The sequence below is a fragment of the Manis javanica genome, chromosome 13 (assembly GCF_040802235.1).
Source record: "Manis javanica isolate MJ-LG chromosome 13, MJ_LKY, whole genome shotgun sequence".
Lineage (NCBI taxonomy): Eukaryota > Metazoa > Chordata > Mammalia > Pholidota > Manidae > Manis > Manis javanica.
In genome coordinates this window covers 79,948,645-80,019,344 of record NC_133168.1, presented here as the reverse complement: position 1 = coordinate 80,019,344, position 70,700 = coordinate 79,948,645, and the positions used below count along the sequence as shown (strand labels likewise).

The window sequence follows — 70,700 nt, the reverse complement described above, 5'->3', positions numbered from 1 at the left end:
TTTTACTATATTACTATATGTGAATTATATCTAAAAAAAATCCTACAGATTTTCTTTCAAATCAACTGGAATTCTAGCTAGTGCAATAAAACAAGGAAAAGAAATACAAGGCATAGAATGGAAAGGAGGAATAAAATTGTCACTCTTTGAATATGGCATAATTACTTGTGCAGAGAAAACAAAATCTATGACCTATAATCATACTCCTCCTAATCAGTAGAAGAGCTTATTAAAACATTGGATATAAACTTAATTTTTCAAAAATAAATTGTATTTCTATATGTAAATAAGTAGAAAATAGGGATTTTAAGTAAATGAGAGAAAAGAGACAACTCTTTTTTAGAAGAATTTCAAATATTACATGTAGATACCTAATGGCAAACTTCTGTTTAGTTAGACCGATTGCTTCAGTGAATAGAATGTGTCTGTATGAAGTATACTTATAAATGTTCTACTCTTTGCTCTAAAAGGAGAATTGATTTGCTCTAAAAGGAGCAAAGAGTAGAACATTTATATTACTCATGCATTTCTAAGATGGCTAGTTGGCATTTTTATTTTTTGATGTATCAGTACATTTCTGGTTGTAAAGGTGTTTTGATTACTGGGCGTTTAGATGTTATGGCAGAAATAAATGAAATAAACCAATCACATCTTATTTCACATGATTTAATATAATATGAAATTTACTTATTTAGTCTATTAATTGTTAATTGTTGGTATATAGGAAAGCAATTGGTTTTTGTATAGTAGCCTTGTATCCTGTAATATTGCTATACTCACTACTTCCAGGAATTTTTTGTTTCATCTTTGTGATTTCCTTCAAAGGCAATCATGACATTTGCAAAGTTTATTTCCTCTTTCCTAGTCTGTGTACCCTTGATTCCTTTCCTTGTCTTATTGCACTGGCTAGGACTTCCTGTACAATGTTGAACAGACATTGGAGATAAGACATTCTTGCATTGCCTCAATCCTTGGGGAAATCACATGGTTTCTAATCAGAAAGTCTGACATAAGCTGTAGTTTTTTGCTGATTTTTCTTTATCAAGTTGAGGAAGTGCCTCTATTCCTAGTTTTTGGTGAGTTTTCTTTATTTAAATCATGAGTGGGTGTTGGATTTTTGTCAAAAGTTTTTCCTGAAAGAAATACTGTGATCCTTTATCTTTTCTTCTCTAATTAGTTGGTATGATGGACTACACTGATTTTTGAATCCTCAACCAGCCTTGCATAATTGCAATAAATCTCACTTGGTCTTGTTCTGTCTTTTTTTCATTCAGTGTTGGATGTGATTAGTTAATACTTTGTTTAAGATATTTGCATTTATATTTAGGAGATGTATTGGCCTGTAGTGTTTATTTATTGCAATGTCTTTATCTGGTTTTGGTATTAGAAAAATGATGTCTATATAGAATGAGTTAGGAGGCATTTTCTCTGTTGCTCTTTTCTGAAAGAGATTGTGGATAATTGGTATAATTTCTTCCTTAAGTGCTGAGTAGAATATACCATTGAAACCCTCTAGACCTGTTTGTATGTTTTTGAAAGGTTATTAATCATTGATTCAATTTCTTTAATATATATAGGACTATTTAGACTATCTATTTCTCCTTGTCTGAGTTTTAGTAGTTTGTATCTTTCAAGGAATTGTTCTATTTCATCTGTTACCAAATTTGTGGACATAGAGTTGTTCATAGGGATTCCTTAATTATACTCTTACTATTCATGAGATCAGTTGGTGATGATCCCATTCTCAAATATGATTTTCATCACTTGTGTTTTCTCTATCTCTTTTTTTTTGGTTAAAGATTTACCATTAAAAATATTTTTTAAAATTAGCTTCAGATTTGGTCACTTTATTGTTTTCCTGTTCTCAATTTCATCTCTCACTTTTAATATTTATTTTCTTCTGCTTGCTTTAAACTTAATTCACTCTTCCTCTAGTTTTCTAATGTGGAAATTTAGATGATTGATTTTAGATCTTTATTATTTTCCAATATATGTGTTAAATGCAATACATTTCCAACTGCTGCTTTTGATGCATCACTCTAAATTTGACAAATTACATTTTATTTTTAATTTAGTTCAAGATGTTTCTTAATTTCCACTGAGATTTCTTCTCTGACTCATTTGTTATTGAGAAGCACATCCATCTCCATTAGTAGTTTCCAAGGGTAGCTGAAACAAGTACCTCACATTGGGTAGCTTGAAATAACAGAAATTTATATTCTCATAGTACCAGAGGCTGAAAGTCCTAAGTCGTGGTGCCGGCCAGGCTGTGCTCTTCCAAGGACTCTAGATAAGAAGGCGTTGACTCCTCTAGCTGCTGGTGGTTGCTGGCAGTCTTCACTGTTCTCTGGTCTGTGGCAGCATAATTTCCATTTCTGCCTCCATCTTCGCATGGCTGACTTCCCTCTGTGTATCTGTGTCCAAATTTCTCTCTTATATGGATATCAATAATTGGATCAGGGCCCACTATGACCTCAGCTTGACTTAATTACATCTGCAGGACTGTATTTCCAAAAAAGAGTTGCTTAGAAAGGTTCCAGGCAGACATGAATTTGAGGAACACCGTTCAACCCAGTACAATCTCCAAATATTTGAGGATTTTCCAGCTAGGTTTGTTATTGATTTGTAGTTTAATTCCACTCTGGTATGACAGCATACTTTGTGTGATTTCTGTTACTTGAAAATTGTTCCTGTGTGGAGTGGGGTGTGGTGGTTCCTGGAATGTATGGCCACACTTGCTCCACTGTCCTTAATCCCCACCACTTAGGAGGTTACAGCCTCATCGGAGGGAGGCCTTGGAGCATGACAAGAAGGAGGCTGGCATGGCCTATTCTGCCATTTATGTTCATTGCAAAATGGAATGAAAGCCAAACATTGTAAATATTTATCAGAACTGAGCATCAGTTAGAAGCTCTTAAGAAATAGTTGGGTAATGATGAAATTATCACTTAATAAAATTTGGCTCTGCCCATTTGGAGAATTGTGCTTTGAGATATTTTCCTTTACAGACAATGAAGATGGTGCTGGTTGTGTACATAAAAAGCAATCAACTTCTTCAGTTCTGCAAGTATTTAATAGATATCCTCATGCTCTTTGGAGAACTCACTGGTGGAAATGTGAAACACAGAAAATATATAAGGTAGGGGTGACTTATATCAATGATTATTTAAGAGTGGGGAGGCTCCTCAGCAGACCTGTTGGAATTCAAGAATACAATCACTGTAAGGAAAACAAAAGTGCTGGAGCAACTCCTCTGCCCACATGGCTCCCAGCTTACCCTCAGCCTGTGCCCTGAGCAGTGTGCCATGGATGCAGTTCCTGCCTGAGCACGTGGCCCAGCTAACATGCCTGCAGCACAGGTACACCCCATCATGCTGTTCATCCTATGTTACCAAATTTCTACTTATAGATCCATACTTCTCAGCAGTTTCCCAGGGGCCATCTGTCTAATGCCAGAGGACTTAGCTAGAGCTCAGAAGCACTGATATGCTGCAGTGGGTAGCAATGTGGAAATGTAAGCACTGCTGTGCAGAATCTGCCTGAGGTCCCCAAGGTACCAGCCAAAGACAGAGAATGAAGCCTTTGTACAATACACCTATACAATTTTGGGCTAACAAACTAATGACCCATTACTCTGTTTATGAAAGTTTTTATTTTTAAAGTGGGTTTCTTGGAGATAACATGTAGTTAGGTGTTTTTATCATCTACCCTTAAAATCTCTGCCTTTTAACTGGGGTATTTAGACCATTTACATATAAGGTAATGACTGATACATTTGGATTGACATCTGCTATGTTTGTAACTGTTTACTCTTCATTGTACTTGTTTCTTGTTTATATTTTTTATTTAACCTTTCTTTGCCTTCTCTGGTTTTAATTGAGCATGTTGTGATTTCACTTTATCTCCTCTCTTAGTATATTATTTATACTTCTTTAATAAAAAATTTAGTTGTTGTCTTAGAGTTTTCAATAGGAATTTTCAGTGAATAAACCCACGTACAAATACCACTTTATCACTTCATGAATAGTGAAGGTACCTTATAACAAAGTATTACCAGTATCTCCTTCCTATCCTTTGTGACATTTATATTATTATTTCATTTATCCATATGCTATTGATACTAATACATTGTTGGTACAGATTTTGCAATTTAAACATATTACCTTTCAGGTCAATTAAAAATAAGAAATGTAAGCAACTTTTTGGTTTTTCATTTATTCCTCCTCCTACAGTTTCTTTAATAGGTAGACCTGAGTCTCTGACCTGTATCAGTTCCCTCCTCCCTTAGGAACTTCTTTTCACATTTCTTGCAAAGGTCTTCTGATGATGAATCCCTTCAGTTTTTGTTTCTTTAATATTTTTTTTTATTTACCCTCTACTCTTGAAGGATAATTTCACTGGATACAGAATTCTAATTTGCTGGGTTTTTATTTCCACACTTTAAGTCTTTCATCCCACTTTCTTCTTGCTGCATAGTTTGAAGAAAATTTGGTTATAATTTATACTCTTGTTCCCATATAAGTAAGTTGTTTTATTTCCCCCTCTGATTTAGTTCAAAATTTTCTCTTTGTCTTGATTTTCTGTAGCTTGAACATGATATGCCTTATGCAGGTGTGATTATTTGTATACATATGTTGTATGTAGGCGTGTATGTAAGCATATATGTAGGCATGTATGCAAGCACATCTTCAATATTCAGTATTTCTCCTGCTTGGTATTCACTGAGTTTCCTGGATCTGTGGTTATTAAATTTGGAAAATTCCTGGCCATTTTTACTTCACATATTTCTTGAGTTTCTTTATTCCATCTCCTTCTGGTATTATAACTATGTGTATGTTAAATATTTTAAAGTACAAAAATTCTTTTGTATTCTGTTCCATTTTTATTATTTTAACTGTTTTTCCTATTTTCATTTTAGCTGGCAAATTTCTTTTGACATATCTCCAAATGACTGATTCTTTCCTCAGCTATGCTCAGCCCACTGATGAACCCATCAAAGAATCTTTATTTCTGTAATACATTTTTTATTTATGGCATTACCTTTTGGTATGGTCTCTCAGCTTACATCACCCACGTTTTTCTTGCATTTTGTACAGTTTTTCTATTAGAGCCCTTAATGTATTAATCATGGTCATTTTAAAGTCCTGATCTGATAATTTCAGAAGCCATGGTGTATCTGAATCTGGTGTGTGGGCTTGCTCTCTTCATATGATGCTATTGCTTGCCTGTTAGCATACCTTGTGGTGCTGCTGCTTGTTTGAAGCTAGACACTGGGTAGTAAGAAGTGTGGCAATGGGATTTGTAGTGTGAGCCTGGTGTGGAGGTGAGCTGTGGCTGCAGGTCCAGAGGTCTCCCACTGCTGAGGAGGCCTCGGCATCCTCGTTTCCATCTCCCCTGTTCTCTGTGCTTCCTTAAGAGCTTCTCCAGAGGTGGTCTGTGTCTTCCAGTCCTTTAGGCTGTAATCTACTGTTTTATGTGGAAGTCCTGTCCTGCCACAGTGAGGGAGGGAAGGGAGGCATTTTATGTGTTTGTTTTTGCATTAAATCTCGTGGGCTTGTGTACTTAGGCTCTTACTGTCATGGGTGTTTCTTTAAGTCTTTCATTCCACTTTCTTTCCCCCATTAACTGAGCTGGGGGGGCAGGCGAGGGCTGAGGTCGGGCATGTGCCTTCCTCAGGCAGAACAAGGTTCCAGTAGGTCCGTTACATCTTTGTCATGGATCCTGTTCCAGGATAATTACTTTCTTCTCCCTCTGCCAGAAACAGGAAGGCTCTTTCATGGCTCTTCACTGTGAGAAACGGGGCAATTCTTAGAGGTAAGACCCAAGAATGTGTGACGTCCTCCCAAAGGTTGGCCAGGGGCTGCTTGCTCTCAGCCTCCTGCAGTTGGTCAAAATTTCTGCATACGGGTCCCCACCTGAGCATGGCTGGCCTCTCTGACCGTGGGTGTGGCTGGATTTCAGGGTGGAGGTTTTCCCTGTGGCCTCAGGTCTCTGATGGATCTGAGAAAGGTTGCCAAGCTCTTTATGTGCAAGTCTGAGAGTGGAATTCTTGTTATATTTCATTTTGAGAGTTCTTTGTAGTTCTCTGATTTTTCATTTTTCACTGAGGCTTACTCTTGTTTCATGGTTGCAGTACCTTTCTTAAAAATTAATTATAGTTTCTAATTAATCATCTGCTTTTCAAGGACACTGTGGAGAATGGGAAGATGCCACACAATGGGAGAACCTATTTGCAAAATACGTATCTGATCCAGGATTTGTATCCACATATGCAAAGTACCACTGAACTCAAGTAAGAAAACAAATAGCCTATTTAAAAATAGGAAAAATATTTAACTGACACTTCAGCAAATAAATAAGTCCATGAAAAAGTGCCCCACACATTAAACATTAGGGAGATGCAAATTAGAACCACATACCTATTAGCATGTTTATAGTTTACAAGGCTGACATAGCAAGTGTTGGCAAGATGTGGGGAAGCTAGGACTCATACACGCTGCTCTTGGAGATGTCAAGGGCTACCACCAATTTGCAAAACAGATTGGCAGTTTCTTAAAAAGTTATACACACACTCACCATGTGATCTAGCCTTCCCACTGCTAAGGGAAGTGCGATCATAGGCCTTTTTAGCAAAAGTTTGTACATGGGTGTTCACAGCAGCTTTATTTCTAAGAGTCAAAAACTGGAAACAGCGCACAAACCATTACAGTGAATAGTTTTTACTGGAAGGGTGAACCAGTTGTGCAACACCTATGCAGTGGGCTAAGCAACAAAGCTGTGTGTTGGTGCGCCAGCTGCATGCAGGCCTCAGCCTAACGTTCTGAGCAGGAGGAGCCAGTCGCAGATGGTGTCGCTGTGCAGTTCCGTGTATGTAAAAGTGTAGAAAATGCAAGCCTGCCTACGGAGATAGGGAGTAGATCAGCGACTGCCTGAGGGCATCTGGGGAGCAGAGCGCCCCAGAGAGAAGGATGCAAAGGCAGGAGGACTTCTGGGAGGATGCGTTGGCTCATCATCTTGACCGCATGATGGCTTCATAGGTGACGTGTCAAAACTTACCAAATTGAACATGTTACACAGGCAAAGTTTACTTCAATCATTCATCGATAAAGGTTTTAAAGGTAAAAACAACAAGTAATACATTGTGCAATTCAACTTAAGGAAATTCGAGAGAAGGGAAAACTAATCTATGGTGGCAAAGAGAAAATCAGCATTTGCCTGGAGGCTGTGGGGAAGTCTGGCTGTAATGGGGCATGTGGGAATCTTGGGTCATGGAAATGTCCTGGGTTGTAGGGGTCATGATCTTGAGACACTCGCTTGTCAGAATGCCAGGCTGTTTATGTGGAGTGCATGCATTGGCCAAGGATATAGATTCCACCTCAGTATTTTATTTCGTTAAAATTTATCAAGACTGTTTTATTAAAAGACCAAGTCCAGTGCCTGTGTATGCTTTTTCTGGTGTCACGTTTAGGAGTGGTAAGGACTTTGAAAGCCACCATGGAGCATAGCATTGAGGGTTTACAAGAAGTGAGTAGACAATTGTGTCTATTTCCTCAGCTAAGGGATGCCTCATACTTTGGGGTATTTCTGGGTAACTGTGAAATATATTTGCATCAGACAAATATTTGTAAGATGTTTGAAATTGTGGAACTCTTTTTTTTTGTTTTCATATAAGGAAACTCCACCTTAGAAATAGTGTTGACATGAGCACAGAAACTATTTAAACTGTAAGAAATTCATGGGAGCAAAGAATACACTTTGTTCTGAGATTCTGATTCAATCCATCTAATTCTAATTATTATCCTGCAATGAATGAATTAAAACCATCTGATTTAGTCATGTTTGTAAAATGCTCCTATTAGTAACTACTTTGAATGTTTTAATTGTCCTTTTTAGAATCATCTGGTAATGACCCCCCCCTTTCAAGTTTAAATGTCAAACCAGATGTCTGATGAGTCACGTGAAAGACGGGAGCATATACAACAGCCGTGTGTCACGTCATATCCAGAGACACTTCATGGGACTCTCCTCCATGGCTCCTGCCCTGAAAGGCTGCAGATGGCTTTGATTATCTGTTGCAGATCACAAGTCCCTAAAATATTAAGCTATGATGAAATGGAAAGAATATTTTGAGGCTGCTACAGACAAAACCCTGCCTGTCAAGATGAAAGGCTGAGGATGACTCATGTCGTGGAGGGAGATCTGTCCACATGCCCTCAGCACAGAGATGTTACTGCAGGGAGGGTGGCACAGCTGGGATGCCTGCTCACCACAGGTCCCGCGAAGGCCTGGGCTGCATGGCGCTGCCTCACGGTGCCACATGTGCTTGGTGAGAAGTCACTGGCGGGGCTGTTCTGCTTCCAGGGAGGAAGTGTAAGCCTCACACTGTGCACACATGCGTGAGCACCCGGGGAGCAGCACCTGGTCTGGACAACAAGGCCGTCATAGCACCAGGTGGGTGTGGGAGGCCAGGGGCGCGAGGGATGGGGCTACCTCTGCACCGGCTTTTGGAGGCAAACAGTTAACTGAGGAGTGAAAAGCGAGGAAAAAATTGAGGGTTTCTGATTAAGCTGGTGGCACGGACTCCTATCTTAAGCTCCTCGCCCCCAAACACAGGGCACAGACGCCACCATTGATGAAATGAAATGCGGTGCTGCAGAGTAAGGGCCACAGAGGAAGCCAAGCTCAGCCGGAGCTTTTGGGATGAAATCTAAACGTGGGGAGGGTGCTGGAGGCTTCAGGAACCTGGGAGCTCTGCTCCCAAATGCCTGGCCAGTGCAGGTCAGCCCCTAAGCCGTGGGCAGGAAACTTGAGCTTGGGGCAGAGGAGATGCAGAATCTTGGCTCTTTCGTCCTCCTTCACTGTGCACCTGAGCGTCTGCCTCCATGTATGGATCAACTCCTCGCCTCCTCCTGGATGTGCTCGAACTCAGGTGCTCCAGCACGTGAAGGGCTAAGCATCCCTGGGCACCGTTCCTTAGGGCTGGAGGTAGCCCACCATGACCTGACAGTGACCTTGGCATGAGGTCCTGAGCGCCCTGAGGGCTGGTGAGTGAAGGCACACAGGCCACCTGCAGAGCTGGTGCACTCTTGACTCGGGCTGGGGGGGCAGGGCACGTGGGGATGTCAGGGGCTATGCCGGGGAAGCAGACTGGCGGGAGGTCAGTCTAGGGCCTGAGAGGGACCAGGACACGAAGCATAGGACAGTCAGTGGGTGACTCGGGAGTTCACAGACTGACCCCTGGGGCCTGAGCCAGGCGGGAGCAGGCTGTCGGCTGCCACAGGAGCTCAGAGAAGGGGCATCGCCCGAGCCTTTAGGAGCAGGGAGCAGGTTACCAGGGGACTGAGCTTTGGGCTGAGTCTTGAAGGATGAGAAAATGGTGCAGGTGACAGCACGGGGACCAGGAGAGTTCGGGGGAAGAGGCAGCACACGCCGGGCACAGAGAAGGGCCAGCAGCTCTGCAGTGCTGTTGTGGACACTGTGGCTGGTCGCGGGTGGCAAAGATCTTCAGGGTTCCCGAAGAAACCCATGATGCCCCCACAAACCGGGCAACAGCCCCTCGGGGTGCAGAGGAGGGCATGGGCCAGACCCAGCCAGAAAGCGCTCTGCTTTGAGGTGATCAGTGAGTTCTGGGGTAGCGCGGATGGACAGACAGCTGCCCGAGGCTGCGCGGGGTGAGGACTACACCCCGATTGGCTCTGCCCCCTGGTCCCCCCCACAGCATCTGCTCACCACGGTCACCTCACAGCCAGGAGTCTTCAGGAGGCGCTGTCCTCGAAGCTCTTAGCTCTTGGGGGACACGCTCGCACACGGGGCCGTGAGCCTTCGGTTCCAGGATCTGGGCTTGTCTGGGGCCAGACGCACATCCCCACAGGTCTTATGCTTTATTAGCTGCGTGGCTCAGTTGCTCAGGTTGATGTCTTGGGGCTTCAGGTTTCTTAACCATGAAACTTGAATAACGACACTCAGCTCTTGAGATTTTTTGTGAGGGTTAAATGTGCAAAATGTGGAACATCAAAGAGAGGCACTCGTTCACGGTGCCACCTGCCCCAGGAGATGCAAGGGAGGGTTTGGGAGAAGGTAACACATGTTCTTTGTCGAGGGTGCACCCAAGGGACCAGGAAACGTCTGGCAAAGAACACGCAGTCCACGTGGGAAAACAGAGAATCGGAGGCGAGCTGGGCCTGGAAGTGTCTAAGTGGCAGCTGAGGTCAGGGGATGGGTGGGTCATGGAGGCACAGCTGGGAGCGGGCGGAGGACCGACCAGGGGACCGGGGGGCCTGGAGGAGCTGTGGCCAGGTGAGGCCCTGGGCATGGCCCTCTGCCTCCAGGCCAGTGTGTGCCAGGGGCTGGGGGGCTGACTTCCTGGGGCTGTGTTGGGATTCACGGCGGCTCTTAGAGCACCTGTCACAGCCATGCTGACTGGCCCGGGACAGGTTGTGCTCGCGCTTCCTGCTCCAGGGGTCTGAGGAGACGGGGAGCGCACGTGTCCAGGCTGACAGACGGCAGCACGGCTACTCGGCTGCATGCTGAGGGAGTGTATTTTACACTTATTTGCTCTTTTTCTTTTTCTGCCTAGCAGGGTAACTTGAGCCATGTGGCAGGAATCTGAGGGAGGGTGTTGTCTGAGGGCAATGCCCAGGGTCTGAAAACTAAGAATCATAGCTTCTGGAAAGGGTGAGGGGCACGCACATCTGGGCAGTCAGGTGAGGGGCCCACAAGTTGTGGCGGCTCGGCAGAAACGGAGGTCTGTTGTTCCTGATCCGACACACAGTGCTTTCGAGAGGAAATCTTCTTCCCAAAGCCTGCGGGCTCATGCGGACTGCCTGCACTGGGGTGGTGGGGTGGTCCTTCCAAGCTAGTATATGGCTTGTGGTGGGGGTGGTGGCACCTGCCGTTTGAACATCTGTCACCAGGTCTGCTTAGCAAACAGAAATGACAGAAATTTGGTGTTTGTTTCTGATCACAGATCACACATAGTGTAATGACATGTGCAGACACATGCACACACATGCACACATGTACACACATACACATGCATGTGCACATATACACATGTGCACACACATGTCCCATGCTAATGCACTAACCTTTGGGGTAACAAGCTTGTTCTAAAATGGTGGCCTTACTAAAGAACAATCAGTTGATCTTTTTGCTTCCCATTCTAAATTTTAAAATAATGTTAAAACAGTGTTTAAAGTTATTTCTAGTTCCACCTGGAAATGACAGATAGCTGGCATCTCCCATCCTGTCTCCCACCTGGGGATCTCGCTGGCAGGCCTCTGAACACACCTGGCACCACAGGGTCAGTTTATTGGAAGCCACTGAAGGGGGTGCTGCCTTGACCCAGTGCATGGCTGGACTCGTTTCCCTGAAAACCAGCCCCCTCTTCCCATGGACCAGAACCCATTGCTTCCTCCATGGCTGGCCCCTGTCAGCTCCCTAGAGCCACACCCACGTGACTTTCCTGGGTCATTTGTTTCATCCAAATGCAGGAACAGCTACTAGGACTGAAGCGCGGGCACCGCATTGCCTTGGAGAGCCCTTGGGCCAGGAGTCTCCAGACGGGCATGGCGCTCAGGGACTGCTCACTCTGGAGAGAGCTGGGCCATGACACGTGAGCGCAGGAGACACATTTGAAGTCGAGCACCATGTTCAAGTCTTAACTATACAGAAGTGAGTAATATTAAACTTAAGTGAGCCACTGGTAGGTACACACAGAAGTGAAGGCGTGAACTCTGGATGACCCTACATGTTCACACTTTCTTCTATTTGTGATTGGTAAGGGTTCCTATGTGCCCACCCTGGCCTGTTGCTAGGGACGGTAAGTGTCACAAGCTGTACCCTGAAGGAAATGGGAATAGCAACTTTTCAGTTCTCCACATAACTGTAAAAAAACACGTACAGCACGAGCCAGTGTTCAGACTGCAGAGCCTCCGGGAGGGGTGGGAAGCCCAGCCCCATGTCTGCCCCCCAGGGCCCACTGCAGTGGGGTCCCTCTGCCCTGGCAGCCTAGGCCCTCCGCCCCCCCCCCGGGAGAGCTCAGGTCCTGTGGCCTGTGATGGGTGTGAGTGCCCAGAGCCCCCTGCATGGCCCCAGGCTGTGAGCAGGTGCTCCCAGCCTTACAGAGCAGGGGGTTGTCTCCAGTTCCAGTGCCCTGAGCAGCTGGGGTGGCACACTGACTATGAAGTCTTTGAACAGCAACCACCACAGAGGAAATAATGAACATCAGGAGTGATTTTTTCCAGTTCAGAAGGAGGCTCCTGGGCCATATAGTCTGACCTTGGGAGAAGGAATGGAGCAGCTCCATGCGGCTCCAGTGGACACTGATCTGGGGGCTGTCACCCCAAGACAGGGCAGTCTGCAGGGCAGGGAGCAGCTGGTATGCTTGACTGCACATGGGACCCTGAAGAACGTGAGTTCTCTCTCATCCATGTACCTGATGTTCTCACACCAGAAAAGCAAAAAACTCCGAATCAGTATTTACCTCTTTTTGTTTTGAGTATGTCAGGCGCGCTTTACTGAGACCATGTACTCTCGCTCTCACGCTGGACCATATCCTCCGGTCAAAGGAGATGACAGAAACATGGGCTATATGAGGATTTACTGGGAGCAAAAGCCTTCGTTTGAAAGGCTTCTTGGCCTGCAGACAATTCTGGGAGTTGTTTTTCGGGTCATTTACCATCATTGTGATGTGTCGAGACCAGACAGCAGCGTGAGGTTGGTATTGCCTCCAAAGGCAGGCTCTCACTCGGTGCCGGCAGCCACGGAGGTGTTGTTCACCCGTGTGATCCTTTGTTGCCTGGCTGCCTTGGAGAACAGGCACAGGGCACATCCCTGGACAGAGGTGTGAGAAGGCTGGGGTGTGGGGTGTGGACAGGGAGGCTGACCAAGAGGCCACATGGTTGCCTGTCCAGCCATTGGGGAGTCCCCAGGAGATTCAACACCAGGTTACTTTTCTCTCCAAACTCCACTTCCTTGGGAGATAAACACATGGAAACTGTGTTACAGAGTCTCTGGGGCCAAGCGCACTGAGCAGCTCTGTCCAGTGGTCTGTCTGGGGTGTCAGGGCTGCAGGCACGTCAGCATGCCAGTGAGCCAGGTGTGATGAGCGTGCACTTCACAACTGGAGTCACGCCTCTTGGCATCTGCTGCGTCCTCCCACCAGCAAATCCCCCTCATGTAATTACTTGCTCTGGGTGTCAGCTCTGAGCAGCGTGAGCGTGTGGACCCCTGGTGGCTTAGCCCCGTCTGCCCTCAGGCCCTAGAAGCACGCAGAATGGAGGCACCCATGTCAGGAGCAAGCGAGTGCAGGCAAGTCCTGGATCTTGGGCCCATTACTGACACAGTGACTTCAGAGCTTGGGGCGTGGTGGTGATCAGCAGTGCAGACTCATGTCACAAAGCAGACCAGACCCACTCCCTCCCATGACACCACGTCATCACATCGCACACTTCAAATGTCTTACCATCTCATGTGTCCATTGCACCTCAGTAGAGCTGGGAAAACCATTCCTTGTGACAAAGCTTCCGCCCAACCTCCCTCATGAGACAGAAGTCCTGATGCCCAGCAGGTGCTCACGTATCTTTTCCTTGGAAAGCAAACCATGTGGAAGAGTGAGTGCACAGTCATGGTGTGTGTGTCTCCTTGGTATCTCTGGGCTCAGGCCCAGGAAGCCTGGCCGTCGGGGTCCCTGCTGGCACAGGGGACCTTGGCTTCATGGGGCTGAAAGCACAGCTGTCACCATAGACCTGCTCTAAATGAGCTCATGGAGCTCGGCAGGTGGTGTCAAGGCGCAGCGTGTCCACTGCACAGGACTGTATGGGGCGTCCCCTCTTGAAAGCAATCTGGCCACATGTCCCACTGGGCTTGGTTCTGGCGCTGGGATGAGTCCCCATCCCTCATGAGAAGGGGCGGCGTGCCACAGGGCCACTGGCTGCGGGGGCCTTGCTGGGTGTCACCCTCAATGTTCTGAGGGGGATGGACAACGACGGGAAAACAGGCTGCTGGGGGGTGGCAGCTCCTCGGCCTGGCCGCTGCTCTCAGGGCACCTGCCTGGGCACACGGGGGTGTTCCTGTGGGTTCTGGCTGCTCCAAAGGCTCCTGTGAAACCTCAGACTTCATCATTTGATGGTTTTGAAAAGATGTGGCAAGAGGGTGGGATGTGACCTTGCCGTCCAGGAAGTGCCGTGAATCAGTCAGGCTGGAGCACACGTTTGCCTCCCTTGTGCACCACCAGGGTCACCCACAGCCGCCCACTCAGGGTCTGTATGAAGGGGGCTCAGGCATCTCATTCGCAGCTCCTCTGTCCTCAGAAACCCCGGCCCTCTAGGGCATACTCTACTCTGTTCCGATGGAACACAGTCCCCAGATAAGCTTAGCAGGAGGGAGAGGCTAAATAACCCCAGAAGATGACCTTATGTGGCAAAAGGGACTTGGCCAGTGTGTTGGCATTAAGGGTCTTGAGATGACAGATTGTCCTGCACTGTCCAGTGGACCCCAAATGCCACCACAGTATCCTCATAGGAGGGAGGCAGAGGGACATTTGACAGAAGAGGAAGGGATGTGACCCCCGAAGCAAGACACCGCGGCTGGTTGTGGGGGCACAGAACGGCCACAAGCCAAGGAGCCTGAGACGGCGCGTTTCCCGCTGCCCCAGAGCAGGGCCCTGTGTTGGCTGGGGGATGGTCTAGATGGTAGGGGGCTGAATGTGGTCACCCCCCGGGCTGTGGGCTCTAGCTCTCGCTGCCGCAGGAAACAAGTGCCGTGGACAAGCATCTGTGAGGATAAGGATCACCTCTCGGCTTCCTTTTCAGCTATGTGGCCACAGCACAAGGCTCTTCCAGTGAGGTCCAGGTGAAAGTGTGGACCACCTCCTAGAAAGTGTTCACAAGGAAAGGGCTCTGTGCTCCCCTCTGTCCTCTTCCCGGCAGGGAACACCTGCCTGTGCTCTGGGGACTAGCAGCCTGGACCATGAGATGGCTCTGGAGATCTCGCCTACACAAGAGAGGGTGACCTTGGGGCGGTCTCGGAGTCCTGGGGCTGGCACATTCCTATGAACGCTTTCCCTCTTATGGTTTCTCCAGAGGCAGCACTGTTTGGAGTTGCAGGTGAAGAATCTCTTTCTTCTTTTGCATTATATGTTTGTTAATTGTTCTTTCATTTCAGGTTTGCTATTATTTTGCTTATTTCTAACTCATGGGAGATAGGAGTTTTCTATTTAAGTCTATGTCAGGGCACCCTAATGTCCCCAGCACAACATTTCATGTGAGCAAATGTTACTCGCTGACTGCGCTTCACTTGGGCACCTTAAAAATAAAGCAGTAGGAAGAATCAAGGTGTAAGCACCATCGAATGGTATTTTTCCTTCTGTTATGGAACAAGGCTTTCAACTGCTTTTTTTAAGTTAGTTTCCAAATACACTTTCTCTGGGAAGCCAATAGGGATGGAGTTGTAAGTGTTGGCATCTGGCTGGTGACCCAATGCATGTCCTCGCCTGGAACGAGAGGATTAAAGTTGGCCCTCGGATGCCGGAGCTACGGAAACTTTTTCAGAGATGCACTGACAATGAAAGCGGCATTTGATTGTTGCCGCTTATCATCCCAGGCTGGACAGAGCCTTGAGACTGTTGTGGAAACAGACCGTGGCCGGTTCTGTACCTTCCTGCCTTTAACAAGGCCAGGAAAAGACATGTCTTTTCCCCTTTTCTCAGCATCTTGGCAACGACAGCTCCAGTTGCAGCCAAAATCTCAAAGTGCAGGGAGAGGTGGTTGACAAGAGCTGTTAAAAAAAGGCCTGTGCATTTCATGCTGTGCAGGTGGGGCGGCTCGACCTTGAAATGAATATTCTACTGGAGTCTCTTTGTCAGAACAGATTCAGCAGTTTTATTGGCTGTCTTGTAGGAGGACGATGGACCTCGATGGCGTCAAAGTGTTGTGCGGCGCCCACTGGAGGATATTTCCAAGCTAATGGAACCATACAAGCCAACGGAATAGGACCTTTCCAGAAACACATTGAAGAGGGTCACTGTTTTCTATTCAAATTTGATATTTCTATTTTAATGCATTGAGATTACTTAGATTTTTTTAATGAACACTATTCCTGTGAGATTTTGCTTCTTTGAAAGGAATTCTAAATGCATCTTTAAATGCTGTGTGAGGTTCATCGTGGAACCATCCATGAACATGAGGGTGGGTCCACAGGCGCTTGGGAAGCTGGAGAGTTTAATAGGAGGACAGAGTTTCAAAAGTTCAGTGTTGAACAAAAGCTTCTCATTGTGAAAACCAAAAAGCTAAGAATATAGACTCTTTAAAACCTCATAACATCTGGCGCGTGTGGGGGTGAGCAACTGACGACACCTTTGGTGTCCAGATCTGCTGCTTTCTCCGCAGGCCCTGCAGTGCGAGGACGGAGAGCTGTGCCCGCGGGTCCCCGGCTGACCTGGCACCAGCCCTCCTTTCCTGGAGCGCGAGCTGCCAGCTGCCCCCTGGCTCCAGGTGATGCTCTGTCGGGTGGCCCATTTTGTGAGGCCACCCGGAAGTGTCTGGGTCAACGACAGAGCAGTCACTGCTGTCAGGCATTACAGGTAAGGGGGACAGTGTGCTCTTAGTGATATATTTAAAAATGTAAATCAAGAAATTCATATTCTTAATGTCTAACACAGCACATCATGCACATTGTGGGTGTTCATTAAACAGCAAGCAAATGAGTCCAGGTAGGTTTTCATCTTGAGGAAATAAACCTGAGATAGGGCACGCCTCACCTCTAGAACAGTATGTAGACATAGATGCTGTATTTCACGGGGTCCACAATAGGAAATTTTATTTATGCAGCATTTAGGGTACAGCACTAGCGTGTAGGATTCCTACCCGCCCATTTCCAGTGCGGGCAGGCTGCTCCAGGTGTCACAGACTAAGCTCTGAGCATTTCGTAACAGAGGCTGAAGATCTACGAACAGCACTGATGTACTTTAATTGTTCTGTGTATCGTGATTTAGCTATTGTATCTTCTTTTATAAAAATAACACACTTGCTCAGACTTGGCTAGGCCCAGAAATTAACTTTTATTTTGGGTGAACTTGTTCAGAATAAGTAAATGTTAATCTAAAAAAGCTTTTAGTGACTGTTGACTATTAAAATTATTTTGGAAATGTGGTCAGAATTGAATATAAAAAATGTGCAGAGGAGATATTCCAAAATATCTGAATGTTAGCAAAGATTATTTCTGAATGGTGGGACAGCCATTTATTTATTTTAAGATTATTTCTCCCATTTCCCTAATTCTCCACAATACCCATTGTGTAGTGGAAAACAAACTTTCTAAACCAAATAACGGAGATGTACGCACTATGGTTTGCATGCAGGAGCCCTGTCCTTAAGAAAAATGATTGGGTAGGTTGTCAGGTTTTGAATATCAAGGTGTCTTGCAGTACTTAGTCAGTTATGATGGTCCTAAGGACTCACTCCCAGAATAGTTGACTGGTCTGTGCCATTTGACAGGTGATTCATATCAACATCTTGCGTGTTTTTGCCGAATGTCCATGTGATGACTGAGTGTGGTGCCGAGAGGCCGGAGGAGGCCCTCTCTGCGTGGCTGGTGCTGGCCCCCACCATGCTTCCTCTCTGGATCAGATGTGAGCCTAGCTTTGCCGTGAGGCTTTGTGGCGCCTCTTGGAAAAAGGCAGGTGTTTCCCCCCATCACAATGCCAAGCTTGGCTGCAGAGCGTGAGCAGAAATGGCAGGGCTTCTGGGGCCAGCCTGAGGGGCACAGTCACGTGTAGGTGACCCACCTGGAGGGCGAGGGTCCCAGGAGAACAGGGGAGAGAGAGGCGTGAATGAGCCCAGCATACTTCCTGATGCTGACCCCAGCCTGCCCCAGCCGGCCAACCTGCAGACCCCCAGGGAGCATGCACACCTGTGCTTGTAAACCAGTAAGCTTTTGGGGTTAACCAGCAATCATTTTCTCACTTACCTTGCTCAGCTAAAAGCACTAGCTGACCAGCCCCAGCCTTCAACAGCAGTTTCAGGGCTGTGCTTGTTAACCAAGGAGACCCTTTAGGCTTTCATGGCCTAATCTAACCAGCTTATCAAAGAAATCTTTTCAATGGGCACTATTTCATTTTCTGCTTCCCTTTAGATTTTTGGAGAAATTTGACATTTCTTATCAATAAAATCAAGGCAAGAACCTGACTGACTCATTTGGTGATGGTGATGACACCTCTGGGCAGTGTACTGTTCATAAACATACTCAGCCAGTAGCACCAGCCACAACCGTGCACACTCGAATAGCTTTTGGTTTTTTAAAAAGAGGATATCATGCAATGATAGTAACAACTTTAAATGCCTCTGCATGTTTAATAATACATGTCAACTCTTGTATTTCATTGTAGAATTCTGGGTAAGTGCACAGATTTGGGATTAAAATATGAGAAATAGGATACTGCAGTTAAACACTCACAGAAATCTAGAACTGGAAGGAAATAGTGATCAGCTGTCATTGGTTTTATTTTACTTTCATGATCATGAGAGTTTGGGTGACTTGCCAAGGTTTATATAATTAATGACATGCCTGGTACTCCTAACCCAGCTTATTTCTCCCTGTATCTGGACCTGCATCCATACTCCTGTTTGATGTGTAGTTTGGCCTAAGCCAACTAGATCTGGAGAACTAGGTCTCCTAGGGAATACTGGGATGGAATGTGCTGGTAGGAGTGGGTCAGGAGGCTTTGTATAATTAAAGCAAAGATTAAACAACTAGAGGAAAGCTTCATTCTACCAATGATAAAATTCATGTTTTCCCAAGGAAACCATGACTAAGTTCCAGATCAAGGTGCTAGCCCACAGCCAGAGCTCATGGAAACAAATGTCTGCAAACCCAATCTTTTTTGCCCCTTGTGTTACTGTTACAATGACCTATTTTACTTCTTTTTCAGGATTTTGCCAACAAGTGGTATAAAAACCCCTACAAAATGGAGAAGTCTTTTAAAAAGGAATTTGAATATCTAAGAGTTAATACATCAATAAACATTTTTAGATAAATAATATCTCAAAGGGGGTGGTAAATTCTAAGACCTTCTCAGCAGTGATGTTGACACTAGTCCTGGGTCAGATAATAACAACGATGATGGTGATGGTGATGGTGACGGTGATGATGGTGATAGTGGTGACGGTGATGATGATGATGGTGATGACGGTGATGGTGATGATGGTGGTGATGGTGGTGGTAGTGATGGTGATGGTGATGATGGTGGTGATGACAGTGATGATGGTGGTGGTGATGGTGATGGTGGTGGTGGTGATGGTGACGGTGGTGGTGATGATGGTGATGGTGGTGGTGATGATGGTGATGGTGGTGACAGTGATGGTGGTGGTGGTGATAATGGTGGTGATGACGGTGATGATGGTGCTGATGACAGTGATGATGGTGGTGGTGATGGTGATGGTGGTGGTGGTGATGGTGACGGTGGTGGTGATGATGGTGACGGTGGTGGTGATGGTGATGGTGGTGGTGATGATGGTGATGGTGGTGACAGTGATGATGGTGGTGGTGGTGATAATGGTGGTGATGATGGTGATGATGGTGGTGGTGATGGTGACGGTGGTGGTGATGGTGATGGTGATTGTGATGGTGGTAGTGATGGTGATAGCAATGACAGTGATGGCAGTGATGGTGATGGTGGTAATGGTAATAATGGTGGTGATGGTGATGGTGGTGGTGATGGTGATGGTGGTGGTGGTGATGATGGTGATGATGGTGGTGGTGATGGTGACGGTGGTGGTGATGGTGATGGTGATTGTGATGGTGGTGGTGATGGTGATTGTGATGATGGTGGTGATGGTGGTGATGGTAATGATGGTGATGATGGTGGTGGTGGTGATGGTGATGGTGACTGTGATGATGGTGGTAATGGTGGTGACAGTGATGGTGGAGGTGGTGATGATGGTGATGATGGTGGTGGTGGTGGTGATGGTGCTGGTGATTGTGATGGTGGTGGTGATGGTGATTGTGATGATGGTGGTGATGGTGGTGATGGTAATGATGGTGATGATGGTGATGGTGGTGGTGATGGTGATGGTGACTGTGATGATGGTGGTAATGGTGGTGACAGTGATGGTGGAGGTGGTGATGATGGTGACGGTGGTGATGGTGTTGACAGTGATGGTGGTGATGCTGCTGCTGATGCTTTCAGGCTTACCTTTGTGCAGATTGGGCTGCTGTAACTTGTAAGATACTTGTGCTCTGCTTACAGCTAAGAAAATCTGGGAACTTAAAATTCTCCTACACATTAGGCACATGACCACTCTTCTGCACCCAGTTTGTTTTATTGTTGGAAACTAAGTATCTTGGATAAAGTTTTCATCACATACAAATGATCATGAGCCTACTTTTGATTATGTTGAAACACACTTTTCAATGTATAATTAATAATTTGAGGGCAAAATGTACAATATAGTGACCTTGAGGACATTATACTAAGTGACAGAAGTCAGACAGAAGAAGACAAATACTGTATAATCTCACTCATATGTGGAATAAAATAAGCACACAAAATAATAGCAAAGAAATCATATTTGTGGTGAGCAGAGGCAGGAACTAAGGGGAGGGGAATTTAGAGGAAGGTGGTCAAAGGTCACAAACTTCCAGTTATAAGATAAATACTGGATGTAATGTACAACTCGATGGCTGTAGTCAACACTGCTGCTTGATATATTTGGAAATTGCTTAGAGAGTAGATCTTTGCTTATCACAAAAAGTAAAAAACACTTTTTTCTTCTTTTGTATTTATATGAGATGTGTGGATAATCATTCCATGATATATGCAAGTCTTAAACTTCTACAGTGCTGTGCATCAGTTATATCTCAATAAAATGGAAAAGAAAATAATAATGTTAAGCTTGAATGTGCATGAATATCAAATGAGGATTGACTGTAATAGAAAGAAATAATAGCATAAACTATAACATTAAAAACATATCAATCAAGCTGCATTAAAATATGTGCAGAAGCACTATGGAAACAGTATGTCTCATAAGGTTCTATCACCATACATTTACTTATGTACTTTATCCTGTTGTTACCTAGAAAAGGGTTCATTTAAAACTAGAAAATGTGCTTGTTTTCACAAATATTGCTTGCTATTTTAATCATTAACCACTATCAACACTAGGAAATACAACAAATCACTTTTCTTTTGCTTAATGAATATGCCACTATTAACAAAGATAAAATTTTAAGCATCAAAATTAAAAATGCTCCTCCAAATCCATCACAAATTCCGTACAGAGAAATGGTTATTTATTAATCTCTTTCCTACTTATTTTGCTTATATAAAACAATAATACAACTTGCACTGGTATTGACAACATTAAATTTCATCATAGGGTGAGAAACAGTGTAGGTAGACAAGTGATAAGAATCTTTTGAGGTCTTTCTATGTAGAAAGATACATTTACTTAGAATTTAAGTAATTTTTTCTCTCATTTAAAAATAAAAATTAAAAATAATTATATTATCTCTTCCTATAGAGCTACATAGTTATTAAAGACTTATACCTGTTTTCTCATTTTAAGTCAACTAGACTTTATTGAATTTAATCATTAATTAAATATTAAACCATTACCTCATTGATGCATCCATAAAAAATATTAGCTCACCACCACCTAGCAGTCAGCTGGCTGGATGCTGAGCCTCCCCTGGGGAAAAAATGTGATTTCAACCCTCATGGAATTTATGCATCTATGCAGGAGGCACCCGCAGGGGTACCTCAGTGTGAAAGGGGAACCATCACAGAGGTGACATGGGATGGTGGAAAGTGTTCTAATGTTGGTATGGTCAATTTTTAATTCTATCCATTCTCATTAAGTGTGCAGTGGATATTATCATGATTTAATTTTTCATTGACATGGTGTTGAGCATCTTCCAACAGCATATATTCTTTGATAAAGTGTCACCTCAAATCTTTTGATATCTTTTTGGAGAGAGAATGAGAATCTGGCTATATTCTGAATGTAAGTTCTTTATCAGATATAAGATTGTAAGTATTTTCTCTGAGTCTGAGGCTTATCTTGTCATTCTTTTAATTTGTTTTTTTGAAAAACAGACCTATTTCATCTTGATAAAGTCCAATTATTGATGCTTTCTTTTATGGATTGTGCTTTTGATGTTGTAGCAAATAAGTCTTCCTTAAGCAAAGTCATGAAATATTTTCTTATGTTTTCTTCTAGAACTTTAAGAGTTTTAAGTTCTACATTTAGGCCTATCATCCATTTTGCATTAATCTCTGTATATGATTTAAGAGATGGATAGAATGTTTAATTTGTTTTTTAGCTTGTTCTGCTTTCGCATATGGATATCCAAATCCTTTCCAATTTGTATGTCTGAAAAAGTCTTTGTCTTATTTGGCTTTTGAAAGTTATTTTTCTGGGTATAGAATTCTAGGCTGACAGTTTTTTTTCAACTTCATTACTTTAAAGATGGGGTTCCATTGTCTTTTCATTTACATTGATTTTTTTTCTTAAAAGAAATCTCTTATTATTAGTTATTTTTCTCTGTGTGTAATGTATTGTTTCTCTCTGTCTATATTTATAGTTTTCTCTTTATCACTGATATAGGCAATTTGTTATGTAGCTTGGTGTAAGTTCATTCATTTTATTTATGATTGGGGTTTATTTGGCTGCATCAATAAGTTGCTTCTTAGTGCTCTATAAATTTGGGAAATTTTGGCATTATTACTGTTTTGCCTCCTTCCTTTGGGGATTCAATTACAAGTATATAAGTCTTATTCAGATTGCCTTATAACTCATTAATGTTCTACTTATGTTTTTTTAAATCCTTTGCTCTGTGTTTTCTAATGGATAGTGACTATTGCTATGTCTTCAACTCTACTAATTGATTCAATTCTACTAATGTCTAAATAAGCACACATGTGTTTTTCATGTTACACATTATAGCTTTTCTCCCTAGAAGTTCTATTTGTATACATTTTATATCTTCAATGTATTTACTTAACTTTTTGAACACATGGAACACAGCTTTAAAAACTGTTCTAATGTTATTCTCTGCAATTTCTAACGTCTGCGTCAGTTGTGGGCAGTTTTACTGTATTTGATTTTCTTCTTATTATAAGTATACTTTCCTTCATCATTACATATGTAATGTTTGATTGGATACCAGACATGAATTTTACTGTGTGGCATGCTGGAGATATGTCTTATATCCCTATAAATGTTCTTGTATTGAATTTTAGGATTCAATTAAGTTACTCAAGGACAGTTTAATCCTTTCAGGTCCTGCTTTTAAGATTTATGAAGTGGGATGACAGTAGTATGTAGTATAGGGCTAATTACTTCTCTGTACTGTGGCAAATGCTTTCTGAACACTCCACCCATGAAATGCAAACCAAACTATAATGGCATACCACTTCACACTCATAAGAAGGACCACTATTAAGAAAAAGAAGAAATTAAGAAGTATTGGTGAGGATATAGAGAAAATTGCACATTTGTGCATACTTGGTGGGAATGCACAATTGTACAGCCGCTATATAAAACAGAATGGCAGTTCCTTAAAACAATAAAAGTAGAATTATTGTATAATCCAGTAATTCCACTTCCGGGTATATGATCAAAAGAAGTGAGAGCAGCATCTTGAGGAGATACTCGAAGAAATATGTTTATAGCAACATTATTCACAATAACTGAAAATGGAGGCAAACCAAAGGTATATTGGTGGATAAATGGCTAAGAAAAATGTGATATACATACAATGAAATATTATTCGGCCTCATAAAGGAAGGAAATTCTGACATATACTACAACACAGATGAATCTTGAGGACATCAGGCTAAGTGAAATAAGCCAGTCACAAAAGGACAGATGCGATAAGATTCCACTTATATGAGATCGTTAGTGTGTTCAGAATCATGGAGACAAAATTGGTTTGTCTCCAGGTTGCCATGGGCTGAGGAGAGGGTGGAATGGAGAGCTAGTAATGGGAATGGAGTTTCAGTTTTATAAGAAAGATCAAAAAAGATAAATCCATCTTTTATGGAAATGGATTTTGGTAATGATTGCACATTATCAATGTATGTAACAACACTGAACTGTACACTTAAAAATGGTTCAGGGGGCAAGTTTTATATTATGTTAACTTTAGTACAATAAAGAATTACTTAAGTGAAGGAAAAATAAAGACTGTCCCAGACAAACAAAAACTGAGGGAATTACTCACCACTAGAACTGCCTTAAAAAATGTTGAAGGGATTTCTTCAATCTGAAATAAAAGAACGTGAACAGTAACACAAAAGTGTATGAGAGTATAAATTTCCTAAGTAAAGGTAAAGCTCTAAACATAAACAGTATAATGTTATACTGCAATGTAAATCACTTTTAACCTAATATAAAGTTAAAAGACAAAATTATTAAATTAACTATAACCACAATCATTAGTCAATGGATAGACAAAATTAAAGGAAGTAAATTCTGACATCAGTGATAAAGTGTGAGAGTAGAAGTAAAAGTGTAGAGTTTTGTGTTACTTGAGATTAAATTGTTATGATCTCAAAATAAACTTTATAACAATATGAAGATTTATGCATGCTTCATGGTAACCACAAAGGAAAAACATAAGTAGACATTAAAAATGTAGAGAAAAGAGTCAAAGCATGTACTAAAAAACAAAATCATCAAATTATAAAGGGAGATAAGAGAAGAACAGAGGAACAAAGAAAATCATTAAAGGAGTCAATAGTAAGTCCTTTCTTGTCAATAATTACTTTAAATGTAAGGAGACATGGAGTGGTAGAATGGGTTTTTTTAAAAAGTAGAAAATAACAAGATCTAACTATATGTTGTCTACAAAAGACTCACTTTAGATTTTAGGACACATGCAAGTGGAAAATGAAGGGATGGAAGAAGACATTCCATACAAATGGTGTACAGGGTGCCTGTACTCATTTCAGACAAATAGACTGTAAGTCAAAATCTTCACAAGGGACAAAGAAAGGCATTACATTATAAGGGTCAACTCAATAGGAAGATATGACAAGTATAAATATATATGCATCAAACATCAGGGTACCTAAATATGTCAAGCGAACAGTAACAGTACAATAATAGTAGAAGGCCTCAACACCCCATTTAACATAATGGATAGATCACCCAGACATAAAATCAGTAAGAACAAAGCGGACTTGAGCTATACCACAGACGAAGCGGACGTAACAGATGTGCAGAACAGTCCACCCAACAGCAACAGAATGAACATTCTTCCCCAGTGCACAGGGAGCATTCTCCAGGGGAGATCACACAGGAGGTCAAAACAGAAGTCTTAACAGAGTTACAAAGATTGAAATTAATCCAAGTATCTGTTCCAACCACAAAGGCATGAGACTAGAAGGCAAAAACAAAAGGAAAATGGAAAAAGCACAAATTAAACGACACAGTCTTGAACAATCATTGGGTCAAATAAGTTATTCAAAAGGGAAATTAGAAAATATCTTGAGACAAATGAAAACAAAACACAGCATACCAAAATGTATGAGATAAAGCAAAAGCAGTACTAAAGGAAGTTCACAGCAATAAATGCCTACATCCAAAAAGTAGAAAGATCTCAAATAAATAACTATACACTTCAAGAGACTAGAAAAAGAAGAACAGACCAAGCCCAAAATTAACAGAAGGAAGTTAACAATAAATACCAGAGCATTAATATATGATATACACCAAAGAATTGGACAATACAGAAGAAATGAATATACTTATTGAAACATACAACAGACTGAATAAAAAAGACAGAAATCCTGAACAGACCAATGACGCATAAGGAAATTGAATCAATTATCTAAAACTTTCCAGCAGAAACAACAACAAAAATAAAACCCAGGATCATATGGTTTCGCAAGTGAATTCTACCAAACATTTGAAGAATTATTACCAATCGTTGTTAAATTCTTCCAAAAAACAAAAGAAGAAATACTTCCAGGCTCTATACATGAGGTTAGCATTACTGTAAAACAAAGCCAGGCAAAGATGCCACAAAAGAAGAAAATTGTAGATCAATGTCACTGATGAACATAGATGCAAAAAATCTCTAACAAAATACTAGCAAACTGGATTCCACAACACATTTAAAGGGTCATACAACATGACTGAATGGGATTTATCCCTGTGATACAAGAATGATTCATCATAGGCAAATCAATCATTGTGATACACAACATCAACAAAACCAAGCATAAAAATCATATGATCATCTCAATAGGTACAGAAAAGGCACTTGACAAAATCCAACACACTTTCATTGTAAAGCCTCTCAAGCTGGGTATAGAAGGGATTTACCTCAATACAGTAAGGCTGTCCAGGAAAAAACCAAAGTGAACAACTCACCTAATGGTGAAAAACTGAAAGCTTTTCCTCTGAGATATGAAACAAGACAAGGATGTCCACTCTCACTGCCTTTATTCAACATAGTCTTAACCAGAGCAATTAGGCAAGAAAAAGAAATAAAAGACATCCAAATCAGAAAGGAAGAAGTAAAATTATCTCTACAGATAACATGATCTTATATGTAGAAAACCCTAAAAACTGTGCACGCGCACACACACACACACACACACACACACACACGCAAAATTTTAGAACTAATAAATAAAATAAGCATATTTTCAGGATACAAAATCAATGTACAAAAATCAGTTGTGCTTTTATACACTAAATAAGTTATTAGAAAGGAAATCAAGAAAACAATCCTATTATTGATGAAATAAAAAATTGAAAATAATAGAAATAAAACTGTTAGATAAAGATATGACCAGATTTTGAAGATTTCTAGAGATGGTCATAGACATGTATACTGAATATATTAGAAGAAATATAAAGAAATGTAAACACTGAAATTTGAGTTTAATTGTAGCATTTTCTTAAGATGCTCTTACACTATAGTTTTGGTGTGGGTCTTAGACAGCCCAAAACTTATTTAGTTTTGCCCAGTTTTCCTTAAGCTTAGGATCAACAGCTACACTTTGGAATTGACAATTTCAATTAAAAATATGTAGATTACTGTGAGGTTCGTAATACTGTGCCAGGTGCTTTATCAAATAAATTCATAGACTGTTAAAAGATAAATTAATCTAGAACCTTTCATGGATTTACTCACTGCTCTTTTGAATGAATAAAATAAAATATTTCATAAAGGTTTCTATGTTTTCCCATTTTTTAAAGAGCTTCAAAAATCAAAAGAATGAAATGGCTATCCAGGATGAAAACTAAAGTTAAAAGGGTTTTCTCCTTTTACACTTACTTAATAATATCAGCTCCTGTCTGATTCCTCCTATTCACTGAGATTTCAAGAGTCACCGAGGAATAAATTCGTTCTCGATGAGAGCAGCATTTACACAGCTGATTATTAACCCGTACCCATGAGAATCTCATCAGAGGAGTCTGTGCTTTCTCTTCTTTTGGTTTTTAATTTTTGCCCATATAAATTGTGATGGTTAATGTCATGTGTCAACTTGACTGGGCCATGGGGAGCCCAGACATTTGATCAAACACTGTTTTGGGCATATCTGTGAGGGTATTTTTGGAGAGCAGACTAAGTAAAGCAGAATGTCCTCTCAATGTGGATGGGACTGGGACCCATCCGATCAAACGGAGGCCTGAGATGGAGTGTAGGAGGCTGACGGTTCCCTGAAAGAAGGTTCTCTTCTTGGAACTGGGACATGGACTTTCTCCTTTTTTCACACCCATAGTGAAGCCTCGGCTCGCCTAGGTCTTGGGCTGGGTGCCTGCAGACTGGAACCACACTGTCAGCGCTCCTGGGTCCGAGGCCCTGGACCAGGATGGGGCCTGTGCTGCCAGCTCCCCTGGGTCTGGAGGACTCGGACCTTGAGACTTGTCAGCCTCCATGACCATGTGAGCTGATCCCTTATAGTAAAGACTTCCGTGTATACATATGTCCTGATAGTTCTGTTTCCCTGGACATTCCTCACTAATAGAGAAGCTTTGCCAGTACTTTTTGAGACAATCCAAAACTGAGCAGAAAATGTAGGCCCTAAGCCCTTTTTATGAAGCCATGTTGCTTAGAACATCTTGCAAAATTAGACCTTATCATTAACTTGCAATGACACTGGAAAGAAAGAAGCTTCTTCTAGACTATTCTGTGATTGCAAAAGGTTAAGCTTGCTCAATATTGGGAGTCAGATTTATATGTGTCATGCTAACTGGGATATTTTATAATCTCTGGAATTCTTCTGCCTTTTTGACTAAATAATGAATTCCATGAAAACACGCACACATGCACATACCAAGTGAGCGGTGAGCACAAAGTGGTTTGGCCTGGGCATCTTCCCATGTTGTCTCTGTGCTCAGATTCCTGCCTAATTACAAAAACATTGTGTAAATGTCAGTCGCATGAATCTGCTTGTGAAAACCCCGTTGCCATGTGTGCGCTCTCCAAGACCACTGCACGGTGATTGAGTGCTGAGTGGTTCCCTCCTGGAAGGCAGTATTGAGCAAAGCCCTCCTGCTGTTAAGCGAAGTCAGGCAGGAGCCTGCAGATGGGCCGCATGCACTCTCAGGCCTCTCTCCTTAGCCGAGTGTGGACATCGTCTACACCACTCAGACCCACCTGGGCCTGTGGCTGTTCTGGAAGACCCCAGCTTTCTGCAGGTTAGCCCTAAGGGCACGGGAGTCTTCAGGGCTTGAGAAAACAAGAGCACTGGTCCTTCCCATCAAGTGAATGACGCGAATGTATGTAACAACATCCATTCAAAGACTAGCAAACACTTTGTTCTCACACCTCTGCTGAGTGTGGTAATTGTTCTGAAGATTTAGGACAAATGAAACGTTGCAAGTGCATCCAGAGAGAGCTTTGGCCCGCAGCTCAGTGTGGAGCAGAGATGGCTGCAGCCTCCATTGGGGATGTCTCTGCCCAATACCTGGGGTCCAGTATGCACCGAGTGGCCATGCTTGCCATGGGACCATGGGGAGGTGCTGTCCTCTCACTAACTCAGGTGACCTTCCTGCTCCAGCCACAGGAAATGTCCCAAACTGCCTTTTCTGGCTCCATTTATTTCTCCATCTCTGCATTCTCTGTTTTATCCCAACTCCAAGAATCTTTAGAGTTGGGAGCTGCCCATAGCTTAGACCCCTGGTCCCTGAGGCTATTCTGACCTGGTAGGTCCTGTGTCCAGTCCTGGGACCCACCTGCTGCAGACCCCAGAATCCCATTTACAGCCCACTTGTCTGCACAGTGCCCTGGGCTTTCTCTGGAAGCACCTCTGTGCCCTTGCAGAATTCACAGCTCTTGGGCCCTGCCTGGCTCTCCCCACCTGCAATCCTGGCTCACTGGGGCTGCAGGTGGTGGGCAGCGGGGCCGGCCCGCCACTCTGGGGTGGCCTCCCCAGCCTCGTCCTCCGACCTCTGTGTCTTCGCGGCGGTCAGGTGCGAGGTCACAGCACACATTGGGCAGCCCGCCCGGGTCTGGTAGATGTTGTGGATGAGCCCCGGGGGTGAGCCAGTGCAGCAGGAAGGCCCAGGGCTGGATAGGAACTCTGCCCTTGCGCTGGGCCCTGTGCCCTTCTCCCGGGGACGCCATCTGGTGGGAAGCAAAGCCCTGGTCTCTGCCGTCTTGGCTCCATGGCGCCCAGGCTGGGTCGTGGGGGGGACTGCCTGGCCGTTCCCTCACCCTCACCTCGCGTCCAGGGGGCTGGAGGTGTCTGGAGTGGAAGAGGCTTCCTTTGGATGTTTTTGAATCCGGCCCATAGCCCAGAAGAACAGCTCTCAGACGGAGGCTGGTTTGCAGTGCTGCAGGTCTTGGACCTGATGATCTCTTCTGCTCCCACCACTTCCTAAATGGGGACCCCCAGCATTTTCTCTTCACGTGCCAGATTCTCTCCTGCAGTGCCTATAAGCTCACAGAATGTTGGCTTTTACTTCTTTGCACATTTCTGTCTATCTGCCCGTCAGTCAATTATCCCAGAATCTTTTCCAAGTTCCTCTGTGCAGAATTCTAGGGGAGGGAGCCTGGAAAGACATACCCTTACCTCAGGGAACTCATGGGTGTAGCTTGGAGGCAAATTAAACCTTTATTCACAGTCCTGCTGTTTCTGCTGCAGGGCACCCCTCTGGGGTAGGCTGGACAGGCCACGGGGAGCCCTCCCTGGTGTTCCCAGGGAGCCCACTCATCCCCGTAGGCTGGGTGATACTCATGATGCTTGGGGGCCAGGCAGGCCGAGATTTCCATGCAGGCTGACCCAGTTGCGGCAGTCAGGGGGGCTGCCAGCAGGGCACTTCTGGTGCCTCCCGAGCGGGGCCCCTAGGTGCCCTGCTGCCTCATGTTGTGTTTGTCTTCTGTGCTGCCGGGCTCATGCCTAATGAGCAGGCATCAGGTGCAGAAGGGCTACTGTGCGAGGGCGGCTGTGGCTGTGGGCCCAGGGGTGGCTGTCTGGGTGGCCACGACGGGGGTCGGAGTGCAGGGACAGGCCCACAGTGGGGCTTTGGCGCGGGGCTGCCTCGGGGCCCTGCAGCAGGACTTTTCAGCGAGGCAGAGGCAAGATGGCTCATGGGTCCCTGCCTGAGCCGCTGCACCCTCACTGACACTTGTTAATATGCAAAAGGCTGTGTGCAAGGCCTTCTTGTTCACGGGAGTGGGGAAGGGGAGGGAATTGGTATGTTTTCTGTGGCCCAGGTTTATATCTGATGGTGCATTGAACAGATGTTGGACTGATGAGCCTGAAGTCAAAGGGGGTGGTAGCCAGCTAGAGTGAGGCTCATGCCCTATAGCAAGAGTGAGCACGGAGGTGGGCACCAGGAGGAGGCCGGCAGGTGGCAGCCCCAAGAGCTGAGTGTCAGGCCTCCAACGCCCCATGCAGCAGGGGCAGACAGTGCCTCGGAGGGCCCGCCTGACCTTGATCGGGGGCTGTGCCCTCACTCCATGGGTGCCCCGCTGCTGGTGCAAGGTCATCCCCATGGCACTGACCAACTCAGAGAGCAGGAGGCCCTCCCACCTGCAGTGTGAGGGACTTTGGGCTCTTGCAGCATCTCAGAGGGTTTCAAAAGCAGCAAACTCCGGGGAGTGTGCTGAGGTTTGGTGCATGTGCGCTCCTAACCAAGGTCTGGGGGAAGGGCGCTGGGCTTTGCAGGTCACCACGGCTTGCCCTGCTGTCTCTCTGGAGCTGCAGAGTCGTGTCCCTTCTCCTAAGACCCCCAGGGTGTGCTCAGGACTCAAGGGGCCTGTACTCGGGGCTTGACTGCAGCATCAAAGAGCCGGCGGCTCCCCAGCCCAGAAGCAGGTCTGACTCAGCAGGCTTCTGTTATGCCCATTCAAGGGGAGAACACCAGGGCCCGGGGAGGGACTGGGCAGGGTGGCATGGCTGGCCTGGGGTGGCACTTGGCTTTCTGCTTGTCCAGCATCTCAGGACCTCGGCTGGGATGTGGTCTCCCCGCATCTGCCCACTGTCTGCACCCCCCACCCCTAGTCCCAGGCCTCCCACTTTTGTGTGAAAGCTCAGTTCACACCAGAAATCAGAATAACCCATGACCTCATCACCCCCCTCCCCCGCCCGTCCGCGGCATGTCCCCTCCTGCCCCCAGCTGGTGTGAATCACGCTGCCCTTCCTCCTCTCTTCCCGTAGCCCTCCTCCCCCAGAGGAGGGGAACCGGCGCTCTGCGTGATCACGGCCAGAGGACCTGAGGGCAATGGCAGCTGCGTCCGCGATCTCTCCCTCGAGGGGTTCGGCTCGTCGCTCCTTGGTGAGCCGCCCAAACCCGGCTGGGGTGTCGCCGACCCCAGGGCTGCCCGTGCCCTCTGCTCGGCAAGGGAAGGCCACGTGGCTGGCATCCAACCTCCCCTCCAGGCCCCGGCTCCAAAGGGCCGAGGCGCCCCGGGCTGGCCTGAGGGTCCCTGGGGACCAGGGGCTGTCCTTCCCCCTTGATTCCACCCGGGCGTCTCCCCTTTGCCGTGTCTGTTAGGGAAAGAACGGGGTTGCTTTGCTCACTCATTAGCGTGCAGGATAGTTACTGGCACTGCGGCAGCCAAGCCGCCCAGCGCAGCCTAGGGTGCGGGGTGCACTGAGTGGCGGGAACCCCTCCTTCCCTGCTCACTGCGGTCCCCGTCCCAAGGCAGCTGCCTGGAGCCCGCGCAGCTTTGCCTCGGTGTGCGCGAGGTTTGCTGTGGAAACCGCAGGCCCCTCTCCGGGGCGGCCTTCAGGCTCCGCCCACCCTGGGTGGTCCTGCACCAGGGCCACGCCCCCTCTAAAATCCGGTGTCTAGAACCGAGTGCAGGCCCTGCGGCCCAGACACTGGGGCTCTGCTTTTACTGTTCTGAGTGTGCCATGGGGGAACCAGGGGCCAGGGGCCAGCCTGCACCCCTCCTTCTGTAAGATGGCCTGGGTGGGCTGGCGGCTGATCCCAAGTAGAGAGCTTTCATTTACTGCTGTGACGAGCTACCTGGATCTCCCCTTCACAAGATCCCATGGATCCCAGTCCTCAGACAGGTGGAGAAACAGGCCTCGTCTGAGCACCGGGATCAGAGTCGTGAGCAGGAAGAGGTCGGCTTGCTGCCTGTGGACCCCCAGCTGGGCCAGGCCAGAGTTTCGAAAATATTGAAATTACACACCTAAGCTTGGTGGGAAGTGGACATGAAGGAAGCAGGAAGCCCAGGGAAGGGGAGGGAGAGGCACGTGTCTGGGCAGGTGGGAAGGCCCTGGGCAGCCAGCGACACACAGCGCAAAGCCTGGAGAAGCAGCGGTCATGGAAGGAGCCTCGAGGGGCCAGGAGGGCTGAGCCCTGGGACAGACTCCAGGCAGGGCCTTGGGGTGGAGCTCAGCAAAGCGGCAAGAGGCCAGTCCTAGTGCATCCCTGGGGCAGGCATGTGGTCACCTGCTCCACTCAATTCTGAGCTGTGCATGAGCTCCCAGTGTGGCAGGGCGGGGCAGGCTGGGAGACCAGGACCCACATGAGGGGCACAAGGCTGGTCCGCTAGGGCCAAGGCCAGCCTCATGGGGGCCAGGGCAGAGCAGAGCCGGCCCTCCCTGGGGGCAGCCTGCACCCACCCATCAGTGAGCGGAAGCCAATGGGGTCCTGCAGAGTCAGGGCCAAGCGCCTCCTGGGCAGAGGGAGCCGTGAAGGCACAGCCAGACCCACGGGGGCTTTGGGTCCAGCCCTGCCCTCCCGCCAACTGAGCTCAAGTTGCCTGCCTGCTCCCTTCCCCACAGCTTGTCTATGACAGGCAGGTGGAGGGCGTGGTCTGTCCCAGGAATGCCAGCGGGACAGGACGATGGCGGGGAGCTCTGACCTCTTCAGAAACAAGGATGGCTGCTTCCCTATCTTGGCTGATGTAAGTAATGGGGTGATAAACATGGGTGCATGTATCTTTTCTAATCAGAGATTTTGTTTTCTTTGAGTAAATTCCTAGAAGTGGAAGTACTAGGTTGTACAGCATTTCCATTTTTAGTTTTTTGAGAAGCCTCCATTCTGTTTGCCACAGTGGCTACACCGATTCACATTCCCACCAACAATGCAGGAGGGTTCCCATTTCTCTGCATCCTTGCCAACACTTGTTATTTCTTGTCTTTTGGATAGTGGCCATTCTGACTGATGGGAGGTGATATCTCATTGTGGTTTTGATTTGCATTTCCCTGATGATTATCGATGTAGAGCATCTTAGCAATCAAACTGCCCATCAATAAATGAATGGATAAAGAAGATGTGGTACATATACACAATGGAATATTATTTGGCCATAAAAAAGAAGTCCTACCATTTGCAACAACATGGATGGATCTAGAGGGTATTATGCTGAGTGAAATAAACCAGGTGGAGAAAGACAAATACCATATGATTTCACTTACTTGTGGAATCTAAAAGAAAACAAAACAGAAGGAACAAAACAGCAGTAGACTCACAGACACTGAGAAGAGACTGGTAGTTAACATGGGGGAGGCTTTGGGTGGGTGCTGGGAAGGGGGAAGGGATAAAGACGCGCCAGATCTCAGTCAAAATGTAAGTTGGTCACAGGAATGGAAGTGTAGAGTGGAGAATAGATCCAGTGGTTCTGTAACATCTTCCTATGCTGACAGACAGTAACCACACTAGCGGGGCTGAGGAATTAGTAATATGGTAACTGCTAAATCACTGTGTTGTATATTTGAACTAATATAATATTGTATATCAACTACACTTCAATAAAAAATATATCAAATAAAAAATAAAGATTGTGGCCAAGAAAGTTTCTGGAACCTGGCCATCCATGTGCATGAGTTTCCTCAGCAGCTATAAGGAAGCAATACTCTGAGTGGCTGAAAAACAGAAAGTGTCATTTTGCATCCTGGGGGCCAGAAGTCTGAAGTCCAGGTGAGGCCGAGGTGCTCCCACGGGGCTGTGGTGGGGCCCCTGCTGCCTCACACAGCTTCAAGAAGGGACAGCTGCCGTGTTCTCTGCGCCTGTCCTTGTCCCAAGGTCTCTCCTCTTATGAGGACACCAGTCATTGGACTTAGGGCCCCTACTTCAGTAGGACCTCATCTTAACTTGATTAATCTACAGAGACCCCATTTCTGATGAGCTTCCACAATGGCTCCAGAGGATGTGAATTTGGGGACAGGAGTCAGTTTGTGCAGCCCTGCCTGGTCCTCCTTCCTCCAAAACTGGCATTCTACTGGTCTCCACAGACTTTCCAAACTCCCCAGACCCTCCCCTCACAACACCTGCCCCTCCACACAGAGGCCACGGGGTGCAGCCCTGTGCAATGCCGGTGCCTGCACGTCCAGTGCCTGCCCCCTCCCTCGTCCACAGGGCCCACAGGCAGGTGTCTCTGCTGGGACACCTCGTCCAAGGACATTCCCTGACGTCATCATCCCGGGGCTTATGGCTGTTTCCTCCAGAAGCCCCCGGTTCCCCTGTGGCGATGCCCAGGGAGACATCTCCTGAACCCCAGCCACCCAGTGCCTGCGGTCAGGGGCTCCCTGGACTCTCCTTCTTCCCAGGCCCTTTCCATTGTTGGGGTGAAGGGACTGTCCCCTCTGCATTCCTGAAATGCTGGTGGAGCAGGACGTAGTGTAGCCTGCCCAGTGACCACCAGCTGAGCGAATGAGGGGGTGAAGGCGTGGCTGTACTGGAACCAGGGGTCCAAACAGCTTCCAGCCACAGGATTGACCAACGGCAGGCGAAGGCAGGCACACAGACAGACAGACAGCGTCACCCACTGAACGCCCTTCAAGAGAACTGGGTTAGAATTTGTTGTATTATCAAATACTGACCTGAAGTCCAAACTTTTCATGCAGTGATGACTTTGCCACTGACTAGGTGACCAAAACAGTTCACCTTAAACAGGCCGGGTACCTGTTTGGGCAGAGTTCTCCCACCAACAGAAATTGGCACCACACAGGCAGCAGCCTGCAGCTGTTAGGGCTTTCGGAATGCACCCTGGGGAGAGGACCCTTCCCAGCCACAGGCCCTGGCGGGCCCGGACTGCAGGGTGTGCTCGGGAAAAGCTGCTCTTCCCCTGCCCCACTAAGGCCCTGACCTGGCAGGGACCAGTGTGTGCTGGATCTTGGGGGGCGCTGCGGCCCCCCAGAGGCTCAGGGCTCACCGGGCATGTCCCTGACATTCCCAGTTACACTGACCTGTCCACCCCAGGCTCACCAGGTCCAGACCAGCCTGGGAGCCCCCCACACCTCTGCTTCCGCCTAGTGCCCACCGGGGCTTCAGTGCAGCCTCTCCTCCTCCCTCTGTCCCCCCCACCGTGTCCCCCTCCCTCCATCAGAGTGCATCCTGGCCTTGGGAGATGCTGAGCCCCCTGGTAGTGGCAGGGTGGTGGCTGCACCCCTGATTTTACACTCAGGGCTTTGCTCTGCAGACCCAGCCGTGAGGCCATGCACTGCGGGGTCCTGTGGAGGCTGACTGCAGGCTGTTCACGCCACCGGAAAGTACGTGCCCTGCGGACCGGCCCAGGCCTAGTGTCCACAGTGGGAGGCCATCCTGTGGGGGCCAGCTGGGTGAACAAAATAGGATTTAGATGGAAATAAATTCTCCCAGTCCTATTTTCCAGTCTTCTAAGTGATTAAAATAAAATTTGCCCACTTGTTTTTGATTAAATATCATTCTTTTGCCTCTGATAAGTTAATCCTCCAAAAACAGCCTCACCTGCGCACAAGTTCCGCCCTCCCCCACCCCCCCCTCGCCTTTCTGCGTCTCATGGACGGTTACTTGCGCTTTGGAAAGACCACCTCGCTTCGGGTAATGGGAAACATATTTAAAGCCCAGAACTAGCATTCTTTCTCTTAGGCAGAAAGGGGAGTTCCAGCCAGTTGCGCTGGTTTTATTTATAGCGTTTTATTTCCTGCTGGAAGCCAGGGAGGCCGTCCCGCCCCTCCTCCCCGGCCCCTCCTCTGTCCTGGCTGGGGGGCCGCGGAGCAGGGCGCCACCGGCACGGGGCTGGACGGGGACCCGGGTGCCAGGTGCTCAGAGCAAAGGCGAGATCAGAGAGGAGTTGTGCCACTCCTTCAAAGGCATGAATTAAACGCGCTTCCTCGCCGACTGAGTGACAGCACCACCCAGGAGCCAGGAGCATATAAAGGCCGGGCTGCGGGGCCGGCCCCCACCAGCTGCTCAGGAGAGTGGGGCTGGATCATCCCGGGGCAGACGGTCCTTCCGCGCGCGCGACTTCCAGTGCGGATCAGCCCCCGCCGCCGCGTTTTCACAGGACGGGTAAGAACTTCAGTTTTTACCAAATCATTTCATTACACTTTCATTTTCAGAAAAGCTGCTTTGATGTCTAAGAGGGGGAAGGAACTGCCAGATGGATTTGTAATTTGTTGAGGGGGGGGCACGATGATCACCACAATAGCACCCGTCTCCACCTGCCCCCCTCGCTGCAGAGCTGAGGCGAGGGTGAGTCCGCGGGGCTCAGGCTGGGACCCCCGGGGTTTCTTGGGAGTCTTGCTGTCCCGTGAGCGGATCTGCCGGGGCCTGAGCAAATAATCGGGGTCCCAGCTACCGAACCAGAAGTTTCCGTATCAGCCTTTGTCTTTGAGAGGGGCCGTGGGAAAGGGGCTGGAGGAATAGTTTCCAGAGCACGTGAAGAAGCAGAGAGATGACAGAGCCTCCGCCTCGAAACATCCTCAGTAGCTGAACGCGGTTTGGAACCCAGCTAATGCGTGAGATAAGGAAGCCCGGGAAGGGCTGTCAGGGCCTTGAAGGCAGCCTGTGTCCCGTGGGGATGGTTTCCACATGAAAAGGCCTCAGGGCTGCAGGAGGCTGGGCCTGGGGCCCGCAGTCCTGAGGCTGGGGGCAGTTTGTGGAGCTCAGAAGGGAATCTACCTGATCACGTGGTCCTTGATGGGGGTGGGGGAAGTAGACAATTCTCAGTAAAGTTATTTTTTGCTGCGATTGCCAAATAGAAAGAATGCTAAAAGATTGCTATAAGTTCCAATTACATTCCATTGCAAAAAGGCTTTGGAAATCTTTCCTTGAGAAAAATATCCCCACGAACACACACTGTAACTGTGTGCAGGCAGTGCGTGTGTGCAGCGTGCACCAGGTGCAGGGGCTGCAGTCCCACCCTGCTGGGGGCACTGAGGCCGTCCCAGCCCCCAGGGGTCAGGGTCTGCTGCTGGGCTTCCTGCCACCACACGTGAGAGCAGGAGGCTCATACCCGTTTGGCAGGTGGCAGCGCCCTGAGAGTCTGTGAGCTTGAACTGCCTCAGGAGTCAAAGGGCTCAGCTCAGATGGCACAAAGCTGAATTCGGCTCTGTTTAAGCTCAGACTCGGGAAACTGGGCATCCAGAACTTGAAACTGTATATTTTGGATGGAGCACCCCTTTGCCAGAGCCGCTGTCCCCGCCGCTGGTAGGGAACAGACGGCACACATCGGGGAGAAGGAGTAAAAGACGCAAGGACTGGCATTCCCAGGAGAGGCCCATTTATTCGAAGGGCACACTGGCCGGCACTCACTGAGGCCTGGCCGGCCAGCCCCACACGGGGGTTCCCACAGGAAGCCCACCAGCGCTGTTCCTCTGGTCACCACCCCCTGGAAGGCTACAGGAGGAGGCATTCCAGGCGACAGTATGGTGGAGGCTAACACCTGTCTGTGCTGTGCCAAAACAGCCACAATACCAACCCCACCGAGTTATGTCTTGTTAAGAGCCCTACAAGGTAGGTATTTTAAACAGCTATTTCTCCTTCTACATTGGATGAAACTGAGTCTCAGCGAAGTTAACATAGGTGCTGGCAGAGCTCTGCTTTGAGTCCCACCAGGCTGGGCATGCCCAAGGTGCCCGGTGGCTTCACCGTGTGCTCACTCCACATTCATGGGGCCGCTGGATGAGTGGGGGCCCAGACTCCAGAGGGAACGTCCTTTCTGGGGACGTCTCTGCAACCAGAAGGGCGACTGCTTCCAGTTCACCAAACATGTCTGGAGAGGGAGATCCCTCAGATTCCTTACATCAGAGTTAAGGAGCTTTGATTTCCTAAACAGGAAGGGCGAGGGTCCTGGCCTGGGCCCTGATTCGGAGCAGCAGCCAGGGGCCACACGCTCACTGGGGAGGTGGGAGGCCAAGGCCGTGGGCTGAGCGGGGTTAATGGCCAGGCGGGCTTCTGTCCAGGTCTCCTGACTTCTCATCCAGCGTCTGCAGTCCTGAACCACGCCAACCAAAAATCCTGCAGAATGGAAAACAGGCCTGCAGGAAAGTAGGAAAGCAGAGACTGATGCCTGCCAGGTGGAAGTTGCGCTTTCTATACTCATGGCCCACTGGACTGAGTTTATTTCTAACTCCTATAAACAGTTAATATTTCCTCTATTTAATTACGTTATGCACGACTTTTCTTCCTGGCTGCTTGGGCAAAATCCCTTTGCAGATTGGTTCACCTGGCTCATGTTTTTCTAAAAGCAAACTTTCTGGGTTTAAGTGCTTTGCAGCATTGCTCCGGGCAGGCCCTAAACTTTTCTAACTCTCCGTTTACTCCTCTGCCAAATGGGGATGATGATAACAGTATTTCCCTCTGAAGTCATCATGAAGATTAAATAATATGAATATTTTTAATGTGATTAGCACAGCACTAGTCCACAGATACTAGTCCAATAAATACTAGCTGTGGTTAGAAGAGCGCCATTTGAAAAGCCCATTTCTTATCTAGCTTTTACCTCCTACAAATCCATTTGTTTCAGATTTGTACATGCATCTGTTGTGTGTGGTCATGTGAGGAGGAGCTCCAGCTGACACTGAATGTAGTGGTGCTTGTCCGTCGGTAACGGGGTCTGGTTTGTCTTTAGGGGATCGGCTGCAGGGAGGCAGGATGCTCTGGGTGCTGGCCCTGCTGGCCCTGTGGGCCCCCTCCAGGGCTCAAGGTGAGTGTGGGGATCTCCTTGATTTTGGTTCTTCCTGGGTGGGGCTCACCAATGGGGTGAAGCTGGACGAAGCAAAATGGTGGCTGGACTGTAACTTTCCAGAGCCTTCTTAACTTTGTTGTAAGTAAATAGTGATTTACTTCTGAGTCAACATGATATGAAATGATTTATCTTGGAAAATCCATGGATTAGAGAAAAATTCCCTTCCACCTAGAGATACAACATTTGCTATACAAATTTTAGCCTTTTTCCTATGTGCTATTTTTACAACCCTGGAAGTATATAGTGTTTTATACCCCTTTTCTTCCCACTTTTTTCCACCTCAAAAATATTATCACAAATATTTTCACATGTTTGTTTTCTTACAACATGATTTTTAATGGCTGTCTAATATTCCACCAGAAGATAAACCCTAGTATTTTTCAGACCAAGTTCCATCTATGTTACTGCTTTATTTTCACTAATACAAATGATGCCACAAGGAAAACTGTTGTGACTGTCTCTGCTACATCGGTGATTATACTCAGATTAAGTTCCATGGGGAAAATTACTGAGTTAAAGGTTTTATCTTAAGGACTTTTGAAACATTACCAGAAAGCTCTATTGAAGGTGGAATGATTCACACTTCCATGAGCAACACTGTGTATTAGATTTGCACAAAATACATCGTTGGCAAGCCTGCAAAATAGAGGGAACACAGAAGAATATCTGTGTCCTCATTGATTTACTTGCACACAAAGTGTGGTCTGCTGCCCAATGCGAGAACACCTCTCCGGGCTTGGGTTTGCCCTACTTGCTGGTAACTCCTTTCTCTGTTCCCTCGGGCAGCTGGTGACCAGGACGAGGACACCACCTTCAATCTTTTCAGCATCAGCAACATAAACCGAAAGACCATTGGGGCCAAGCAGTTCCGGGGGCCTGACCCCAGCGTGCCTGCTTATCGCTTTGTGCGGTTTGACTACATCCCGCCTGTGGCCGCAGACTATCTCAGCAAGATCGCCAAGGCCATGCAGCAGAAGGAGGGCTTCTTCCTCACGGCTAGCCTCAAGCAGGATCGCAAATCCCGGGGCACAATCCTGGCTCTGGAGGGACCTGGTGCCTCGCAGAGGCAGTTTGAGATTGTCTCCAATGGCCCGGCAGACACCCTGGACCTCACCTACTGGGTCGAGGGTGCCCAGCATGTCATCTCCCTGGAGGATGTGGGCCTGGCGGACTCCCAGTGGAAGAGCATCACTGTGCAGGTGGCTGGCGAGGTCTACAGCCTGTACGTGGGCTGCAACCTGATTGACAGCTTCACCCTGGATGAGCCTTTCTATGAGCAGCTGACCACGGAGAAGAGCAGGATGTATGTGGCTAAAGGTTCTGTTCGAGAGAGTCACTTCAGGGTATGTATGGTGGATGCATCCAAGTGGGAGCAGCGGGAGGAAGCGGTGGCCGAGATATCTCCTCCTGCAATGCCTGTGGGTCAGGTTTGGCATGGAGGGCCACACAGGATCATGAGGATGCAAGCCTACATGCGCACATGTGCATGCACAGAGGCCATGCACAACACCTGCATCTGGACACACACCAGGCATGTGCACCACACATGCCACACACACTCACACATGTGCACACCCAAAGCAGTGCACACCTGTGCATCCTTGCACACACTTGCATGCACAGGACACACCCATGCTCACACATGTACATGCACTTGCACTCACAAGGTCTCACATGAGTGCACACAGGAACGCACATACTCACATGTGTGTGCACACCTACATGTACAGGGATACACGCTCACACACCTGCCTACACAGGAACATGCACATGCTCACATGTATGCACACACCTGCACGTGTGGACACACATACATGCTCACATGTGTGCATACACCTGCATGCACGTGGACAAACACACATGCAAGTGTACCTTTCTAAACCAGGAGTAAGCAGAGCCAACTGTCACAGGTGTGCTTTCTCACCTGTACAGGTGGCCACTGACTTCCAGCCTGAGGCTGACTTGATCAAGAAGTCAGCCCTGGTCAAATGTGTCCGGTAAGCCCAGGCTCATCCAGTATGCTGGACCCTCTCCCACATTCCCAGTTAGCCCTGAAGCAGTGGGAGAGCAAGTTAACACCTGGGTTTTCTAACAAGGGCTGTCGACTAATGCGGGAAGCGTCCTGTGTTCATCTTAGTTGAAATACTTTCTAGAACCTACAGCAGTGTTAGTACAGCATCCTCTTCCTCATGTGTATGTTTCTTAGAAATAAATGCATGTTTAAGCTCAGTTATTGAGCAAAAGGCCTGGAGATGCTTACCTAGTTATTGAATTCATCTTTATTGGTCATCAGAAAGCTCCCAAGGCCACATACAGTTGACCTGCCCTGTCCTGTAATGAGCCACTGCCTGCCTGTGGTGTGGAAGGGCCTCTTCTCTCATGGCCTCTCGTCTGTGTGGTGACAGGACAGGTGAATGTTCTCAAGGCCTGTAACCAAAAGCAAGACACCAATGGCCAACACATTTCCCTGCAAAGAAAGCCAGCTAGGATATCCACCCGAGCTTGTCCCAAAGACCCTGGGTCTCCCAAGGTCACCACCAAAGTCACCATCTCCCAGCCAACCTTTTCTCCACAGAACACTTTTCTTTCAGGTTAACTTTCACTGTCTGTGTCATGCCTAAACATGGACTTTGAATAGTAACATGCACAGAATAACTCACTACGAAGAGATTTCAAACTGAGCATAAAAGCACAGGAGAAAGTGTGGTCATTACATTAAGATCATATCTTGCCTTTTGAAGTGACAGTCAGCTCAGCAGTGAGTACTCACCCATGCTCTGCCCTCCTGTGTGCTGACAGGGGTTGCTGCAGAACGTCTACTTGCTGTTTGAGAATTCTGTGGAGGACGTGCTAAACAAGAAAGGTTGTCAGCACAGCCAGGGAGGTAAGTGTGTTTGAATGGCATATTTCACATTTCACTTCCTCAGCTCACATTTCTATTATGCTGTATGCATGTGAATGTTGGCCGGTGAGGATTTGAGTAAAAAGTATTTGAATAAAGTGCCACCATTGTCTCTGAGGGAGCTAGCTGGTCAAATTAGACATGTTGACATCTGAAAATGATAAACTGCTTGAGGGATTAATTTTGAAAGTATTTTAATAATCTAAAATAATTAATTTTACAAGGAAAAAAAATAAATCCCTGCCATTTTCACATGATTTAATATAATATGAAATTTATTTATTTAGTCTATTAATGTGTGAAGGTCATCTTAATGAGCTAATACCACAGATTTTGTCAAATACTTGGTTTATGACAGTTTTTATACAGAGCTGTTGACACAACCCTATTATGAAAATCTACACTACTTGAATCACTGACAAATAATCCTACTTGTCTGTTAATTGCATTTTGAATTTATGTCCAACTGTGATTTGCCTACATTTTCTTGAGCATTTAATTTGTGCAGGTCACTGTGCCAGGCTTTTTAAATGCAAAATGCCATTCATTCTAAAAACACCTTTAAGATGGGCATGTCTGTTTTCCTGAGGCAGCAGGAGTGCCCACCAGCAACCAGGTGTCCCTACCTGGGAGCAGCAGGGCGGGCCATCCCCCTGGTCAGGGAGCCCCCACAGAATAGGCTCTTGACTGCCACACGATTCTGTTTGTGATTTGTTTTCATTAAGTAACTGTGAGTTATGACGGAAGTAAGTTGTTTTTATGGCCACAGGGTCATACCCAGTCGCGGCTCCATGCCCCAGCCCCATGCCCAGAGCTTCAGCCACAGCTGGAGTTCCAGTGACGTCCAACTGTTGATCAGTTGGAGCACAAGGTGGAAAAGGGATAAAAAATTGTGATTTTGGGCCTATCTGTGCAGTGAGCACACTCCTCAGACCAAACTCTTGCTTGCCTGTGCCACTGCTGCTCGGGACCTGATCCCATCCCGCACCTCTGGCTCAGGCAGAGCTGCCACCGCTGGTTCCTTAGAATGAAGTCTTTTCGGGGGTGTGGTCACTAAAAAGCAGAAGCTGTGAAAAGGTTAAGACAGTAGGCTGACATCCAACACTAAGCATGCCGGGAAGTTCAACAGGACACAAGGAGAAAAATAGGAGGCTCCCACAGCCTGGCTGGAGGAGAGCCTTGTAGAATCTAAGAAAGAGCTGAGTGCCCCATGCAGCCACCTGTTTGCTAGGTGGCACGTCACTGTGGCAGGGAAGGCAGGCGTTTTACCCTCCAGGGATGGAGGACAGGCAGCCCTGACTCCAGCTTGGGTCCCAGTGCTCAGCCAGGCCAGTGGTGCCCTTCTGTCCCTCCCACTGGGGTATGAAGGGTGCCTTTAACGGGAGGCTCCCATCCTGCACCCGCGCTCAGGTGGTCCTGTTGCCATGATGCCCCTTTTGCCCTGATGCAAGCGTGTAGCCAGGAACATATTTACGTCTGGATGGCTAAGCCTCGTATTAGGCCTGCAGAGCCTGGGGGAGCCCCTGAGATCAGCTGAACTGTGGCAAGGATTTACGACCAAGTAATAAAACTCAGTGAGAGAGTGCCTGACACAATCGTAATGTTTACAGGCCATAACTCAGGCATGGACTGTCTGAGAGAATAAGGCATTAAAGCCTCAGCACAGCAGAAGCTGGCAAGGGCTGGGGGAACATGGCGCTCCCACCCGGGCCTGTGGCACAGACGCTCCGTCCACGATGGCTCCAGCTTCTGGACTCGCCCACAGTGGCTTTGCCATCTGTGCTAGAGCCACATGTCACTGTGACTTTGGGGTGTGTGTGACTTCCGGTGCAGGTCGGGGTTCCATGGCATTGCCCTGCCCTTCAGGGGTCTCATAGGTGGCAGAGAAAGGATGCGAGGGTCTGGGACAAAAAGGTGAAGACTTTAAATTACTTATTGCAGGTTGATTTGCCTTGAATGGCCAAAAGGAAAGGTGTTTAGGATGGAAGACGGGATGAATGGAGAGGGGTTGGTGGGATTTATGGCTGAGAAACAGGTTGACGGGAGGAAAATAAGGAGCCGTCAGAGACAAGGGGAGTGTGACATCTAGGCAGTCTGAATGAGACACATGATGCTGAGTGTGGTGTGTAACCCGTGCTCGTGCTTCTCTCTGTTCCTAAGCTGAGCTGAGCTCTGCCAGTGGGCTGTCTTTAAATGCCACATCGGTGCAGTGCCGCAGAGTGGGCGCACCTGGGACTGGCTGCCCTCCCTGCTCTCCTCTCAGGGGGCACTTAGCAGCGAGCCCTGCAGGAACTCACAGACACCTGCCCCTGGTGCCCCCCCAGGTGGGGGCTGCTCACTCTCACCTGTTCCCTTAGCAGAAGTCAATGCCATCAGCGAAAACACAGAGACGCTCCGCCTGAGCCCTCAGGGCACGACGGAGTACGTGGGCCGGGGCGCCGACCAGAGGCCCCAGGTGTGCGAGCGCTCCTGTGAGGAGCTGAGCGGCATGGTCACCGAGCTGTCCGGGCTGCACGCCGTTGTGAGCCAGCTTCACGAGAGCCTGAGGAAAGTGGTGGGTGCGGGTGAGGGCCGGGCGCAGACCCAGGGTGAGCGTGCTGACCACTTCCCCCCAAGAGTGGGCGTGCAGACCACGTGACCCCCAGTGTAGCCTCACTGACCACTTCCCACCCAAGGGTGGGGCACAGGCCCCAAGACCCCCAGTGTGACATCAGGCTAGCCACTTGCCGCCCGAGGGGTGAGGGGAGACTCAGTGAACCCCTCGCCTAACCATACTAACCACTTTGTGCCCGGAAACATGCTGGACCCCATTAAAAGCCCCCGTGTAAGTGGGGGATGCTCATGGCCACCTCTTGGGGACTTCGGGTCAAGTCCAATGTAGTCAGGGGACAGCTAGCAGATGTGAGAAGGATTCTGAGTAAAAACTCACAGGGTGCACTTTCTCCAAAATGAATTCTCAACTTGGGGCAATTCATCTCCCCAGGAAATGAAAATCCTGCATAGAAGGGACACTTTTACATAAAGGGGCGAGCATAGTAAGCAAGAGCCCTGGCGGCCTGGGAAGCAGCCTGCCCCTGGAGATGAGGTGATGGCAGCCAGGCCGGGTTCCCCTGCCACACACCTAAGGGAAACAGGGTTTCACCTGCCTCAGGACGTGTGATTCACGGCTTGGGGAATGGTTGCCATGGTAACCCCTTCTTCCCACGTCCTAGGCGAGGCCCACATGCTGGGCGCGTGCCCAGTATAAGGTGACTGCCCCAGGGGACATGAAGTGATGTCAGGAGAGAAGCTGCAGAGGGAAGGGGTCTCCGGCTGGGCCCTGGCTCCTGCAGGCCTTGGGAGAGCACTGGGGCACGGCTACAGCCGGGCTGAAATGCTGGTGGCCGAGCTGGGCTGTCCTGGAGGCAGAAACGAGGCTGTGGTGGGAGGGGTGGGCACTCAAGCTGAGGGAGCTTTAGGTCAAGCCTGCTGGCCTGGGAGTCGGAGCTGACGGCATCTGTGGACGTCCTGAAGTTGCACAGAAAAGCCAGGAGCGGTGTGTCTTTGACTTTTGCGAAGAGAGTGTCTGTTATCTGTCCTCCAGTTATCAAGGGGCCCACAACCCCCAGACTGGAAGTCAGCATGTGGGGAATGTACCCACACAATGTCGGCCGGGGCAGGGCCCTGGAAGAGGGAGGCAGACAACATGCATGTTTAAGGACAATCTGTGTAATTCACACTTAACTTGATTTATTTAAGTTTGTGTCTTTTTCTCTGGCCTGTAACCCCTAAGACAACAAGAATTAATGTGTTTGTCTAGTCACGTGCTCTCAGAGCGGCCCTGTAATCGGAGGAATGGCTCCCTAGTGTTCATAACTCGCCCCTGCTTCCCTGAGGCCTGGGGGCTGGGCCCCTGGGTGGGCAGCAGGCTTCAAGATTCCCGCCCACTAGGTGCCTGAGCGAGTGCGGCTGCAGCCAGGGGCGGGCTGTGGTGGTGCAGCCTGCGCACCAAGGCCCCCGTGGTGTGAACGGGCTTGGGGCGGCCTTACTCGGCAGCAGGCCGCCCCTGGCTGGTCCTGCCCCTGCCCCTGCCCAAGCACCGTCTGAGGTGGGCGCCTGTGTGCAGTCGGTAAAGTCTTCACCTCTCCCCAGTCCAGTGACAACCAGATCCTCTGGGAGCTCATGGGTGGCCCTCCGAAGACCAGGAACATGTCAGCCTGCTGGCAGGATGGCCGGTTCTTCGCGGAGAATGAGACCTGGGTGGTGGACAGCTGCACCAGGTGCACCTGCAAGGTGAGGCCTGGGGCCACACTCCTCCTCGGCCGGGCACCACCAACAGCTCCCAAGCCCCAGAACCTGCTCTGAGGTGGCCGGGGAGAATGGGCATAGGGCCAGGGATGTGGAAGGCGCCAGAGATGAGACTCCAGGAACAGGAATCCAGAGGTGAAGCCACTGAAGCTAACTGGGGGTGGACGTGGGGCGGAGCCAGCTGCCCCTGACTTTGGTGTGATCCCCTGCACTTCTGCAAGGACCTGTAGGGCACACCTGGGTGGTGCTGGGTCTCGCCCTGCTGTGGGGCTAGTTTCTCTGCCTTACTTCATGTCACTTGATCTCCACCATGGGGATGGCCTCAGAGGCCAGACTTTACAGCCGACCTCACCCTACCACCCCCTCCTGCCTGCATGGCTGCAGGAGTCCTCCACAGAAAGGGAGGGGGCGGGGGCGGGGGGCCCGGGGGTGGGCACCCAGCGGAAGGGAAGGCTGCTGTCAGTCCACTGGTGACAGGCAGGATTTGCACCACTGATTCTGTTCAGGCCAGCCTGGCCCCAATGCCCACTCTTTACAGTCAGTGTTACATGAGTCCTTTCTTTACTTGTAGAAATTTAAGACCGTTTGCCACCAAATCACCTGCCCACCAGCGACCTGTGCAAGCCCGTCCTTTGTTGAGGGTGAATGCTGCCCTTCCTGCTTCCACTGTAAGTGCCGCCGGGTGGGCGCCTCTGCTTCCTGGGGGCTCCCCATGGATTGGGTGTTCACCTGTTGGCTGATTCTGGCAGAGCAGGGACGGCTCAGACAGGGGGCTCAGGTGGAGGGCAGGAGGCCAAAGACATGACTCCCCGGGGCATCCCTCCCTGCTATGGTGGCCAGGGTGGGGGTCTGCAAGACCAGAGCTCAGGGCTGAGGCCTGTGTGCTGTCACCTTCCGGGGATGCCGCTGAGACCCAGTGGCCCCTCGTGCAAAGAACCCTGACTCCTGGCCCCAAGTGGATGCTGGCCAGGGAGCAGACACCAGCCTGGAGCTCCGGGTGCGTTAAGGCAGCAAGTAATCCTATGAACACCATGTGGACAAAGGATGGTAGGAATCCACCAAGCCGAGACCGACCCCCACCCCTCTCTGCTTGAGCTCCGAGTGATGGAAAGCCAGGAGCCGACGCAGAGAGAGAGAGAGTGTTCCCCCCATGCTGGGCACTCTGTGCAGTCAGAGAGCAGGAGGGGCACCAGAGATGCTGGGGGTCTGTGCTGGGGGTCTATGCTGGGGAGCCTACACTGGGAGGGGCTATGCTCTTGGAAGTCTGCCCTGGGGTGTCTATGCTGGGGGTCTTCAGTGGGGTACCTGCACTGGAGGGCCTACCCGGGGTGGGTCGGTCCTGGGGGGATCTGCCCTGGGGGTGTCTGCCCTGGGGGGCCTTTGTTGGGTGCCTTGCACTGTGTCTGCACCTGCACCAAACCTGCCCCCAAGAGTCAGTGCCTTCTAGGGGCTGCCGCTGTGAGGCCACTTACTGGATGCCAGGCACCTGCTGCCCAGGCCTTGGGACTCGGGTCTCACCCGGACTCTGACACTCCCACACGTGCAGGGCCTGTTCCTGCCACCCCCGGGCCTTTGCCCAAGCGTTCCCAGCCCCCATGCTGTGCTTGTCCAAAATCACAGCCGCCGGCCCACAGGAACCGTGTGGCCTCCACCTGTTGGCATGCCCTCCCTGCCCCTTGCTGCATGCCGACATTCCCCCTCCTCCTGGCATGGTTCCCTCACCCTCCCTCCCCATGAGATGACCTGGATTGGGGGAGTCGGCACTGTGAACACTTGCTCTGGAATGTCCAGACTCCTCTCTTTCATCCCCACACTCCTGGTCTGGGGCCTGGAGGGGGCTGCCTGGGAGCATCGCCATGGTGTCCTCCTGCCAGGCCCCTCCAGTCCCTGAGCGCCCTCCACTTCCGGAGGAGCTGGGGCCCTGCTCGCGCAGGGGCTGCGGGGCCTGTCAGGGATGTGTGGGGCATGGGGCTGCCCTGTGCTGTCCTATGCCGGCTCCCCAGGACACGTGTCGCCCTCTGGATGCGCAAGGAGAATGCCTTCGGATGTGGGCTCAGGATCTGCCAACTCTGTGGTTCTGAGCAATGTGTACTTTCTCTGGGTTTCAGATTAATTAACTGTAAAACAGAGTGATTGTCCCCACTTTGCAAGGGTGGTTCTATGATCGAAACAGACAGTATGGAAGCGCTGACGTATTTTGTGTCAAATCGGATTGTACTGCACAGCATATGGTATAGCCACAGTGACCTGAGGGTCCACGTCAGATCACAGGGGACATTTTATGCTATCAATAGCACAGTAGGGCTTCAAAAGGCCTCCAGGACCACCTCCTTGCTCCTATTTCTGGAACATTTCATCACAGCACATTCATAGGGCTCTTCACTGCCTAAAGGAACAGTTGGGCAAATCATATTTTTTCCTGTGTACTGGAAAGATCTCTTGCATTTAAGTTACTGTCTTTTTTCTGATTTAGGGATTGATATTTCCTATGAAGAATTTTTTTTTGTAGAAAATTGCCTTTTCATTTGATTTGTCCAATTTAAGTTATTTGGAACTAAATGTAGTGACGTGTAATTTCAACCAAAAAATTGGAAAGTTTCCTACCATATATAAATTAGCAAATGAGGTTAAGATGGAAATAAATCTTTGTAGCTCAGTACAAGCTCAAGTGGACATGCGTCAGCACTGTGGATCTAGAAGTCCACGGACCCCTTCCCTGATCCGCAGGGTCCGAGTCCCCACACTCGGACAGTGGACCCTGGCTGTGTCTAGTCCTCACGCAACTGCCAAACTCCTGCCACCCTCCCTGGGAAGGCGGCCCTGAGTACAACCAGGTGTGGTGGGCTCACTCCCAGGTCTGCAAGTCACGTGGGGAGAAAAATCACTCAGGCTCCGCGGGGCATGGGTCCTACAGTGCGGCAAGGGCTGTAGCTGCCACTGGGTGGAGGCTTGACGGACCATCACATTTCCCACCCAGCAGCGGACAGTGAGGAGGGCTGGTCCCCATGGGCGGAGTGGACGGAGTGCTCCACCACCTGTGGGTCTGGCACCCAACAGAGAGGCCGGTCCTGTGATGTCACCAGCAACACCTGCCTGGGGCCGTCCATCCAAACGCGGGCATGCAGCCTGGGCAAGTGCGACAACCGCAGTGAGTGTTGTCCGCAGGGGTGGGGGCTTCGCCAGCCCTTAGGGTTTGGGATTTGGGAGGACGGGCCACAGCATGTCTTGGGTGCTCAGTCATGCTGGGGGGGCTGCTGCAGGGGGCTCCTTGTCCTCGCCTGCCTGGTTGATAAGCCACTCATGGGTATAGGCCCCGCCATTGGCTAAGCCCTGATGTCTCTCTCTTCCGCGAGCTAGTCCGGCAGGACGGGGGCTGGAGCCACTGGTCCCCGTGGTCCTCCTGCTCTGTGACCTGCGGACTGGGTAACATCACACGTATCCGGCTCTGCAACTCGCCAGTGCCCCAGATGGGGGGCAAGAACTGCAGAGGGAGCGGCCGGGAGACCAAAGGCTGCCAGGGCATCCCATGCCCAAGTAAGCGGGGCGAGCGTGGGGGAGTGGGTGCAGACGGCGGGGACCAGGGCTCCCGGCCACTTCAGCAGGACAGACCTGAGCCATGGAAGGGGGCTGTAAGCCCCTCGGCTGGCCCTTTCTGGAAACTGGCCCTGGGAGCTCACGTTGTTGACCCCGGGGTCAGCCCCAACCTTCTCTAGGCTAGCTCAGTTACATTACAATTAATCTACAATCAAGGGGGAAACATGCCAGACCTGTGGGAACTGTTATGGGACACACTTGGACTGGACAAAATGATGTGTCTCAGAAGATGCCTTCCCTGCATCTGGGGCATGAGAAAGCCAAGTTTACAGAAAACACAAGTCCCAACACCAGGCCTTCTTGGGAGGCCCGAGTTGTGAAGTCACCAACACTCAGGGCCAAGGAGGGCGGAGGGGCCCCCTTTCCCTGCTGTGACCCTTCCGTACCGGCGAGGCCCGGCAGCCACAGCCATTCAGATGTGAGCTCCTCTGTGCTGGGCACCTGCAGCCACAGCCCCACTGGGTCCCAGTGTCCAGAGCGGAGGCTGTGCGGCTGCTCTTTCCGGAGGCAAAAGCAAAGCCGGCTGACCCCTCACCTTCAGCAGCTGGGTCTCAGGGTCGTGAAGAGCCATCTCCCCAGTTTCTCCCGCCACATTTCTGCTCTTCCTCTGGAGCCCACGGTGCAGATCATGGCCTCTGATGTGCTCCCTGCCCTCTCACTGCAGTTGACGGCCGGTGGAGCCCCTGGTCCCCATGGTCTGCCTGCACGGTCACCTGTGCTGGAGGGATCCGGGAGCGGACGCGCGTCTGCAACAGCCCCAAGCCCCAGCACGGAGGCAAGGCCTGCGTGGGGGATGTCACTGAACATCAGATGTGTAACAAGAGGAGCTGCCCGATAGGTGGGTGTGTGTGGGGGGCACGTGGTGCACGGACACTTGCGTCTGTCCCTGTGGCCACAGCTGTAGCCAGAGAGGTCCTTGAAGAAACCATGGCTTTTATTCTGACAACTTCTGGAAAATACACAGAATTCAAAGAAAAGAATGACCAGTTTTATGCACAAAAAGACAACTGCTTTTAACATTTGTGTTATGTTCCTTAGCATTTTTATGTGAAAAGAGAAATCTTGCAAAGCAGGATGAACATTTTGTCTGGTAACCATCGTGTCCCGCAGCCTGCTGCACCATTTCCTTTTAATGCTGTGCTCTTGGCCAGGTGACGCGTGTGGCCGCCAAGCCTTACCCCACACAAACCGATACCACCTCATTTCTGATCAGCATCCATTCACTACACCTAGCCACAGAGGGCTGCAGTGCACACGTGGCCTCTCCGGCACTTGCAGAGGTGCATTCTCAGTGAGTTACCTCCAAGCTGAGTTAATCAGCTTTACTCACCCCACGCAGATGGCTGCTTGTCCAACCCCTGCTTTCCTGGGGCCAAGTGCAGCAGCTTCCCAGACGGCTCCTGGTCCTGTGGCTCCTGCCCGGTGGGCTTCCTGGGCAACGGCACCCACTGTGAGGACCTGGATGAGGTGGGTGTCCCCCCCAGGGTGGAGGGGCCCATGGAGGCTAGGGCGGTGGCTCACAGCTGCCTGTCCCCACAGTGTGCTGTGGTCACAGACGTTTGCTTCACCACAAGCAAGGCCCCTCGCTGCGTCAACACCAACCCCGGGTTCCACTGCCTGCCATGCCCACCTCGCTACAAAGGCAGCCAGCCCTATGGCGTTGGCCTCGAGGCGGCCAAGACGGAAAAGCAAGTGAGCAACTGCCCTTTATATTATTGTTAAAGGCTTTCAGTCAGGCCAGAGTTGGGGCGCAACGAGGGTGGGCTAGGGAGGCGAGAGGGCAGGCTTGGGGGACACGCAGGGGCCCCACTGTCCTGGAGCCTCTGCCTGCCATCGCCACCGACCAGCATGGGGACTTGGAGCTGCACTTCCATGCCACTCCATTCAGAATGCAGAGCTCAGAGCCGAGATTCCCTGCAGAGCATCCCCCGAGGACCAGGGTGACCACATTTTGTGCACCAGCCACACCACACGGTTCCCCGTAGGCTGGAATGTGATGGTGGCATAGCTCAGCAGTCTTTGGAAAGTGCCTCAAGACCACTTCCAGAAGGAACTAGTGTCTGAGTTCTAGACACTGGCCTGGTGGCTGCAGGCAAAGCACCCTGAAGGGGCCCTTCCCATGGAGTAGGAGTCTCAGCGTGACTGGCGTGTGGCCCTTTGCCCACAGGTGTGCGAGCCTGAAAACCCTTGCAAGGACAAGACCCACAGCTGCCACAGGCACGCGGAGTGCATCTACCTGGGCCACTTCAGTGACCCCATGTACAAGTGCGAGTGCCAGACGGGCTATGCAGGCGACGGGCGCATCTGTGGCGAGGACTCGGACCTGGATGGCTGGCCCAACAAGAACCTGGTTTGCACCACCAACGCCACCTACCACTGCATCAAGGTGAGGGTGGGCCAGGTGCAGGCTTCCCCCTGAGCTCCCGCGGCTCTACCTGGGGACTGGAGACCCTGGGCCGTCCCGGTACACCCTGCCACAGAGGGAATGCGTTTGCCCATTGGTGGGGGGTGGGGGCTGGCCCTCAGCCAGCATCTCGCCAGCATCTACCAGAAGGGTTTCTGTCCTTGGGCTGCCCCCTTCTTCTATGATACTTTCAGGGATCACTGTGAACAACTGGCCCACCTGGGGCCTGGGGAGGAAACCTCAGCTAATGTGTGTTTGTTGACTGAATACAAAGAGAGATTTTTAATCAGTGAGGCTGGTCAAGGGTGCCTTGAGCAGGCCCGCACCATCCAGGCTGGCAACCTGAGGCGGCAGGGCTATACACACCCAGTTAGATCTGGCAAATCTTTTTCTTCTCAAAGCCTCACTGTGTTCAGTATAGGAAGCGATGAGGACTCTGGGAGAAGAGGCTGTAACAGGTGTATCTTTCTTGGGGCTGAAGATCACAACAAACCAGGTGCAGACTCACCACAAACAACAGATATTTATCCTCTCACAGTCTAGAGGCTGGGCCTCAGTCCCTCTGGAGCCTCTGGGGAGGGGCCCTCCTGCTTCTTCCACCTTCTCGGAGCCCCAGACATCCGTTAGCTTGGGGTCACATGCCTCAGTCTCTGTCTCCACCTCAAGAGGCTTTTCTGTGCATCTGTCACATGTCTCCCCCCGATTCTCTTGTAAGACCGACACCCGGTTGTATTGGAGGTCACCTGGCTACTCTAGCACAAACTCATCCTTTCAAAACCCTTCATGCAATCGCATATTTTGCTGTGCTAGGTAGCATGTACGGGTCCCAGAGACTGGGATGTGGCATATGTTTTGGGAACCATCTTTCATCATGCAAGGTGCTCACAAGGCCACTATCCATGGTGTTCCCCAAAGTTTCAGTGTCATATATGCCTTAATAGCTTCAGAAACTTAAGTGCCACAAACCTGTAAAGAACATCATTTGCAAATATATTCATCTGTTTTATATTTATTCCTTCTTGTGAATTTTAGGTAAGAAAGTTTTAACTTTCCTCTTTCACTCTCTCTTGATTGAAGATGGCACATCACAGTTCCCAAATATAAATATGTTTGACGATGAATAGATACAAATGTCAGACTTAGTAGGAGCCCCTGCATCTCACCTGAGTCGACCCCTTGTTCACCTGCTGTGCAGGTGTGGAATCCTCCATTTGGCTGGGCCCCGGGACGTGTGCCCCCCCACCAAGACTTCTCTCCCTTCATCACCTAGCGTTGAAACTCGCTCTGGACATGGCCCCAGGGCCGGCCATGCTCTGTTCAGACTTGGGGTCCATGCTGAGTCCATTTGGCTTGGGAAGCACATTAGTGTAGCTGCAGCCCTGTCCACCATCACCCTTTCTGCTATTTCCAGTTCCCTCAAGTGCGTGTCTGCACAGCTCAGCTTTGAATTATAATGTGGTTGGACTGAAACAAAATGACTTTTTCACCAGTTATGTGAGTCACCCTCTTATGGGAAGAGCTGACACAGTGGAAGGAATTTGCACTCGCAAGCCTTTTGTGAGAGGGTCACGGCACCCTCGAAGACTTGCTGGCACCTGCTGGCTCAGAGGGTTGGTGATGAGTGGAGGTTTCTGGGAAGGAAGGGGACACAGGCTGCATCTCCCATGTTCATGGGGCAACACTGCTCACTGCTGGTTCTGCTGCTGTTGGGCAGCTTTGCGGGTCCTGGCCTTAGGGTACAGCCGATAGAGCCTCTTTTGTCTTGGCCTCAGCAGGGGTGGCCTGATTTCTAGGGCAGCACTTGAGCAGAAGTGTGCATGCCTCCGGTCTTTGCTCTGCTGTTTCCCGGGGGCAGACATGTGACACGTGCTGGCAGTGGTCTCATCTGCACTGTTTCATCTGCCCACCTTCCCGAGCGAGGGGCTTTTCCAAATGTTTATGACTGATGTGCTTCCTCTGAATACAGGACAACTGCCCCCTCCTGCCTAATTCTGGGCAAGAAGACTTTGACAAGGATGGCGTTGGGGACGCCTGCGACGGCGACGATGACAATGATGGTGTTGACGACGAGAAGGTCGGTCAGGCTGGGGGTCAGCAGGCGACGTCGTCGCTCTTCTTGAGAACTTACGAGTTCTCCTGCATGAGTAACTCGCGTCCCTGGTAGAGAGTGTCGGTCACTTACAAAGGGAGGCCCGCAGCGCCGCTCGCACAGACAGTGGCCTCCTGCCCCTGGCGTTGCCAGCAGCAGGCCGGCCCTCCCATGGGAGAGACCTTCTTCACGGTGACCCTTCAATGCTACCATTTCCTGTGGTTAATGTTGCAAAACATAAATGTCTTAACAAATTAGTATATAATACAGCACCAAATTTTATTCCCAGTTTACTACATCTGACGCATTGATCCTTGGTCCCATTCACTCTTTCATCAACATTTACCATCTATCCTCACCATGAAGTGTATGTGTATCATCTTGGCTGCAGAAAATCTCAAAATTTTTAAGGGGAACAGGGACATAAATTACTATGAAATGACTGGATATCAAGAAAGTGTTGGGCTGGGCTGTCCGTTTTCTCTGTGTCCACACTGACCATCTGGGGACACAGCCTGCGGGGCTAAGCCTTCGCAGGGACCATGCAGCTGACACCTGCATGCTATTTCCTGAATTCTTCCCTCCCTGCTTTTCCAGGACAACTGCCAGCTTCTCTTCAACCCCCGTCAGTCTGACTACGACAAAGACGAGGTGGGGGATCGCTGCGACAACTGCCCACAGGTGCACAACCCCGCGCAGATCGACACGGACCACAACGGTGAGGGGGACGCCTGCTCCGTGGACATCGACGGCGACGGTCAGTGCCGCCCCTTCGAACGGGTGTCTGTAAGGTCGCTGCTGGACGTGTCTGCCAGCTGGCATTTCGTTCTGCCCTCCCCGGACAAGCCCACTTCCACACACCGCCGCGAGGCTGACAGTGCCTTCAGCTCCGCCTCTGGGCGCCATGCTCCTTTACCCGCCTCCTCAGGGGTCAGTAGGGGCGGTCACCCGCCTCAGCACCACCCTGTGGAAAGCTACGCATCTGGCATCCTTCTCGTGATGCCAGGCTCCCGCCTGTGCTGCTCCAAGGGTCACTCTGGTCAGAGCGCCTCACCAGGCGGTGCTTCTGAGGCGATGGGACGGGCTCCTCCCCACCTCTCCTCTAGGCCCTTCTCGGGCTCCGCCTCCCGGGGCCCCGCCCCTCCCTGTCCCCTGTCCCCACCAGGCTCAGCCCCAGGCCCCTCCCCTCCCCACCAGGCTCCTCCCCTGCCACTCATCCCCAGGCCCCTCCACCTCCCCACTGGGCCCCTCCCCCCACCAGGCTCAGCCCCAGGCCCCTCCCCTCCCCACCAGGCTCCTCCCCTGCCACTCATCCCCAGGCCCCTCCACCTCCCCACTGGGCCCCTCCCACCACCAGGCTCAGCCCCAGGCCCCTCCCCTCCCCACCAGGCTCCTTCCTGTGCCCCTCCCCTCCCCACCAGACTCCTCCCCGGGCCCCTCCCCTCCCCACCAGGATCTTCCCAGGGCCCTCCCCTCCCCACCCTCCCCTCCCCACCAGGATCTTCCCAGGGCCCTCCCCTCCTGGGCCCCTCCCCTCCCCCACCAGGCCCCGACTCTTCCCAAGGCTCCCCGTCCCCTGTCCCAGGCCAGGCCTCTACCCATCACGGGTGGTGTCCCATGCTGCCCAGCCCTGGGTCAGCTTCCAGCCTGACCGGCTCACCCTCACCTGTGTGTTGTTTTTCTCGATGTCCCTGGTACAGCAGGGACTTGCTTCCCGCACCAGGACTGTGTCCAGCCTGCACTACCCAGGCTTCTGGGCGGCGGGCACCTCCCCCAGGCCCAGCCAGCCTCCGTGATGTGTCCCCACTGCCTCTCCTAGGGGTCCTCTCACCTGCGTGGCTGACGCCCTCCCCCCAACCTGAGGCCCCACCTGGCGGGACAGGCCGGACCAGCCCTTTCCCGATGCTTGTCCTCTCCACTCAGCGTCTGCGGTGTTTGGCTCTGCCATTTGTGCCTGGTCACTGATGGACAGTATTAATTCATATTCCACTTAATTCAGATTTTTTGTAACTCCCAAACTCATGGAATTGCCTATCTTCAGATTTCTTGAAATAAGTCATTATACTTAAAAACCCTGCCAATCTCTGCTTACCTACCAATGTGGGAAATGGACCAGGCAGCATAAACCAGGAAGCGGATCAGCTGCTAGGAGCTCAGTGCATGTTTTCTGAGAGGCTATCAGGGAAAATGATCAACATCGTGGACTCAGATTCTTGCTGTGATAACACGTTCAGTGTCTCCCTGCTGTGTGGCATTGTCTGGAAACCTCCAAGAGCTGGTTCTGTTTTAAACTCAGGGGATTTGAATTTCAGTGGGAAATCAGACATATGTTCTTCTGTGAATCTAATAATCTTTACACTTTATCATATTCTTAGGTGGCTTTTTTCATTAAGTAAAAGTGTTAGTAAGTCATTTACTGTGGTAGGAAAGCAGTGCTAAGCTCAGCGTGCTCCCATTTCTTCCTTGGAACACCCAGATGTCTTCAACGAGCGCGACAATTGCCCCTACGTCTACAACACCGACCAGAGAGACACAGACGGCGACGGCGTGGGCGACCACTGCGACAACTGCCCCTTGGTGCACAACCCTGATCAGGTGACCGATTAGGCCACTGACCAGGCTCTCTGTGGGCAGAAGGAGGGGTCAGAGGACCTTATTGTAGGTACATGTGCCTTTGTGGTTCTCCATCAGCTCTGCCAAGACATGACAACATAGGCTTTTGATAATTTTAATTGAAAACATTTACTGAACTCACATCTAAGCACGTCTCCTGTATCTCAGTGGCCACAGGCCAAATGAGGGATGCCTTTCCTCACCGTCTGAAGGTCTTGTGTGTCTCCATCTAATCCTCTCCATTTCTCTGATGTGAGCCCAGGGAGCTGCTTTTCTTCCTGCCTTGCCTTTGGACCACACATGTGGGATCATAACATATGCTGATGCAGTTCACAGAATACACTGCAGCCGGCGATGCCACAAAGGGATTCGATTCTGCAGCAGTTAATTCTTTCCAGTTGCTCGAGTGCAGGGAGCCCCTTAGAGAGGTGGCACTGGGCAAGACCCCTGAGCCCCAACCCCTATTCTGAGGCAGACAGGGTGACCTCAGGAGGCCATGTCCTCTCCTGTGTGTAGGATGAGGTGGCCCCATCTGCATGTTCGCGGCGACCCTCGGTCTGGTGTCCATGTCCCTGGTGGGCACTCAGTATCATGGTACCTGCTCTGTCCCCCAGACCGATGCAGACAATGACCTAGTGGGTGACCAGTGTGATAATAATGAGGACATCGATGAGGACGGCCACCAGAACAACCAGGACAACTGCCCCTACATCCCCAACTCCAACCAGGCCGACCACGACCACGACGGCAAGGGGGACGCGTGCGACTCGGATGACGACAATGACGGCGTCCCTGATGACAGGGACAACTGCCGGCTTGTCTTCAACCCCGGCCAGGAGGACTCGGACGGTGGGTGCCAGCCCTGCCGTGGCGAGAAGGCCTCCTGGGGGGAAACCGAGGGCTGGGTTGCATGAGGGTGCAGGGTGGGCATTTCTTGGCAGATTGTGCCCTTGGCTCCCAGCACGGCTCAGCCAGCAGGTGACCATGTGTATGTGCACGTGGGCCGGGGTAAGCCAAGGTCTCCAGGGAGACTTGCCCGTGACAATCAGGGTGGAGCAGCAATCCTCCGATTATGACCTTGAGAAGTCAGGGGCTTATCCTTTGACGCTAACAAACACGGTGGTCTTATGTGATATCTGGGAAAGACACTGGCTCGGGCCACAGGCCTGAGCAGGATGGGCCCTCGAGGGCATCAGGCCCCTCGATGGGTGGCTGTCCTTTGCATGAGTCCCAGGTAATGAATGGGAGGCAGCTGTGTGGGACACCAGCCTTCCTCAGGGAGGTAAGGGGTTGGGAGCCGGAGCCCATGTGGCTGAGAAGCATGCAGAGGGCCTTGCTGACTGGGGGGCAGCTGCCAGGATCTCCAGGAGCAGCATGAGGAGATTTCAGCAGGAAACCTGAGAATAGCCATTGAGCCTGGGGGTGGAGGGGCTCACTGACCCTGTAGGGGAGACCTTGGGCCTTCAACCGGGCAGGGCCCGGGTGTAGGCAGGCTTCAGGAAGTTAGTGCTGGTTAGGGTTTCCTTAGACGGGAGCATGTGCCTGCCATGCAGGAGTGGGGTGTGTCATTGAGGACAACTGGAAAAGGGTTTGAGGAGTGTGATGGGGAATTCCTTTAAACTCGGTATCTTCTCCTTCCAGCAGCAGGCACGGAAGTGGTAGTTTAGCAAACTGGCACCCACCTGCCTGCAGGGTGGTCACTATACTGTGACAGGGCAGCCGCAAAGGCCAGATATCACCTCCCTGTCATCCCAGGGTGATCTGTGGCCTACCTGAGCCTCCCCAGTCCATCAACCACCTCACTAGGAAATTGGATAAGAAGCATTCCAAAGAGGAAGGCTGTATCTCCCAGGAAGAGTCATTTTTAGTGTAAGAATTCTGCTTTAAATGCCAGGCAGATCACAGGCAGGGGTGATTAAGGAAGCTAACAGTAGAAGTTCTGAAAACTAGCAGGAAAAAGGGCCAGAAATTCAGGCTGATGTTCCTGGCCAGCCATTGAGGCTGTGCCCGAGTTCTGAGCTCAGAACACGTGGGGAGTGGCTCTCTGGGGAGCTCGAGGTTGTGCTCGCTGCAGTGCTTGGGAAGAGGCCCATCCTCCGCACAGCCTGCATGCTGGGTGCCCTGGGAGCTGTAAGCGTGTGCGGGAGGCACGGCAGAGCCCCTCTGGTGCTTTCCCCGAGAGCCTCCCATGGGCTCCGTCGGACACAGTGGGCAGCACCTGCATGCACCGTGTTCTTGTCCCCTGCTGCCCTGGTGACAGGTGACGGACGGGGTGATGCTTGTAAAGACGACTTTGACGATGACAGCGTCCCCGACATCGACGACGTGTGTCCGGAAAACAATGCCATCAGTGAGACCGACTTCCGCAACTTCCAGATGGTCCCCCTGGACCCCAAGGGCACCACTCAGATCGATCCCAACTGGGTCATCCGCCATCAGGGCAAGGAGCTAGTGCAGACAGCGAACTCTGACCCTGGCATCGCCGTGGGTGAGACTCCAGAGCGCCAGCCCCCGCAGTCCCAGGCACCCCCACTTCAGGCTGTGATGCGTTCCTTTTGCTTCCAGGCTTCGATGAGTTTGGGTCCGTCGACTTCAGCGGCACGTTTTACGTCAACACGGACCGGGACGACGACTACGCTGGCTTCGTCTTTGGCTACCAATCCAGCAGCCGCTTCTACGTGGTTATGTGGAAGCAGGTCACTCAGACCTACTGGGAGGACCAGCCCACCCGGGCATACGGCTACTCTGGCGTGTCCCTCAAGGTGGTAAACTCCACCACAGGCACGGGCGAGCACCTGAGGAATGCCCTGTGGCATACCGGGAACACACCAGGACAGGTGGGAGGGCGAGCCGGCACCACTGCGGGTCCCTAGGTGTGGGGAGTGGGCCCGGCCTGTTCCCGGGTTTCTCTACCTTTGCTTTTTTTAGTTTAAACTGAGTCACAGTGATGTGAATACTCACTTCCTGAGTACCTGCCATACTAATGGTGCATGCCTGGTGCTTTTCTAAACGTGGTTGGTAACCATGCCCTCTTCTAGACAGCCTAAGTGTGTTGCCCAAAGTCCCCTGTTGAGGGAGCAGAGGATCCAAATTGCATCCATTACTGGCTTTTTCACTGAGGTCCCCCTGGTGGGCTTGTCCACACTGGATTCTTACTATGAAGCATTGGCGGGAGATGTACCAGCATGAACCTGGGGGCAGAGGCACGGTTTTGCTCCCCATTTGGTGGAAAACTGGTTAAGACCCAGGGCACCAACCACACTCAAAAGATTTGCTTTTCCCTCAGGTTCGTACATTATGGCACGACCCCAAAAATGTTGGCTGGAAGGACTACACTGCTTACAGGTGGCATCTGACCCACAGACCTAAGACTGGCTTTATCAGGTGAGGGTGCCAGCTGCTGGCTGCTAGGTGATCTCCTGCTTCAAGACCCTCTTTCTACTGGATGGCAAGTGTGAACGTTAAAAAAGAAGCCTGAGTGGCTGTAGCTGGCATCTAAGTCTGTGGATTCTTACACTTTAAATGATGTGTCTTTCCTATTCTGCTTTTCTATTGCACATCACTAAAAAACAAAAACAAGACTGTTGAAGAGGAGCAAACTTGTTAAAGTAATTGGAAGGTGGTGAGCGTCTCTCCTCTGGGCAAGGAAGGGAAAGAGAAATTTAAAAACTGTCCATTTGCCACATTAGCGCATGCTTCACCTGGAGAACAGGTCCATGCTTATTTCTGTTACTGTGCATGGCTGAATTTAAACAGGTTTTTGAAAAAGACTTTCACAAATATCAGTCCAACAGAATTTTGTTCTCTTAGCATGACACATCTGTAATTGATTTTGATTGAAACAAAGTTGGATGATTTAAATTTAAGCTTTTTGCAAGGTGAAACTTAGTTCACACGAGCACAATCTGGTCAGATTCACCAGGTGCCAGGAGCGTTTGTGCCTCAGGTTTGTGAGCAGAGCGGTGGGTGCAGGCTGGCTAGAGGGTGCGATGCTTTCCCCTCACAGAGCAGGTGCTCCCTCCCAGGGGCTCTCGTCCAGTTTGCCCAGATGTCACGTCTGGTGGAGCCCCTCTCTTCCTGTCACACAGGGGAGCGTGGCTGTGACTGTGAGGGCCGTGAGGACAATGGCCCTGGTGGGCAGAGTGGGGACCGGGGCCCCGGACAGCCAGGGGGATGTGGAGCTACTTGCTCTCCATCCGCGGCTCCCAGATGCGGGGATTCTGAGGCCCTTGCTGGGGGGTGTTTGGGCGTGGTTGTGGGTGCAGGCATGGGCAGTGCCGTGGCACACCTGTCACATGGCGCACGGGGCGGCTCCCGAGGGCCCAGCCCAGCCTCTGCAAGCCCTGTGCAGCTCACGCCCTCCCTTCCTTCCTCCCTGCTGTCAGAGTCTTGGTGCACGAAGGGAAGCAGGTCATGGCTGACTCAGGACCCATCTACGACCAAACCTACGCGGGTGGGCGCCTAGGCCTGTTCGTCTTCTCTCAAGAAATGGTCTACTTCTCGGACCTCAAATACGAGTGCAGAGGTGAGCCCTTCCAGGGGTGGGACTGCAGCCACAGGGCAGTCAGCTGGGCCGCCTGCCTCCTGTGCTTTGCTGGGCCTGAGTTACTTCTGTCTGTCTGTCTGTCTGAGCTGAATGTGGAATCTTTCTGGACCATGCTGCCCAGTCCCTCACAGGTGTCACCCATCCCCATCGAGCTCCACTGGTGACTCCGTGTCCTCACCTTCTGGGCCCCCAGTGATGTTTTAGGTTGCTCCCCATGCTGGAAAAGACAGGAAGAATGGAACAGACAGGCAGACAGACAGACAGACAGAAGGAAAGCAAGAGGAAGGGAGGGGCAGGCAGGGAGGGGGTTCTGTGTCTGTAGGTAGACTCGAGTCAGGTATTGCAGCCCAGGAAGGGAACTGGTGCCCACCTGGTACGATCCTGTCCTTCACGTGGACAAGAAGATGCCCTGTTCTACAGATGAGGTGTGGAGGCTCTGAGATGCTTCTCCAAAATCACAGGCGAAGCAAAGCCATGAAGGTCACAGGCTTCTTGCCTCTGCCGAGTCTCCTTCCCACTATGTTGCCCTCAGGATGTTTTGTGTTGCCTTCCGGCCACGTGTGTATCCATCCATGTTGTGGGTGTCTTTATTTTTTTAATTAAAATAATGCTATTTTAGGTTATAGGTAGAACAAAATAAAACAAAACAAAACCATGGTCTGGCGTCCTAATTCTGCTTGTTTTACTTTGTGTAGACGTCTAAACAAGATCTGCTGCGTTTCCGCCGTGTTCTGTAAACGCTGTTACCTGGACAGCTCGGTCCATCCCAGGACTTCTGGCTTCTCCCGCCTTAGCAGCACCGTCTGTCTGTGACCTTAACTTCGGGGTCTCCCTGGCATCCACCCCAAGCCCAGTGCCCTCCGAGGATAGGTGTTAATGGGGCCCAGCGGTGAGCACCACTGGTTCCGGGAGAGACAGTTTGATGACACATGAGACTACGTGGACTTGAGATCGAGCACACCGTGACCTTGTTTTCCCTTGTTTGTTTAAAGAGAACGACGTTTACATATAAAATGTAATTACTTACTGTATTTATGTGTATATGGGGTTGAAGGGAGATTGTAGCCATCATCATAAATTAAGCATGAAAAATATAGCTGCCCTTCTTTTGGCAGTGAGGCCTGAGTCCCTTGGGTCAGGACTGCGCCACAGTGACCCCGAGCCCGCCAGGTCGGTCTGCTCAGGCTGGAGCGCTGTTGCAGTGAGAGAGGGTCAGGAGGGGCAGCCCCGGGGCGAGGGGCCCGCAGCCCATCGCACATTAAGGATGATTGGGAGAAGGAATGGAAACCGCTCCCCTGCTGGCTTGTCCTGCAGCAAATGTCTCATTCTCTGCACAGTGGGGCCCAGGTGTCTCCACACACGGGCTGGCAGAGCCTCTTTAAGTGAGGGTTATTGAGCGAAGTGTGTCTCTGAAGCTGCCGCCTGTGCCATTGGGGACCTGGGAGCGCTCCTGGCCACAGCTCCCTGAGTCTGTGTTCCCATCGCCTGAGTCCCCGAGATGCAGACAAGCAGACCAGCGAATCAGCAGTGGCATCTAATCCCTATTCTAGACCTTGAAACTGTGGAAAAGTTGCTTTGACCTAACTTGGTAACACATTTCATTAAGGTTCCAGTTATAAATCTTCTGTTAATATTTATTAAATTAATATAGAATGCAGGCCCACTCACTGATAACTTATTTTAAATGTGCCAGGTAATACACAGGTAGTACAGTTTCGAGGCATAAATATAGTAAGTATATAATAAAAGTTACAGCAAAATGTTCTCCTGTGAAAATTTGAAGCTTTACAATATTACATTGTCATGATGAAGCATGTTTAAAATGTAACAGAACGAATAAATAATAATGAAGCCTTTATAATGGAACCTTAATGTATACTATTGCCAATGACTTTAATTCACTATTTTTTGCTGTTATCTATCTGCTGTCTGTAGGATTTTAAAAATGTTTGAATGCACGATGGCTTGTCAGATGCACCCATTATCCAGTCAGGCAGAAATATAATCCAGTGTGACTCCCTTTTGCTTTGAGTTGCTTGATTGCTGTGCAGGAAATATTACTTACTCTCACTCCATGTAAGGGCTTAATAAGAGAAGTTTGTTGTCTGTCTGATGCAGGTGGGCACCTGTCCCCTGCTGTGACTAGTGCCTATGTCAAATGGGGGGGGGACCCCTAACTTTCGTTGCCCTGTGGATTTGATAAAGTCATGTTTTGCCTCCTCTGAGGCTGGTTCTCTCTATGATGGCTGCATTCTTTTCCTTCTTTGTGGGGCTGTATTCCCGAGACCACGGAGGCTCAGGAGCCCTCATTAAATGTAAGGATTGGGAAGAGTGTGTGGGTTTTCTGTGTTAGTGGTACTAAGCTGGACTATACCGTGGTGTGGGACAATGATGTGAATATTTAGAATGTACCATATTTTTTTGTAAATTATTTATGTTTTTTTTAAAAAACAAACTTCTCTTACAGATTAATGAAATTTCATTTGTTTTGCCAAAGATTGTAAATATTTATTTATTGTTCACATGGTCAGAATTTCACCACTGAAACCCTGCTTTAGCTAGAGCTTCGTTTTTATACTTTAAAGATTAATAATGGGAAATAAATTGCAAAAAGGTTTTCTGTAAATGAATCTCTGCCCCTTTTTTAAGAAGAATTAGCAGGGTTTCTTTTGGGGGTAAGGGAGAAAATCTGTAATAGAGAAGAGTTGATGTCTTGCATCCTGTAAGAGAAAAAGCCTGCTGGTTACAGCTGGAGATGTAGGTTGGGGGTCTCCGCAGGGAAGGAGGTTCCATTTAAGGCACCCCGTGAACCTGAACCGTCAGCCTCCCAGAGCTATGCAAGACAGCCTTAGGCAATCCGTCCCTCCTGCGGCTTCTCACTGTCAAACAAGAGAGAATTGCTTGGTGGATTCTGGTGAGCACCCCTGAATGGTTCACAAAACATGCAGCAGCACCAGGGACCCTCTTGCTAATACAAGCCATGCTTCTCAGCCAAGCCCCAAAAGGAGTGGACTCAGCGAGGCACACGCCAGGTCACCTGTCACAGGGAAGGCCAGCACGCTGGCTGCCAGTGAGAGGACAGCACACGGGAATTCTGGGGTTTCTCTTCCTGGCAGTTTCCAGCTGCTTCGTGAGATTTGTCAGCATCACGGTGAGTCAAATACAGGGAAAGCATGACATGGGGAGACACGGGGGGACACTGGGGAAGAAAACCCATGTGCCTGGCTGAGGTAAGCTGCAGCCAGTCCCCAGGAGGCAGGGAGGCTCAGGAAAGACCCCAGAGGTGGCCAAAGGGAAGTGGCCCCGCTGTGATCTGGGTGTGAACTGGGTGGGCTGTGACAAAATGTGGAGACCGACCAGGCCAAATATTTAAGTCAAGAAGCCTTTTGAACATTTAGAAAGCAAATAGTAAGGGTTTTTTCAGGCCTGCAGGTAACTCTGGGGCGGGGTCGGGGGTGGAGTTAAATGCACCTTTTACTCATGAAGCAAAAACGTAGACATTGTTTAATAACGATGTCTGCAAGTCAGGCAGGGAAGTGAGATGCGTTTCTCCACGCGTTCCTGTTGCTTCATGATTGATGGAGACAGTCAAGCCTCTGCCAGACAGCAGCCCCAGGCCCCAGCCCGCTCAGAACTTAGGTTCTGTGGACTAATTTTACTGTCTGCGTGACCTGACACAGGTGCAGGGTTCCTCGAATGAGACGATGTAGGTGCAAGAAACAGCTGAGCCCTTCTCCTTCCTTCTGTGCAGGGCTCTGGCACAGAGTGATATGTGCACCTTTGTGGGTTTGGGAGAAGCTGGTTATGGCTCTGGCTGGGGCAGGACAGCCCAGGGGGCACTGAGGAGGCCTGGGGAATTCTGGGTAACAAGCCAGCCCATCCTCGTGGTGCACACACCTGTCAGGCAGCAGAAATTGACAGGTGAAATCACAGAACAACAGAACAAGTATCCGGAACAGGCCTGTACTTGCCAGGAGGGGACAGGGTTCCAGAAGGAGGCCCTCACAGGCAGCCAGCACCTCTCAGTGGGGGGTGAACAGGGGCTCTTATGGGGTTTCTGGGCCTTTTAGCATCGCAGGCAGGTTCCGCCCAATCAGACTGAGTTCCATAAAGTGGTGTCTCGGCCACAGGCGCAGAATGGCTCTGGGCTTGGAGGTTAGGTCTGGCCCTACCCTGCCCCTGCTCAGTGCCCTGCAGGAAGTGGAGGTTCAGATACCTACAGGTGGGGCTCTGCTCAGGCAGGGAGATCCTTATGTGGGAGGTCAACCAGCCTGCAGTGCCCATGGAGGAGGAGGAGGGGACGCCAGGGACCAGGGACAGTCCCAGCCTGGCCCTGCCTGAGCCTCTGCCCCCAGGGGAGCAACTTGGCACAAAGCAGTGGGCACTGAGACAGGGCTCACTGCGGGCACAGCAGGGGGACACCAGCTGGGGGGAGGCCTGTGGGCATTCCCACCAAGAGGTCTGGGCCCCAAGCTGCCAGTGTGGTCCCGACCCTCACCGCCCTCTGCCTGGAGGCCTCCTTGGGGGGCAGGGTGGCCCCGAGCCCTTTGGTGGCTGCAACAGGGGACCCGGTGCCACAGGCTCACCTCACAGACTGACCTTCACCTCCAGACTCAGCCATACTGACACCTGAAAACTTCTACCACTTTTCAGACGTCACTTTTCCAGAGAACGGGCTTCTTTGCTCCCACACAATCCAAACACATTATGAGAAGTGGTGTTTTGATGTTGTAGTTCTGGCGGACATGCTCTCCACACTCCTTGACACATATCTCTGGCCAGAGGGCCTCACCAGGAGCAAATATAAGTTGGGTGTGGGGCCCTGGCAGCCCTGGGAGGACGCGGAGGGTGCGGAGGGTGCGGCGCCCATGGTTGCCAGGTTGTGGCCCTGCCTCCTCCCAGTTCTGGTCCTGGTGCCCCATCCAGTTGGCCATGTGGCATCAACCTTTGCTGTGTACCAGGGGGGTTTTCTGCACTGTGACTTCAGGTGACAAGGATGCACTGACTCCTAGAGCTTCCCAAGGACTGCTTTTGAGATAAAAAAAACACAGAAAGAGGAAGAGGGGTCAGCGCAGGAAGGCCTGGCCGCACCCGTCTCACGCACCGTTCCTTTGCTCTCCACTGCTCATCACCCATTCCATCTGCTTTGTCAGTCAGTGGGTTTGCTTTCCCACCTGTGCAAAGTGTCTGGTTACCCTGGGTTGGGACAGATACGTGTGCTTTTCCCATTAAAAATCACGGACTTACTTTTCTCTTAATGTGGTTTCAAGAACAAATTATATCATTAAACAAGCAATATATATAACATTCACATATATTTATATAAGCTACTTGATGATATGTATCTCACGTTACCCACAAGGGCCCCCAGGCCCCCCGATGAGGATGAATAGTCTCTCCGACCAGCAGCGCTGGGCCACTGGGTTTCCACACGCAGAAGAGCAAAGTCAACCCCACCTCGTGCTACGTGCGGAAATTAACTTACAATGAATTAGCAGCCGAATGTCAGTGCTCAAACCTCTAAACTCTCAGGGAAAACACAGAAAAATCTTCACGACCTTAGATTTGGGGACGGACTCCTGAACATGACCCAAAGGCATGAGGAGCAGAGGTGGCCAAGGTGACCCGGACTCTCTCAAAACAAAACCGCTCCTGCATCGATGTACGTGGCTGACTGGGGAAAGCTCTTTACCAGCCGGACAACAGTCTGGTGTCCAGAATATATAAAAGCCTCTTACAACCCAATGGCAAAAAATGCAGAAAATTCAATTAAAATATCGGCAGTGGATTTGAAAAGACGTTTTTCCAAAGCAGACATTCAGCTGACCAACAAGCCCATGAGAAAACGGTTGAAATCACTTAAACATCAGGAATATGAATCAAAAACACAGTGAGATGTCACCTCGCAGTCATTTGGAAGTCACAATAATTAAAAAAACAACAAAAAAATCAAGTGTTAGCAAGGCTGTGGAGGAATTGGAACCAACTGCTGGCAGGGATGGGGGATGGGTCGTTTTTCCTGGAAAACAGTTTGGTGTTTCCTTTAAAAGTTTAACATGGTGATGCTGTGGACCCAGCCACTCCACTCCTAGATATGGACCCCAAAGAACTGAAAAAAAAAAAACAAAGGACACAAACAAAGGCTTGCACACAACTGTTGTTAATGGTGCTATTCATGAGAGTCGAGTTAAATGCCCACCGTCCAGCCACAGGTGGTGGGGCTGTGGACCGAGGCCTCGCCGTGTGGTAGAATGTGGCTTAACCATGAGGCAGGAGCTCTGACCCATGGTAACGTGAATCTAAATAATGCTCTGCTCACGAAGGGCGCCAGGCACAAGGTGACATGCAGTATGGCTCCATCTATTTGGAAAACTCAGAATAGAGGACTCCCTGGAGACACAGGGGGACTGGTGGGAATGAAGGTGGTTGTTAATGGGTGTGGGGTTTGCTTTCTGGGTGATAACCATGTTCAGGAACTAGACAGAGGTGATGGTTTAAGAAGACTGAATTCACTAAACTTCCCTGAACTCACTACCTGCCACCGACTCGTACATTTTTAACATGGTTTATTTTTTTTCACATGAATGTCACCTTAACGAAAAGGAGCAAATGGGAAGGGCGAGATCACAGCCGCAGTGCCTGCTGGGAAAGGAGCCGGTCTGAGTCCTGTGTGACCCTCAGGAAGGCTCTCCCCTCACCCCATCCTCCGGTGGGTGTGCGTTTGTGCCGGCCCCTGTTCCCCACTGGCCCACTGATCACCTGGTGGTCCTGGCATGGAGCTCAAATGAGACTCTGCAGTCAGGGTGTCTGCTCTGAGTTTAGCTCTGCCAAGACCAGCCTGCAACTAATTCATGTTCCCTCTGGTTCTCGCTGGTGAGCAGGCACGGTCCCCAGGCTCCCATGGAGAAGATGGGACACCCTGGATAACATGCAGGGTGTGTGTCCCTGGCTGCCATGCTGTGTGAGCGAGTTTGGAGGTGGACCCCCAGGATCGGATGGGAGCTAGGTTTGCTTCAGCTCCTGGAGGGTCCAGAGAAGTGGGGGGACCCTGGACTCAGGGCCCTCGCATTTGGACAGTGTTGGGAGGCCTTCATCGATCTCCCTGTGGAGTCTTTGCTGCCACTTTCCACACAGCCCCATCCAGCTCCTCAAACCTATGCTGTGATGGGGCTTCGTGACTGGACTCTAGACCTCAGGTGTCCAGACGCCCTGCAGCTGCACACAGTCTGTGAGGAATATGCGTTTCCACCACTTTCCTTGTTGCTCCAGCTCTGTGTTGTCTCTCAGCAAACTGTTGAGAGACGATTGTATCGGCCTGTTCTTGAGATGCAATAGGTTTTAACGTGTGTGTGTATGCACGAGTTTGCATGTGTGTGTGTGCTCACTCAGCGAAGACTGGGACAGACGTCATGCATCACACACTCAGATCGTGCTTGCTTCATGTCTGTTCCTATCTTACATATGAGGAAGCTGAGGCTTGGAATGGGAGTAGATTCTCCAGGTCACATGGCCAGCACATGGCATGGCGGCTCGAGAGCTCGGACAGTGCTGGGTGTCCTTGTTCAGCAGAACAGACGGGCACTGTGCTGAGTGCAAGGTGCCAGCTGCCAGAAGCCTGATGTGGAATCCACCCTGTTGTTGGTCAGTGGGAAGCCGCGGCCTCTGCCTGAAAATCGTGCCTCTTGTCACTGCAGGAGGGGTGCTGACTCCCAATGAAATCTGGGTTTCATGCAGCCAGCCCGTCACACCTTGGGGACCGAAAGCGATGGCTTCATGGCTTCAATGGGGTCCACCCCTTCCTCACCGGAGTCCTGCTGGTCTGTGTGGAAGGTTCTCCTACCCAAGAGCTTCGCTGAGCTTAACAGTTATCTGGGGAGAGAAGGATGGGTTGGTGAGTGGTTGGCACACGCTGCTGGGTGGTGGGGGCTGCTGCACAGTGCGGGGCTCCCACGCACCCCTGTCCAACCTGGAAACATTATTTAGACCTTTTCAGCTGCCATGTATGGAGGGAGGTTGCCCACGTCATGCCCGCAGGGTGTTCTGATGTGCATGTGAAGTTGTGAATCTGAAGCCCCTGGCAGATGCCCTCACAGGCAGAATGCAGTGAAATGCAAGCACTAGTTTTTATTGGCATGATGTGTGCTACTGGGTCACCCCTGGAAAATGTGAAGATTTGGGGGTGTGACCTGTTCGGCAGGCAGCACAGGGCTCAGCTGTTTGCTTGCTGTGCATCTCTGGGAAACTTACTTAACTGTTCTGAGCTTGTTTCTCATTTACTACATGGCAGAAATAATGTATTCCTTAAGAATTAAATTAAAATTAAAGAATTAAATTAATAGCGATAATAAATGAAACCACTCATTTGAGATGTCTTGAGGTAGTTAGAAATGGGAAATAGGAAGGCCAACAGGAGGGGCTCAGACAGGTCAGATGTGGTGCGGGCAGAGGTGCAGGGGCTTCTGGAAGGAGAGGAGGGAAGGTTCAGAGAGACCTGGGTGAGCAAAGCGTGACAGGAGGGAGGGGGACTGCACGTGCAGAAAGACTTTGCTGGGGACCGGACAGGATGCCACAAGGAGCCGATGCCCCCCACAGCCCAGGGACCCAGGGGCTGCCCTCCACCCTCAGTGACCCACATGCCCTCCTCAGCTCCAGGAGGCAGGCTTGCCCCTGGTGGCACAGGGGCAGAGATGAAGAGCCGTGGCCAAAACCCCGAGCTGGGTCCTTTGGGGTGCGCAGTCCATGTACCTGCTCCTGGGCAAAGCCCCCATCGTTGTCTAAACACCAGGGCTGGAGAATGGATTGCACCTGACAGCCGTGAGAGCCCAGAGGGAAAGGCGCTGTCTGCAGCGAGCCACCTGCAACAGGGGCTGGGAGGGAAGCGGGCTGT

At 49.9% G+C, this 70,700-nt stretch overlaps 1 protein-coding gene and 2 long non-coding RNA genes across 5 annotated transcripts; all 3 read left to right on the top strand.

Moving 5' to 3' along the window:
- Positions 1-11,112: 11,112 nt before the first annotated feature.
- LOC140845847 (uncharacterized) lies at positions 11,113-18,964 on the top strand. The gene is made up of 4 exons (XR_012124757.1): positions 11,113-11,302; positions 11,493-11,673; positions 16,389-16,582; positions 18,929-18,964. It is a non-coding gene; the product is annotated as an uncharacterized lncRNA (long non-coding RNA).
- A 12,663-nt stretch (positions 18,965-31,627) lies between these two features.
- LOC118972875 (uncharacterized) lies at positions 31,628-34,185 on the top strand. Its single transcript, XR_005062012.2, has 3 exons — positions 31,628-31,745; positions 33,209-33,330; positions 33,576-34,185. It is a non-coding gene; the product is annotated as an uncharacterized lncRNA (long non-coding RNA).
- Positions 34,186-36,365: 2,180 nt separating this feature from the next.
- THBS2 (thrombospondin 2) lies at positions 36,366-64,439 on the top strand. 3 transcript variants are annotated; one of them, XM_017675677.3, is made up of 22 exons: positions 36,366-36,698; positions 39,262-39,336; positions 40,165-40,721; positions 42,178-42,262; positions 44,638-44,834; positions 46,412-46,552; positions 47,139-47,235; positions 49,548-49,715; positions 49,925-50,101; positions 50,826-50,999; positions 51,501-51,628; positions 51,701-51,853; positions 52,329-52,547; positions 54,532-54,639; positions 55,252-55,411; positions 57,131-57,249; positions 57,882-58,116; positions 59,528-59,755; positions 59,833-60,104; positions 60,554-60,651; positions 61,653-61,792; positions 62,509-64,439. In XM_017675677.3, exons 2-22 carry the CDS (start codon positions 39,285-39,287, stop codon positions 62,514-62,516), a joined length of 3,516 nt encoding a protein of 1,171 aa, XP_017531166.2. In that variant the 5' UTR covers positions 36,366-36,698; positions 39,262-39,284; the 3' UTR covers positions 62,517-64,439. The 3 variants fall into 3 exon arrangements, with proteins under 3 accessions (XP_017531166.2, XP_017531165.2, XP_036876784.1); XM_017675676.3 differs by having other exon boundaries at positions 36,367-36,698; positions 49,545-49,715; XM_037020889.2 differs by having other exon boundaries at positions 36,368-36,698; positions 44,641-44,834; positions 49,545-49,715.
- The last annotated feature ends 6,261 nt before the right edge of the window (positions 64,440-70,700 follow it).

Coding starts and splice junctions, on each gene's coding strand:
- THBS2 (XM_017675676.3), top strand. CDS start 39,285: ATGCTCTGGGTGCTGGCCCTGCTGGCCCTGTGGGCCCCCTCCAGGGCT. Junction 52,548..54,531: donor CCACCTACCACTGCATCAAG/GTGAGGGTGGGC, acceptor CTCTGAATACAG/GACAACTGCCCCCTCCTGCC. Junction 54,640..55,251: donor ATGGTGTTGACGACGAGAAG/GTCGGTCAGGCT, acceptor CTGCTTTTCCAG/GACAACTGCCAGCTTCTCTT.